The sequence below is a fragment of the Lycium ferocissimum genome, chromosome 8, assembly GCF_029784015.1.
Source record: "Lycium ferocissimum isolate CSIRO_LF1 chromosome 8, AGI_CSIRO_Lferr_CH_V1, whole genome shotgun sequence".
In the NCBI taxonomy this organism is placed as follows: domain Eukaryota; kingdom Viridiplantae; phylum Streptophyta; class Magnoliopsida; order Solanales; family Solanaceae; genus Lycium; species Lycium ferocissimum.
In genome coordinates this window covers 17,579,449-17,651,537 of record NC_081349.1, presented here as the reverse complement: position 1 = coordinate 17,651,537, position 72,089 = coordinate 17,579,449, and the positions used below count along the sequence as shown (strand labels likewise).

Here is a 72,089-nt window from a genome sequence, read left to right as displayed (position 1 = left end):
TAACCGTGGTGTCCGGGACAACTTGCACGTAACTCCACTAATTTCACGAGTACATTAGTTACGAAGTCACATCGTCATTCATGTCTTCTAGGGCATTACTTCTTTTCTCTTTTTTTTTTTAATTTTTTTTTTTTTTTTTGGTGAAGTTTTCCTATGTCAATTATGAGATTTTATATCTAAAACTTATAAAATTCTTAACCCCATAAATGTACAAAAGAGATTGTTATGGCTAGGAAATCATTCAACTCCAATTCTAATTGATCCAGACTCCTCAAGGAGGAACCAAATTGTATTCAAAGAAAACACTCCTAACAATTTCTAATGTGATTAAAAAAGAAATTGTCTTTTATAGAAGAATTGAAATTGTGTAGAAACGTTCCTAATAATTCTTAGTTTAAATCAAAAAAAATTAAAATTAAATTTTCTTTAACATAGAATGCATTTTAAAACATTTCGAATTGAGGCTGTGTTTTTTGAATTTTAGTATACCTTATTTGAGGAGAATAATTTGATAGTGTTAATTAGTGTAACAATTTTAACGAACATGTTATTAATAAATATGGTTTGATTATGCAAAAAAGGCTAACACAAGGTCTCACTCTAATGCTAGCAATAAACTAAACCGAGAAACCTACAAATAGATTTGAAACAATTTTACACCTAACAAATCCATGTACTTACAATCTGAAAAAACCGCGGGCATACACAATTGCAAGAAAAATCCCAACATATTACCTAGTAAATTAAATTACTACGTCTCCTGAATATATTAGCACAATTTATGATAATACACACCAACTAATCCATTTATTCATAACGCAAAAACCTTTAGATTTCTAAAAGAAATACCAAATAAACTAAAACCAACAAACAGATTACTTGCATTTTCTAATAATATACACCTAAAAATGAACAAATTAACGACCAAAAAAGATTCATTATAGTTCATCATTTTTCTTAGAGGACAAATACTTTTACCAAAATCATCAAAGGCATACAAATTAAACGATGGCGTCAACATTGGGTATTTTTTCGCGAAAAGTCTTTCTCTATTTTTCTTTTTCATTTATGTTTTTACTATAATTTTAATTGATTTTTAGTTCTATGACCATATATAAATCTATAATTGAGAATAACGAAAATCGAAGAAGTGAAAAAAAACTTAGTTGTTTTAATATGAATCTCCTAAAATTTCAAAAGGAAATTAAGAATTCCAAGACAACTAGGATTTTGTACTAAGCTGAAAATCTACCAATGTAAAACAAATATATAATCAACTATTATAATTCAATTAATGAGTAAAATACAATTGTTTAAGGGAAACATCAACTAAGGTAAAAATAAAAATAAAACTTTATTTAAGGGAGAAATCAATATTTTCTCAATTTGAAACTAACTACGTTAGACTATGCAGTCTTGTATATTCATTCAACGATTAGAGAAATTATTATTATTTTTATTATTATTTAATATTTAAACAACGGACAACATAACTCTCTCTTAGATTTATCGGGATACACTTGAAGTTTCGGGATACACTTGAAGTTAACTTACACAAAATTTTATTTAAACAAAGAAAAGAGATGAAGAAATATAACCTTTGATTTTCCCGGCACATACCAATTGAAACATCGCATGTTTATTCTCAGTTTTTTGATAAAAAAATTCAACTGAAAGAAAAAACACAAGAAATATGAGAATCATTGACAATTGTTGATTTTTAACTTGCACATACACAATTAGAGTTTCGGAAGTCGCGTGACTTCTACAGTAAACTACAACATAAGTTATTAACTAATAAGCTATTAACTAATAGAAATAAAGAAAGGCAGAAAAGAAAATCATGTTGAATGCAAGAAAAACTATTTGAATCAACAGCAAATAAAAAGACAAACGAAAAAATAGAGAAGAAAGGCATGTTTGCTGGTACACCTAAACTATTGTCCGTAAACGTAGACCTAAACAAATTGCCCGTATATGGGATTCAAGATATTACTACTTAAATTGATTTAGAAGTGTAAAATATTAGGACTTCTTACCCGGTTGAAATAAGGAAAGACTTAATAACATAAATAATTATTTATTTTGAATTCTCAAATATTGAAAAATAGTAGATTGACAATTTTATCTATTGCAGGGTTTTTTAATGAAGGACAAAAAGTTTAATCAATATTTACTGGTCGCCTGTACTGTAATATAGTATAGAATAAAAGTAAATGAACTTATCATAGATATAGCCCAAAACTTAATATGTTTGTAAGTTAAACACTTTAACTTTGTTAGTGACCAGATAGACATTTTAACTTGATGAGAGTGTAGCTTTTGAACACAAATGTGTGACGTGTCAAACCATTTTCTCACGGCCTGTTTTAAGCGCGTGAGAGCTCTTTATTTTTCATTTTATATATTTGAAAGACTCTAAAATTTCAAGTTGTCATCTCCCGCATCCGGCAAGCACCCGTCCAAAAATATGGCCTCTCCAATCAAACAATGGCCCCCGCGTAGTCACCTCCTTCATCCTTTTAAAGCACTTGAAATTCTCCACTCAAAGTTCACTTCCATTCTTTCCCCTAAATCTATATTTGCATCTCGCTAATCAAAACTAAAACCACACTTCACTTCAGATTTAGAATAGAAGCCTCAAAAATATCTAATTTATAACTTAAAAACTAACACCCCGATGGTAGCTATCCCATCACTTTCATCTCAGCTAATAACTTTTCTTTCTTATTTGATCGGGCAAAATGAACACCAAAAAAAGATTAAAAGATTCTAAAAGTCCCGAGTTAATTGGCTGATTAGAAAGATTCAAAGATAGAATTAAAAAGATAATTCGGCTTCTGACGTCATTTCCTGAGATGACAAATTTGATTTTCTATTACTGGGTTGGACTCTTACTAGTGATTTTAAAATCATTTACTTATTAATTACGAACTGAATTCCAATAAAAAATAAGCAAAAGAGTAATTGGCGGTGACTGGTATGCAATAGGAGATTTCATCGATAAGGGGTTGGAAAAAGGATGAGACAGTCAGGGGAGGGGAGTGGGGTTTATCTTTCTTTTCATTTTTACATTGTATTTTAAAAAAAAAATTATAGTTAAACTTTTCAAAATACACGTGTCATTATTAATTGGTTTATTTGACACATCAATATGTAGTGTGTTCCACGCTTTTGATTTTATGGATATGGGTGTTAAAAAGATACACTTTTATCAAGTTAAAGTGTCTATGTGGTCACTAATAAAGTTAAAGTGTCTATTTGGTCACTAGTAAAATTAAAATGTCTAACTTATAAATGATGTCAAGTTTGGGCTATCTAGGTATTAAGCCAAACTAAATTGATAGAGATAGTGAAGTTTCAACTCTCATAAGGAGAGCACAATAATGTACTCCCTGACATAAAATGGAAAAAGAAGTAGGGCCACTGGAACGTGTATCCCGTACCAGCATTCGTTATTTAGCCACATTTCCTAAAATAAAATTTCTTTGTAATAATATTGCCAACAAGAGCAAGGAAAGACAATAAGCATGAAAGGCATGTATATATATATTGAGGTAATAGTCAAAAAAAGAAAAAAAAGGAATTAGTCAAAAATAGTTAAGACTATAAATGGCGTGCTTAAAAGCTAACGACATTATTATGTTCTTCAAATTGAAAGTCCCTACGTTTCATCTGACGTGATACTCTTGAAGGCAATTAAATTTTGTTGGATATAAATTCAGTAAGAAATTTAAATTATATTTTAAATTTAAGATATATTTATCAAATATATATTACTATGAACTAATATAATGAATTTTATTATTTAACTTCAATGGACTCAAGCGAAGCCTAATTCCATATGAAATGAGTTCATCCATAGGTGCAAGTCCAAGGGTTCATTAGCCTTTCTTGGAGATTATTCGCCCAAGAACTTAGCTCTCAACTATATAAGTCATATGCTCCATTTGATTTATGTGAATGTATTTGGTGGATATTTGACGTTTAAGAAAGATTAAAAACACAAAGCTTGTGGTTGAAAATAAGTGCTTGAATATTTGTGTTATTGTAAATCATTTCATAAAATGAATTTGTTTCCAATTAGGAAAGAGATCATTCATTTTAGCGCGAATTTAAAAAGGAAATAGGTTCACATAAATTGAAACAGAGGGAGTATCTCATTTGAGACCAAAAAAATAAAAAATAAAAAAAGAAATGGAATAAAGCTCTCTAGATCAAGAATTCAAGAATTTATATATAAGTTGCGTTAAAGTAGTTAATTTCAAAACAAGCTTTAGGTATTCAAAGATCAAGAAAAAATCCAAGTCAAATAAATATTAAGCCATTCAAGATCAAAGTTACTTATATGTGGCATAATTATTGTCTAGGATTGCCAATGAATAAATCTAATTAACATTCAAATCCAAATTAAGAAAGATCAAGCTACCCACAAGCTCTTATTAAATAAAGTAAACATCAATCAAACTCAAGAACAAGTTATCAAGCTTATGAGCGAAAGGATGAAAAACAAAATTAGTGGATGTTCTCTTCGATTTAGAGTAATTCTAAAAATTGTATTTGGAAGTAATATTGCCATTTGTTATATTTTTCTTGGCTCTGATTTTCTCATGCACGAAAATATGATTACTAATTTTTCCTTTTTAGATGGTTCAACCTTCAAAAAAAGAACGACACTTTTTTCTATATTTAGGAACCTTTTAAACTTAAATTTCTCACTTTGCCATCAATGACATGTTCTTATAATCATATAAATGTCATGATATATTTAAAATAATAATTTTTAAAAAAAAATTCGTGCTCAATCAAATATCGTTGTATTGTAACAATTACTGAACAACTAACGTTAATACACTTATAGTAAGTGAAAGTAACACAATTTTTTTTTTAAAGGCACTCTTGCGTAAAGGAAAAAAAACAACATAAAATTCAGAAATTAGTCCAAACACATGATTTGATTATTACCGACATCATTTTTTATTCTCCAGGCGCCATTGACGAAAAAAAGACATCATTTAATTTCCTTAAGGTTTGAATGTTTGACCATATAATAGCCAATTCAATTTCTCAGAGTGGGGTATGCCAGCTTGCTATAGAGGAAAAAACAGAAAAAGAATGTTATCTGCCCACTATAAGAACGGTTGTATTATTTTGATTTTTCTCCTAAACCGATGTTGGCGCATGTGATTCTTTTATAATTATTTGATAACTCGAATTGATCTTCGCAAAAGGACCTTTCCTAGTTCATGTTAATTATGTGAACAAAATGACTAATTTCATGTGTTAAATTACTCTAAAATATATTTCTGCTACTGGCCAGTATCATCACAAAGTCAATTAATTAAAACAAAACTCCTGAATTGTGGGTCAATGAATTATTTGAATTGGATAATTTATGATGACTAACTAAAGAGCTGATCCTCGTTTGATTAAAAGAATTTACAAATAAGATTAAATAAAAGAAGTAATTGACCTTTACCTCCTTAAACAATTACTAATAATCAGTCGTGTATCATACCAGTACAGCCAGAGTAACAGTTGCCAAATATATGAAAAATCAAATCACAACACCAAAACACAAGTTCAATCGCACGTGCAAAATGTGGGAAAGTTGGTTGGATTATCAACTGCATGCTAGTCCAAAGAAGAAAAAAACTACTGCCTTCACTTAAAATAAAACTATTTTTGGTTTAATATAAGGTTATCTTATAATTACAATTTTGGGATTATAATTTTACTTTTTATATAGGATAAATAATCTCAATTTTTTTGTATAAATCTTATTCTGATTTTAGCTAATATGAACCACAATCAAACACAACTCAAATTTAATTTCAAACTTCATATTGAGATGGGGGTATTTTCTATGATTTCCCTCGTCAAACTATAGGTTATCAAGGAACCATGCATAACACTGAATAGGGAGCAATCGAATACACTAGCTATGCCTAACATGTGAACTAGATGCATTAGGATGTTGTGCTCAGCCTGGAACACAATCATGAAATTGAAAGTATCAGAAATTCCTTGAGGCATATTATTAGAAAAATTTTCTTGACCGATTAGGTAGATTAAGAAAACTACAGTAGCAATTGCAATAGGATTGAATATGCAACAACGATCCGAAGCCGATATCCTAATCACCATAACCAAATGACCCCCATTAAACAGTTGTAATAATTATAATATTAAAATATAAATTTAATTTTAAATTGACCAAAATGAACAATATTGTGGAATCATATTGTTATATCCCTGATACCGATGGACAGTGAGGAAAACGTATATCCGTCGTCTCCAACTTATTCAAAATTGAGACGTAATAGCAGTTATTGTATAAAATTCATTTTTAAAATGCATATTTTAAAAAAGCCTATGACACCCTAAAAAGTAACACATTAGTTATATGTAGTACTCCAAAGAGGATTAAGAAGAAGGCAACTTTTCTAAGTCAATGAAATATATGTACCATACTACAAATTGAAATAATCAAATAGCGTATCTGGTATGGTCACTGACAATTTCACGTTCTATGAATTTTGGCACGTTTTTCATTAATTTCATAGGGCTAAAGTTGAAGTAGTCGCCGCTACTGTTTTTATTAGTCCACATATAATATTATAATCATAACACGTCCACTGTAATATCACTTCACATTTGTTGTCTCCTTCTCCTCCACACGAATAGTATATAAATATATCTTCATCCAAATATCTTTATTATATAGTCCCATTGTGGGTCGCTCTGAAATCAACAACTAAACAATACCCACAAATTTTCTTGGTAAAATTCTCACCAATCTTTTCTTCTTTTTGTTAACTCATTTTTTCACAAATAATGGGTACTAACAAAGTTCTAATGTTGATGTTTCTCTCTACGTTTATGGTGTTTTCTTCTGGCCATGAGTGCTTGAATCCGTTTTTGGTTGATCAAAATGTTTTGGCGAATGATTATATAAAAAACTTAGCAAATGACACAAACACGGTGAAGTGGATGAAGAAAATAAGGAGACAAATTCATGAGAATCCTGAACTTGCTTATGAAGAATTTAAGACAAGTGCTTTAGTTAGAGAGGAACTTGATCGGATGGGAATTAAATACCGGTGGCCAGTGGCTAAAACCGGTGTCGTTGCCTCCATCGGCTCCGGTAAACCACCGTTTGTTGCTCTCAGAGCTGATATGGATGCTTTGCCTATTCAGGTTAGTATATATTCTGCTTCAAAGTTTCTCAATCCTGATATTATAGTTTTACTTTATGTTCTATGCATTGAAATGGAAAATACTAAGGACCCGTTTGGCCAAAAAAATTATTCACATTTTTTCCGGAATCTTTTTTCAAAAATCAATGTTTGGCCATGAAAATTTCAAATATAAGTTGTATTTGAAATTTGAAAAATAAGCAAAACAAAACATTATTTTTCACTTTTTTTACCACCAAAACCGCCTCGTTGAAAAAGTACATTTCAACAACAAAATATTATTTATAAAAATTATGGCCGGACACAACTCCAATTCCAACTTCAAAACTCCAAAAAAAAGTAAATTTTTTTTGGTTTCTATGGCCAAACTACTACTTAGAATTTTTACTCCATTGATTTAATACCCCTTTGGCCATGAGAATTTTTTACTTTTTTTCGAAATTTTTTTCATTTTATTTAAAATTAATGTTTGGTTATGAAAATTTCAAATACAACTTCAAGTTGTATTTAAAATTTGAAAAACATCTAAAAACTTATTTTCATTTTTTTTCTCAATACATTCAAACAATCAAATATTATTTACAAAAATTATAATCAAACACAACTCCATGTTTAACTCCAACTAGTTTATGTATAACTAGCTTCATGGATAGCTCTTACGTAACAAGTCCGATATGATAACTTAAAGAAAATAAAATAACAATTGTAATAGTAGTGTAAAAATTATTAATACGTCGATCAACACTAGCTCTATATAAAATTATTAATACGTCGATCAACACTAGCTCTATATAACTGAAACTCTTTTAAAATTCTAATCAGTCATCACGTTAAACATCAAATATTTCTTCTTTTGGATTGCTTTCTTGTTCTTGAATTTGGGTGCCTGGTTTGGGGAGGTGGATATATCGTCAGTCCAAAATCCAAATTTACTTTCTTGGATTAAATAGGATTTGACCGATTAAATGTTATTTGTACGAACTATGGTGTGGGCCCTAGATCTAAGGCAATTTTGTGGGCGAGTAAATGGTGGAACAAAGAAATTAATTTGTGGTAATTTGCTTTCCGTTTTGGTCAGAAATAGCGGCGGTTGGCTGTGCCATGAATGGAAAGTATGTCATACCTTTCTTCTTTTCCTTTTCTTTTAGACCACACGCATTTATTCATGTCCTTCAGTCTGTATAATAGGATATCTTTTTGAATTTTGAAACTTCTTTCTTCACATGATAGGAAAAGAAAACATTGCACTTCAATTCCAAGGTAGTATATAAGTTTTACTTAGCTATTTTTGCACGAATTCAAGTTATATATATTATCAATGCAAGGAGATCTATAGACAATCTTCGTGAGATTTGTAAACTCCTTTGTACTGTGCCATCTCTTTTTACTTGCAGTTTCATATATTACGTTACGTTGTGGAATAAGGGTCAACACGTTTTTGATTTTTGCTAGTAAAATCGGATTGGTTGGACGAAAAGGTTGTACCATAAGTAATATCACATGGCTAAAACTTCTATTTGAAATATCAACTATCTAAACAGAAAGAAAAGACAAGAAAGATCATACCTTGGGTTTGGTCTCAATTAAGAAAAGAGATAATTAAAAAGCTGCAGAGTTAATTAATTATCTTGAAATATCCTCTAAATAGCTTACTTGTCGACATATAGGAATTGGCAAAATGGGAACACAAGAGCAAAGTTGATGGAAAAATGCATGCTTGTGCTCATGATGCACATACTACAATGCTTCTTGGTGCTGCCAAGATATTACAACAACTCCAACACAACTTACAGGTAATTAAAACGGAACTTAATTATACTCTAATTAATTACATACCTACAAGCTAATCGAATTCATCATTTATAATATTGCAGGGAACGGTGGTGTTAATTTTTCAACCAGCGGAAGAACGAGGCCACGGGGCTAAAGATATGATAGAAGAAGGTGTTCTTGAAAATGTAGAAGCAATTTTTGGTATGCATTTAGTACATAAATATCCAAGTGGAGTAGTTGCATCTAGGCCTGGTGAATTTTTAGCTGGATGTGGAAGTTTTAAAGCTACAATTAGTGGAAAAGGGGGACATGCTGCTGTACCACAAGATTCTGTTGATCCAATTTTGGCTGCTTCTACTTCTGTTATTAGTTTGCAAAGTATTGTTTCTAGAGAGGCTGATCCTCTTGAATCCCAGGTACTTTATAATATCTTATTTTCAAGTTAATTTTAATAGTTTAAAAAAAATTATTTTGTGGAGAATTATAATGTATGATGTGTAATTCTTGCAGGTAGTTTCTGTGGCTATGATTCAAGGGGGGTCTTCATTTAACGTAATACCAGATTCAGCTACAATTTCTGGGACTTATAGGGCATTTAATAAGAAGAGTTTCTATGGTTTGAGGAAAAGAATTGAAGAGGTAATTAATTAACTACTTATAACTACTTTTTTCATTTCTTTTTTCTTTTTATGTGGCATGCACTAATATTATTATTAATTTTTTTTTAACAAAAGTCATATTTCTATATTTGGTAACAATTTATTTTAAAATCACTATTTATTTAGAATGAAATGCTTTTATTTCTACAGTAATTTCTTGTCATGTTTAAGATGATAATTTTTTATTTTTTTTTAAGCTTCGTATCCAAGCAATTTACACCACATAAACTGCATTGGAGGTGGTAAAATCTCCCAATGTTGAATAATCTTTTACCATATCCAAGTTTGACCAATTTTCAAAGTCCAGACGTTACTATCATTCCATGTGCAAATTTTATCTATAGCTTCAAATTTCAAACTTCAAACTAAATGACTTCACAAGTCAATGTTTGATTATTTTTTAATCAAAATTCACTTTTATCCATAACTTCAAATTTCAAATTTCAAACTGTAGGATTACTTGTTGAGCGACACTAATAAATGACTTCTTAAGTGAACAAAATTCATTGCATCTGACTTATAGTTATTTTAATAATTTTATTTTGTTGAAAATTTCAGATCGTACGAGCACAAGCAGGTGTGCATAGATGTACGGTGGAGATTGACTTTGATGGTCGGGACCATCCAACACTTCCTCCAACTATTAACGATGCCAAAATATACGAACATGCCCAAAAAGTTTCGAAAATGATAGTTGGCGAGGAAAATTACGAAGTAGCACCTAGCTTTATGGGAAGTGAAGATTTTGCAGTATTCTTAGAGAAAGTTCCTGGATCTTTTTTCTTTTTGGGAACAAAAAATGAAAAGCTTGGTGCTATTTACCCTCCACATAATCCAAATTTCTTCATTGATGAGGATGTTCTTCCAATTGGGGCAGCAATTCATGCCACTTTTGCATATACTTACCTCTTAAATTCTACAAATAAGTGTACTTCTCATTCTTCTTAGGAGTCATGTGGTAGTTGGCCCAAAGAGATAGTAGAGCATTCTTTAGTTTTTTTTTATGTTACATCTCTATATGCCAGAAGTTCATTAGTTCTAGTCCAATTTTGTTTAATTTCAGTTCTAGTCACTAGCTAGAAATGCTTATACCATTAACTTGCTTCGAATTACATTTATGTTCATAGACAATTAAATCGATAAGATCTTGTATAATTTCATACACTTCGACTATTGTTTAAAATGAGTTTGTTTTAATCTATTTTAAATAACATTATTTTATTTTTTTTAAATCTCGAGACTTGCTCGTGCGTTCAGGTGTTTATGTCAACTTCATGATAGTTAAGGTCTCTAAACCAAGCCTCCTAGCTAATTTGCCAAAAGACTTGATCTATGCTAAGTTCAAATCTCTGTCGCAAAGTAGTTATACTCTGCAAACAATAATTTAAAATAGTAAATTTGCCTAGAATGACAAGTGATACAGAGTAGTAAAAGAAGTAGAGAAAATGCTGATGAGAGGCAAATGTATTTTTTTCTCATTGTCAAAATTTCGACCGTCTCTTATTGCAATAATAGGCAAATCATTGAAAGTTGGGATGACATGTTGACACTCAACGCCTCGTCATATAAAATTGGCATTCCATGGCCATCCGGTCAAATGAATGGCCAGAAATAACTGAACTTGATGTTGTTAGCAAGTTTTAGCCCAATTTGATTGGCTTGTGATCACTCATTCCTCGTTTGTTTGAAAGAGCCTCAAGAGAAATCATACAAAAATGGTTGAATCTTCGGACGCCCCGAAAATATCAAGTGCTCGTAAAACTCACTAGAATAAACGCTATTATAGAACTAGACAAAATAACAAGCAATGAAACTAAAGACAGATAAAACTCCTAAACTACATGATATTATATACTAAAAAAATTGGCACCTGGTAGCCAAGGGCATCCTTCTTCCTCTCCCTCCTCCTTTTGCTGAGTTTTAAGTTCTTGTTCTTCAAGTTGAATCTGAAAATTCAAATTTAGTAGTAATTTGTTTATTGAAATCGATTAGGTGAAGTTTATTGGTAAATAAGTCGATGTTAAACAATGATTTGTTGATTGGGTTCGAGATTTAAGCTTGAAACCTAAAGATCAATTCGACACCTGCCTAGAGTTGCACTCTTAAATCTAAAATTTAAAATTCTTTGAAGTATTGAATTCAGGAATTTGTGCAGTGTGATAGTCACGTTAATCTTGTGTTAAAGGATGACTTGGGAACACCTTTGAGAAGTTAATTTTGAAGTTAGGGACAATTTGGAGGCGATTTGAAATTGTATTGGTCGAAAAACCTGATCATTTGAAAGTCAAAAAAGACGGACAACATTGTGAAATATATCTCTCTTATATATCTGTGTATCTTCTGCATATTATGTTAATGTATATGTCTATTAAATTATGTGTATGATACGCAGTAATACACACATGGTATGCATTATCATATCGACACTTTCTAGGTCGGTTTTAACTATGAATTTTGACTTCAAACTGGTTCAAATCATCTTTAATCTTCCTCAAATTTTGTAAGGAAGGAGAAATACTACGATTACTAGTAAGGAAGGATAAGCGAGACTGTTACATCTCGTATTTTTATTCAACATATACACGACTAAGTTGAGGTTGATGAATGCACTTAAATGTGAGAAATGAGATTTTGGGCAAATAAAAACGAGTTGCTTGCTTACCCGACGTGCCTGCTTCACCAACTTACTTCCTGTCCTACTTGCTTGAGCTACTTAACAGGTGTCGTGATTATTAAACAAGGATGAGACACATATTTAAATTAAATAACGGCAGCATATGGCACACCCTAATTGAACAAATAGGTGTGTCACCTACTTGCCAAAAGGAGAGGCAACAATTAAAAGCTTCCTAAAGAAACTAGAGAGGGGCAGCCTAGAGAGGGGCAGCCAAGAGGGATTTTATAATGCTGATCCTCTTCATTCATTTTCATATATTTCAGAGCACAAAATGAAGAGAGAAATCCCTTCAAACGTTCTCCCTGGAGCTCCACACAAATCCTAGGTGATTTCGAGTGATACGAAGTGATTCTAGGGTCGAAAAACCCGGACTGCTTGCTAGTTTCCCATTCTCCTTCTTGTAGCTACGTTAGGGGACCGATTTAGATGAAGAGGGACTAGGTTTCATGGGTTCTACTCAGTCCAAGGTAAGTTTATGCTTATCTTTCCATCATCTAAGCTTCTACAAGTTGTAACTCGATCATAAAGACTAGAACTTGCGAGTTTCGAAAGAGTAGTATGTTGTTTGTTGTTGCGCCACTGTTGGCTGATTGTGAACATGTCTTTTAACTGAATTCATGGCTAAGAAGAGGCTTAATTATGTACTGTTGGTTGTTTTGCTCGATTTGAAAGAAAAGGCAAGTCGGAAATGTGTTTTAGTAATTTGAAAATTGGTTTTAAGTTGCTGAACTTGTGGGACTGTTATTGAGCCGTTTTGAAGTTGTATTATGGCTGAAAATCAGCAGGGATAATTGAATATGTTATGGTTAATGTTGTTGATAAAGTCTGGAAGGAAGAATGTGTTTAAAAGTATAGTTGTTTAATCATAAACCGAGCTTGCCACTCGTTGTACTATTGTTTGAATTGTTCTTACATTGTTGAGAGGCAAAATGGATGGGATTGATTGTTCATATTGTTAGTATTATTGTTTGGTGCTGTTTTGAATTTGGGAAAGTGCTGCCCAATTTTCCGTAAGAGATCTACTAGCTTAGAAATGTGTTTTGAGTTCTTTCATGGCATTAACCATAGTTCTAATACTTTGATGTAGGTTGAAGTTCTACGGGGGAAAGTGCTGCCCAATTTTCCGTAAGAGAGCTACTAGCTTAGAAATGTGTTTTGAGTTCTTCCATGGCATTAACCATAGTTCTAATACCTTGATGTAGGTTGAAGTTCTATGAGAAGTATATATTGAGTCGTTAGCAACCAAGGGATGTAATGGCTATCCTTTATTTTCTTGGCATGATTCTATAGATAGTAAGCGTTTATCGAATCTTAAAGAAAGAGAACTATTGTTTAGAGCTGTCATAGAGATGTAACGCTTCTAGATGTGCTATTGTATCTTTCGAGGGATTTCTATCCGCTCTTTAGTTCATTATTAGTAGAAGAGTTAGAAAGAAACATGTTGATGTCTTCATATATTTCAGTTACACTTGATATACACCATGATATATACATATATATATATTTTCTTTAAATTTCACAGTACTGTCAACGGGAAATTAGGCAGTTGCCTGGTCTAGGGGGAATTGATAAGGCAGATTGCACGACCGATGGGTCGGTGAGGTGATTACCCGCTTGATGGTCGAGAGAATATATATATATATATATATATATATATATATATATATATATATATGTTTTACGATTCCTTCGGCGCATTGGTGGGATATATGAGATTATTGTATTGCATTTCAAATGAGACAGGACGGATGAGAGATTCAGGGTATTCTTTGGCCTCCACATGATTATGTTTCAGTTCAGTTTTAGTTTCAGTTATCTATTGCCTTGCATACTCGGTACATTTTTTCGTACTAACGTCCCTTTTTGTACGGGTCTGCATTCGTACTGCCGACGGATAGACGGTATGCACCTCCGATTGCCGAGCGCATGCGATATCGGTCGATTGGTGAGCTCCCTTGTTCAGATTTGCCAGGTCTTTCGGAGTCCTTCCTTTGTACTTACAGACGGGGCCTTATCCCGACCATGATACATTTGTGCTTTCTCTAGAGGCTTGTAGACGAGTCCTGCGTATAGTGTGCCAGTGTGATAGCCTTGCTAGCTTTGTATAGGTCTATTTGGTACTGCTGGTTCTGCATAATCATAGTAGCATGGTCGGCTTGCTCATTTGTGTATATATATGTTTTGGGTGTGTGTGCCAGTTTAGACGAGGTAGCCAGTGTTTATGTATATCCAGATTGTGGCCTTGCCAACTTGTTGGTATTATCTGTGTGCAGGTAGGCCCTATCGGCCTAGGTTGAGAAATTCTTATCGAGTTACGGGTCGGAAGTAGTTCGCTTAGGCGACCGCGCACCGGGTGCGGGCCACGCTTCTCCAGATTTGGGGCATGACAAAGACAACACGCTACTAGCTACTAACCTTCATGCATAGTACCGCCAACATACTTTCCTACTTTCACTTAATGTCGCCCGAACCTTGGCACAGGCTAACAACGGCACTGATTGCCTTACCGACCGAGCGAACGACATGGCTTGCTGAATCAACATGAGGCATGTACAGATGCGAAATACACTTTACAACATGGATAGTCTGAATAAGACATGTGACATCATCGAAATACTGAAAATATTGTTTATATCATGATGCAGAAGTAATATGTAAATATAATAAATGCTGAGCCAATATTGGCTATACGACTCTGAACATCTAACATAGTATAGGCATCTAGTCTATGAAACCTCTGACATGAGTCTGAATGCTAAACTGTTTACCGAGACAAGGCCTCCGGCATATCTTGACTGCATAAGTAACATGAAATAGATAAAGATAACACCCCGAATAGAATGGGGCTCACCAATAGCTGATACGGGCAAAGTTCTAACGAGTTGATCCGTCGTTCTGTAAATTCGCATCATGAACACAAAGCCCCAGGCAAATAAAGGGGCAAGACATTCAAATTATCTTGGTATGTAAAACAATTGAATGAAATAACATGGCATATGAAATAGTAGAACTGAAACTGAAACTGTAAGCTGAACATGATCATGAGTATATCTGACATGAATATACATATAACATGAGTAAAACATTTTAAGTGGGAGAGCCTTAGTATAATCGATATGTAACCACCACGTAAGTACGTGCCGTCTGATCTCTGCCAAAGCCGTGCGTAACCTTTCCGGGGTACTACACATGAACATGAACATGTATGGATCCAATAACCCGCTATGGGTAAACATGAAAGAATCGTCCTAACTGGGCGGAGCGATCCTTATCCTACGTTGGCATACGTAGTTTCAGGTTGTCTGAGTCTTCTCGATAATCTGTGTAACTCCCAAAATATGAACATGGATATAATTGACTTAGTAGCCCATGAATTATATAAACATAATTGTAAACATGATTCGGGATTGCATTATACCATGAAGATAGATATATAACATAACTTGTATGAAAACATGAAAGCAGGTAGAAGTTCATGAAAATAAACATAGAAGTTCATATCTTGCATTTAAGAACCCATGGAATGCAAAGTATGGATTTTCATGGGTTGCGGACAAATTGTCAATAACCAAAACGGACTATTAAGAAAAAAATAACGAATTATTAATACAACATGGTATATCATGGTACATGTACTTAGGGTTATCATGAACATGGCTGGAAACCCTAGCTTTGGTAAAATTTTGTATAATCATGGAAGAGCGTGGTGTGGGGAAGAACAATGGCGTTCCCACACGTAGATAGAAACCCTACATACCTATTAATGCACCCAAAACTTGTAACTAATGATCTGAACTTGAGAAGAATCCCAAAAGCTTTAATCTTGAACCCTTGTGATGGGTTTTCTAGAAAACCCTGGGTTTAGAACAATGAATTCCTATTTAATACTCAAGAATATATGTTGGAATTCACTCGGGATGCTTAGAATAGACTAACCTTGATGTATTCTAATGGTGGGAAGAGAAGAACTTCGTGCTAGGGCTTGGGAATATGGAAAATAAGAAAAAGAACTCAAGTCTGGTATTTATATTTTTGCTGAAGCAGGAAGAAGTAAGGGCACAATGTACTGCTCGTACATTATTGTACGTCCCGTACATTATGGGAGTACCTCATGTGTCAATTTCCAAAGCTACAATTTTTAGTCTGTGAGGTACGTGATGAAAAGTACGGCCCGTATAAATTGTACGTCTTAAAAAGTACGGCCTATACTTAGAAGTACGGCCTGTATAACTTGCTTGTACCTTGAATGTCAAATTCCACTGACTTTTGATTTTCCCTTGTGAGATACGTCCACGAAGTACCGTAAACGTACTTTTACTGTTCCAGGCAAATTTCCAATTCCAACACTTCTCGTCTTGGTTTTTAAGTCCCCGAATCATGAACGTAGTTTAGTTTAAGGCACGAAGTGTTACACCTAAAATAAGAAAAAATTCAAGAAACTAAACAATTTCCTTTGCGGTTTTAGTTCTTTTTATAATATATTTCAAATCCCATTTAAAGAAGGAAACCTGAAAGAAAAAGAAAATCAGCTATATATAAATAGACATAACTCAGTTGCATTCGTTGTTTGTAGTAAATTTCAAAATGGTGATCAATCGTCATTCAAGAAAAAATATAAAGTTCAGAGGAAGAAGAAATAACAAAGGCATAAAAGAGAACGTTTGTTCATCCATTGAATCTTTTCCTAATGAATTACTTACTGAAATTGTTGCAACGATTGCTTCTTTTTCCTTCAAGGCTTTTATCAATGCTAAGCTAAGATATATACATATATATATATATATGTATATATTTAAATCTCTTAATTAATTATATCGATCCTTTTATAATGAACAATCTCCTTTATTCTTTCCCTTAATCGATTGATATTTTAGTTGTAAAATTCTCAATGAAATCACAAATGAACGATACGTATATCAGAAGGAAACATTGGCGGACTTTCCAATAGAACCTTCATGGGAGAAGCAGAAGCAAGGGAAGATAAACAAACCTACTTCTTTCATGGAGCTATGCAAAGAATGTGATAATACATAAGCTTTATACAGAAAAGGCGTGGTAAGAATTAATCAGTGCGGCTTTAGGGTGAAGCTGATAAAGCAATGCACTAGTTTTGGAGCCTATTTTTCACTATTATAGGTTTATAAATTAAAGCTGTATTTAAAAAAATCGAGTAATTTAAAGTAAAAAGGTATATTTTTTTAATTAAAAGTATAAAAAAAAAAAAAAACTTCAAAATAGATTTGAACAGTTCGAAGTATTGAAAGATAATTTTTGGTTGTTTTCATGGGATTCACGTTGGAGCACGAGATGCGCACGTGCATGATGCGCGTATGACACATGCAGAAGTTAGTTTTATTGAATATCTTATATAGAGCACTTTTAAGACTTGGCTTTAGGCCACAAATTTCATTAAGCTGCCTCTGAAATTAATTTAATGTTTAAGTTTTCAGTCTTCAATTCTTGATTAATTGATGAATCAGTATTCTTTTTTGCTTCTAAAGTTTTCCAATGCCGACCAATATGCTGAATAATTAGGCTTTTTTTTTTTTTGCAACTCCCTCGCTCTTGTACACTGACCATCACATACACAAGATACACTCAATTTGGAAAGTCATGCATTAATGTTTATTTACGTATAATCTCCTTGTATTTCAATGATGGTTTTCGAATTAAGGAGTAATTAATTGATACTAATGTATTTCTATTCTCAGATTCTAAAGCAAGCGGCAAAAGGAGGTCACATTTGAGCATTATATGTGATTGGCATAACAACGGTCATTATGGGCAGTGACTTCAACCGAAAAGGGGTAAACTTGATTGTAGCATGAAAGAAATGGAGCCACTGAGAAAAATAACTAGAGAGTGTCGAAAGAAATTAGTAGAGATCTTGAAAATTATTTGGGTGAAATATCCTTTAGTTTTGGGACAAAGACCCACTCGTTGTACTATTCAACATCAACACATACACTGGAATGGTTGGGACAGTGACGATGAAGTTGAACGTGTCGATTCTCATTGTGATGCTCGCAGTTGTGACACAGAAATTGCTTATATCGTTAGTATTTTGCCTAGGTGTTAGTATTAGCTATGATTATCTTTCGTCTGTAATATTTTTTCACTCTAAACTATATGCGTAAGTTTACTGCTGCTGCCGCCGCTCGGATTTAATCGGACCTCAATGTCGGTATCGGATGCTATCCAGATGAAAAACAAAAAAATTATAATCGACTAAATATCAACGTTCAATTATTAACGTGCAACGCACGTTCGTAGAGATTAGTTTATCTTAAGAGGGTAAAAAATTAAACACTGGTCCTTAAGGAGGATCTCTTGTGAAAATTTCTCGAAATTAACCAAAAAAAAAAAAAAGGAAAATTACGTTCTATGTCTACTTGGAGAAAATATTTACGCCATATACCCCATATTTTGAGTTTGTTACCCGATTTAGCTCATATTTGTGTATAAACACCTTTTATACACTATTATACACTTTTATACAAGGTTGATACATTATGTATAATGCTTTCCCCAAGTATAGTGGTATAAATTGGGCTACGCGGTGTAATATTATATGTTGGGCTGTATATTTTTTAAAATTTCCCTATAGCAGATTTTATAACAAATATATCATTTTTAAAAAAAAAAAAAAAAAAAAAAAAAAAAACCTTAGCAAACCTAATTTAAACGTTAGTGACCTCCATTCCATCAATATACTCTTTAATGCATTTCCTCTTTTATCTCTCTTCCATAAATAAAAAGTTACTCAAGTTTCTCAAAAATTATCAAAAGTGATATAAAATAAAGACTAACTTAATTTATAAAGTACAAAAGGTACTAAATGATGAAATATGTAAGGCAGTACGTAACTATTGCGTTGTATTGATATTCCTTTTTTCCTTTTTTTCCTTCCAACATTGCATGTGTGCTTCCTATTTATAGGAGCAACATACAAAGGATTAGTCACCAAGTGAAGCTCATAAAACTTACACGTATGAATTCCAAGATGATGACAAGATAATTAATGTACATCCACTTCTGAGATATTTACAACACTCCCCCTTGGATGTCCATTAATAGATGATGTGCCTCGTTAAAACCTTATTTGGAAAACCCTAAGGAAAAAGCCTCAATGAAGGAAAAAGAGTACACATATCTAGTAATACGCTTTGAGGGTTTTGCAAGCCATTAAAAACCTTGCCAAGAAAACCCAATGGGACAAAACCTTAGCATAGGGAAAAAGAGTGCAGCGCGTATTCTACTCCCCCTGATCAAGACCACGATTCAGATGTTGGAGTCTTCGCATTCCAATCTTGAATATCATCTTCTCAAGAGTTGAAGTTGGCAAAGCTTTGGTGAACAAATCTACGTGATTGTCACTTGAACGGATTTGTTGTACATCAATATCACCATTTTTCTAAGATCATGTGTGAAGAATAACTTTGGTGAAATGTGCTTCGTTCTATCCCCTTTATGAAACCTCCTTTTAATTGAGCTATGCATGCGATTATCTTCATATAATATTGTGGGTATTTTTGTATCACACTTCAAGCCACATCTTTCTCGGATGAAATGTATCACTGATCTCAACCACACACATTCTCTACTTGCTTCATGAATAGCGATTATCTCAGCATGATTTGAAGAAGTAGCAACAATAGACTGCTTTGTCGATCGCCATGATATAGCAGTACCTCCGCATGTAAACAGATAGCCTGTTTGAGATCGAGCTTTATGTGGATCAGATAAATAACTCCGCATCCGCATAACCAACAAGATCTGTACTACCTTTGTTAGTATAAAACAGACCCATATCGCTAGTTCCCTTCAGATATCGCAATATATGCTTAATCCCGTTCCAATGCCTCCGTGTAGGAGAAGAGCTATATCTTGCTAGCAAATTAACAGAAAATGCTATGTCAGGTCTTGTAGCATTAGCAAGATACATAAGTGCACCTATTGCACTAAGATATGGTACTTCGTGCCCAAGTAGCTCTTCGTTTTCTTCCTGAGGTCGGAATGGATCTTTGCTCACTTCAAGTGAGCGAACAACCATAGGAGTACTTAAAGGATGCGCATTGTCCAACCATAGGAGTACTTAAAGGATGCGCATTGTCCATGTAAAACCGTTTTAAAACTTTCTCTATATAGGCGATTGATGGATAAAGATCCCTTTTGTGAAATGTTCAATTTGCGAGACCAAGACAGTTTTTGTCTTTCCGAGATCTTTCATCTCAAATTCTTCCTTCAAATATTCAATCGCCTTTTGGAGCTCTTCTGGAGTTCCAATGAGATTTATGTCATCAACATAAACAACAAGTATAATGAACCCTGATTTTGTTTTCTTAATAAAAACACATGGACAAATGGCATCATTTGTATATCTTTCATTTATCAAGTACTCACTTAAGCGATTATACCACATGCGCCCTGATTGTTTTAAACCATATAATGATCTTTGTAATACGATTGAATACATTTCCCGAGACTTTAAACCAAATGCTTCGGCATTTTATATCCTTCGGGATTTTCATATAAATTTCATTATCAAGTGAGCCATAAAGATAAGCGTAACCACATCCATCGAGATGTATTTCAAGGTTTCATATACGGCTAAACCGATAAGGTATCGAAATGTTATAGCATCCATAATCGGTGAATACGTTTCTTCATAGTCAACGCCGGTCTTTGAGAGAATCCTTGTGCAACAAGGCGTGCTTTGTATCGTACAATTTCATTTCTCTCATTTCTTTTCCGTACAAAGACCCATTTGTAGCCAATTGGTTTTACACCATTAGGCGTTTGGACTACAAGTCCAAAAACCTCACGTTTAGCAAGTGAATTCAATTCTGATTGAATTGCTTCTTGCCATTTTGGCCAATCATATCTTCGTCGACATTCTTCGACGGATTGAGGTTCCTGATCCTCACTGCCTTTCATAATATTTAGTGCAACATTATATGCAAAAACACTATTCACACAATTTTCGAATGATTCAAATTGACCTCATCATCAGTAAAACTTAATGATAGTTCTTTACTCACTGGAGTCTCGGGTTTGCTGACTTCTTCAGGAATATCAGGATTAATCAGATCTTGAATCTCTTCATGAGATCCTTTCATAGTGTCATTCTGATCATTGTTTGTATTTCTTTTTCTAGGATTTCTATCCTTGGAGCCCAATGGCCTACCACGCTTCAGGCGTGGATGAGATTCAGAGGCTATGACACTAGTATATTGTCCCTTTGGAACGTCAATTCGAATAGGCACATTCTGCGGGATATGCGACTTAGTTATTCTTTTCAAATCGGTAAATCCGTCCGGCATTTGATTTGCTATTTTCTGCAAGTGGATGATCTTTTGGATCTCCCCGCTTGCTCACATATAGGGGCACGTGGATCAAAATGAGATAGTGATGAAACTTTCCACGCAATTTCTCTTTTGGTTTCTTCTTTTCTCTCTCCCCTAATTGTGGGAAATTTGTTTCATCAAATCGACAATCGCAAATCGTGCGGTGAATAAATCTCCCGTTAATGGTTCAAGGTAGCGAATAATAGAGGGTGATTCAAACCCAACATATATTCCTAATCTTCTTTGGGGCCCATCTTAGTGCGTTGTGGTGGTGCTACGGCACATACACAAGACAACCAAAGATCGAGAGATGAGCAATATTTGGTTCATGACCAAATACTAATTGTGATGGGGAGTATTTATTATAATGACTCGGTTTGAGGCGAATAAGATCTTGCATGTAAGATAGCATGACCCCAAACGGTGGTAGGCAACCGTGTTTTCATAAGTAATGGTCTTGCTATCAATTGCAAACGCTTAATAAATGACTCAGCAAGGCCATTTTGGGTATGAACATGAGCTACGGGATGTTCAACTTTTATCCCAACTGATAAACAATAATCATCAAAAGCTTGGGATGTAAATTCTCCAGCATTATCAAGACGTATAGCCTTAATAGGATAATGCGGGAACCGTGCCCTTAAGCGTATTATTTGTGCCAATAACTTCGCAAACGCCAGTTGCGAGACGATATGAGGCATACATGAGACCACCTCGAAGACGCATCTATTAGAACCATAAAATATCCGAATGACCCACAAGATGGGTGAATAGGTCCACATATATCCCCATGTGTACGCTCTAGAAAAGCAGGAGATTCAACGTCAACTTTCATTGGTGATGGCCTGGTTATCAATTTGCCCTGATGACAAGCGACACATGAAAATTCACTGCTTTCAAGAATCTTCAGGTTCTTAAGTGGATGCCCATTTGAATTTTCAATAATTCGTCTCATCATTATCGATCCAGGATGACCCATCCGGTCATGCCAAAGCATAAAAGTTCCTGAATCGTTAAACTTCTGGTTTACGATTGAGTGCGTTTCAATTGTACTAATTTCTGCATAGTACGGGCCGGAAGACAAAGTTGGTAATTTCTCCAAAACATATTTCTCCGGAGACATTCTTTGTAATAATAAGATATTCATCATTTGTTACACTTAATGTCTCGACGTGATACCCATTACGGCGGATATCTTTGAAACTCAACAAGTTTCTTGGGGATCTAGAAGAGAATAATGCATCTTCTATAATAAGTTTCGTCCCCTTAGGTAGAAATATAGTTTCTTCCGAGCCTTCAATTAATTTCGAATTGCCGTAAATTGTATTAATATTTCCCTTTTTCTACGCAAGTGAGAAAAATATTTCTCATCTTTGAATATAGCATGCGTTGTTCCACTATCAATCACACAAATATCTTCATGACCTGGTCATTGATCCAAATAATGTTCGAGGATTTTCCATATATTCTTCAAAACGAAAGAATAGACAAAGTAAACATCGAAGTAGATATTACGATTAGACAAAGCATTACATACGCTTTATAACATACATTACTATTAGACAAAGTATTACACACACTCTATTTACATAACTATGAAAACATAACCATATTAGCTAATATAAACGACATTTATGAAATATCTAAGTTATTACAGATCCATCGCCGATCAGATGATCTATTTTTCCTTCAGGCTGTTCAAAGAAATCTGCCACATCTAGATGTATAGGTTCAACATTATCTTCGAAATGAAATTTGCTTCGGCATTCTTTTCGGCCTTTTTGAGGAGGCAAACTAGGTGCTTTGGCGTACGACAGGTAGGTGACCAGTGCCCCTTTCCTCCACATCGGAAGCATTTATTTTCTGAATTTTTCTTTTGCACAGTTTCATGCTTTTCATCCTTCCTTTTACACTTCTGGTGGTGAAGGGTATTATTTGGTGCAAGGCGAGAATCATGATTAAAATTCCTTCCTCGACCACGACCATGACCACGACTGGAGCCACGACCACTCACGCCTAGAATGGCGAAAATTTGCCTCATTCACTTCGGGAATGGGCGATTACAGTGGGTCGGCTTTCATGATTTTTCATTAATAATTCGTTATGTTGTTCGGCAATTAAAAGATGTGCAATGAGTTCACAATATTTCTTGAACTTCATTTCTCGCATCGTTTGGAGAGCATACTCGAGCGGGAAAGGTGGAGAATGTTTTCTCCCGATATCATGATCGTTGATATTTTCACCACATAATTTCAGGCGAGAAATAATTTTAAACATTGCGTAATTATATGCCTTAACATTTAAAATCTTGCACCTTAAATGGAGCCAATCATAACGTGCTTGTGGAAGTATGACCATCTTCGGTGATCATATCTATCTCTCGATCATTCCACGACGTAAGAGGATCTTTAACCGTGAGATATTCCATTTTCAAATTCTCATCAAGATGATGGCGGAGGAATATCATTGCCTTGGCACGGTCTTGGTTTGATGCCGTATTTTTATCTTTGATGGTGTACGCCGTACCCATCGCATTAAGGTGAATCTCGGCATCAAGAATCCAAGACATATAGCTATTGCCAGATATATCTAAGGCTACAAATTCACGTTTAGTAAGATTTGCCATTAGTAAAGGAGAAAAAAAAATCAATACCTTCGAGGCTTTTAAAGTATTTGCTTGAGATAACAGAGTCTCGTGCCGATAACGTGATATAAAATAAAGACTAACTTAATTTATAAAGTACAAAAGGTACTAAATGATGAAATATGTAAGGCAGTACGTAACTATTGCTTTGTATTGATATTCCTTTTTTCCTTTTTTTCCTTCCAACATTGCATGTGTGCTTCCTATTTATAGGAGCAACATACAAAGGATTAGTCACCAAGTGAAGCTCATAAAACTTACACGTATGAATTCCAAGATGATGACAAGATAATTAATGTACATCCACTTCTGAGATATTTACAACAAAAAGGAAATATGTCAAAGCTTCTCCCCTTTTTAATAAGGTTTCGACCAAGGGAATTATTTGATATTTAGTTTATTCAAATTTTACTTTTTATGATGGACCAATTATATGAAGTTCTCACACATTTATCATTTTTTTGTGCGGATTTTCTTCGAAGGCACTGGTCTTTAATTTTTGCTCCTCAAATTGTTGGTCTTCAATTTTTACCCTTTGCCTAAAAACCCATGGGTTCCGGGTTCGAATCGCCGTTTAGTCAATTTTTTTAAAAAAATAAAAAATAAAATCCCAAGGCAGAGTTTTTCAAACTTTCCCTTGAGGAAGAGTTTGCCTTATACCTTAAGGCAAACTCTGCGTTATAAGATAGCAAACTCTGCCTCAAGCAGAGTTTTGCAGGCAAATTCTGCCTTGTGAATCTGTCACGACCCAGTTTCGCTAAATCGCACCGGCACCTACCTTTCCCCCATCGATAAGCGAACCCTTATCCCAACAACTATAAAATCAACAATAAATAAATAAATAAATAAATAAGCGGAAGAGATACAAATTCGTAAGTCTGACGATAATAATATAGAAACATGCGGACGTAAGGAAATACACCAAATCCACCCAGAGTCTGGTCTAACCATACAAGAGCCTCTAACTATTCACTACGAGTTTGAAAGTAATAAAATACATTAATAGTCTCAAAAGTATGTCTTAGAACGGAAATAAAGACATAATAGATAGAGGAATCTTCGGGCAACGAACGTCCCCCTGCTCACCTTGAAGACTCGAATTAGTAGATACTCGAACAGTTATCAGCCACGAGGTGTAGAGGTCGAACCCACCTGGAACTCTGCATTCATAAAAAAATGCAGCAAGTGCAGGTCAATACAAACAACAAGTACTAGTAGGTATCATAGGCCGACTAAGATTAGCTAACATAGATAAAAGCAATAAGGTAAGATAAGTAGGTAAATCAACAAGGTATAAGTCAAACATGAACCAGTAACCAAGTACACGTCATCACTTATGTTATAGCATCTAAACCCAAATGTGCCGAGTCTCAATATATCAATCCGAATTCGTATATCACAAGTACATCACAAGAATATCGCAATAGAAGCCATAGTACAATGCAATGCAATAATGTATGGAATGTGAATGCAATGCATATGCACCGTACATATGTACTCAAATAATGGAACATCAGATCTCGACAAAGACAACCCATGGAGGACCCGCAAAGTCCATGTACCTCACGATTCTGACAAAAACCTCGGTAATCGCTACCTCACAATGCCCGCAACAACTTCGGCAATCGCTACTACTCATTCTCGATTCCGGGATAAACATTGAATATCAGTCCTCACGTCACTCTCATCCAACCGAGGCCAGCTGCGTAACGATTTCCTCGAAGTCATCAATGTATCAACAATATATCATGAAGGATAAGAATGCGTGCAATGTATGAGTTCAATGTCAATAATCAAATCAATATCAAAGTACCACGCATGGGCAGACTAACAATATCACGAAAAGGCTACACAATAAGTCATAATAGAATCACTATCCTCGACTCAAACGACAACAAGTAAGATATTACAATATCATAATCAAGAAATATCAATAGTCTTGAATATCTACTATCTCCATGTGGCATCAAGCCAACAATGATAGAATAAGATAAGTCATAACACAACGGGGTGCCTGACCCTAATCACACAACAGGGCCCAACCTAAGACAATATCCAACCCAACTTCATACCCGAAGGTTTACATGCATTCTCCGACAATATCGTCTAAATATATGTTTAAGCAAAAAGTCTCACTATAGGAGTGAGCGTAACCTACCTGGGAAGGGTCGAGCAAAGCCAAAGGTCTCTGAACAATCAACTCCTTAGTCTTCCCTTTCTTTAGAGCCTTAAGATAGAGAAAGTCTAAGCATATTCGAATCAAGAAATTAGAATCAAGAAGAACATCAAACAAACTCTACTTCTATTCAAGGCCCAAATCCCCAACCTATGGAATAGGGTTTATGAACTAGAAGGGTGAAATTAGGAATCTAAAGGTCTCAACATGAAATTAAAGCTCTAAGTGATGAATTCCTATCAAAATCAAGCTAGAAGAATCAACAATTTACTCAAATTCGGATTTTAGGCAAAACCCCCAAATTTGGGTTTAAACCCTAACCACCAATCCCATAATTTAGCCACTAATTAGGAAGAAGTCATGCAATTATAGGTTTTAGTCATTTATTCCATGCTTAATAGAGCTAACCCAACCAACAAATCATGACTTACAAGCCTAGAAAGAAGAACTCTTGGAACCTTCTTTAATCTTCAAACACTTAATAAACTATCAAGATAAAGGGATTCTAAGGTGATTAAGGACAATAGAATAGTAAAGGAATTAGAAGAACTTACCACCAAGAATATCCTTGAAAAGCTCCTAAGAACTCTAAAGTCGAAATAATACGGAATGGGGGACTTAGGGTTTTTAATACTCAGTTAATGAATTAATCGGCCGACCGTTTCACGCACAAGGCGGGACCGCCTCGACGGTCACTCGGTTCACCGTAGCGGTCGATCACATGTGTCTCTTCGCCCTTTATGGCGGCCCGTCCCCGGCCCTTTAACAGCGGTGACGTTTGCCGGCATCGGTGCCTCGGCGTGGCCCAAATCAAATCCAAACACCCTCGGGAAGCGTGTGTGGGTCCCCTCAGTCATGGGCGAGCTAACAGCTCGAAAAGGTCAAAAAGTTCCGGAAAGACTATAACGACCAAGCGGGTTGTTACAGAATCTAAACTCTACCTAGCAAATTTTTTTAAACTAGTTTTAGTATACGCGTTGTGCGGGACTAAAAAGCGCATACTGACAACTAACACTACAACCAAAAAAGTCGGACTTAACTATGAACTTCGTCGTTAATCTGTGGCTAGATTGCTCTTAGCTAAGAATTTATTATTTAGCTTTCTGTCGATAATTTATGTTTATTTAGTAGTCACATAATTTAATATATAAAAGGGTATTGAGAGTTTTTATTTGTTCGAATAATGTAACAAAAAAAATTATTTAGAATATATTTTATTTTCTAATATTTTATCCTTGTTACTTATAATTTGCATTTTACCAATCTAATATTTATCGCTATATTTATTTTGCTTTATTTCTAATTTCTTGCACCACAAATATTTATTTCATTTAACACGTTTTTTACTCTTACATTATGTAAAAAAATTATTATTCCAAGATACATCATTGGAATTTGAATTGAATTTGGAAGTAAAGGTTTATATAAGTTCATTCAGCCAATATTCATTATTTTTTTATAAGACATATTAGTATTTAATTGGTAAATCTCCCCTCTATAATTCAATAGCTATTCTATTTTATTCAACAAGTGCTTTCAACTTTTCCATAAGATCAAAATTGAAAATTTTGTACCCTGTCGAAAGTAAACCAAAACTAACGTTAATAACTATCTAATGATTTGATGCATAATCTCCGTGCACTCAATAATTATTTGATGTACTAAAGTAGAGCTATTCTCATTTCTAAGGTCGACCTAGTTAATTGGAGAAGAGAAGGTTGTAAATTTTTTTAAAAAAATACCAAAATATTAGGAATCCTTACCTAGTTCAAATAAGGAAGTATTTTTAGTACATACAATTTTAGTTGATTTCAAAGTTTTAAATAATAAAAATAACAATTAAATGGCTATTATGTCTATATATTTCTAAATGGTAAAAAAGGCGAATAAGATTTTGCTAAGGGTAGTAGTGAAACAGATTGAATCCTTTCATCCTTAACCAGAGATATCAATATCTAGTCTTGAGGAGAAAACTTTTAAATTTTCAAGAAAACATTCATGATTTATGTTTTTTGTACAACGTTATAGGTGAAATACACCTTCACAAAACAATTGAGTAAGAATAATTGAATAGTCGCGTTATTAACCAAACAAAAAGAAAATTGTGTTTTTTGATGTAAAATTGACAATGAACTGAGTAAAAATATTGGAATTTCAAAAAATTCTTTGACTAAATAAATAAAGGCATAGCTTATTGCGTCATAGTTGGTGTCAATGATGAATTCACTGCAAGTAAATATCAAATCACATTAGAAGAAAACAAAGGATTTCATCAATGAAAAATAAATAAAATCCCAATAATACATACATGTGTATCCATGTAATCAATTTGAGCATTCCGAAAGGACACATGCTATCAAAGGCGAATTTTGCATGATTAGGGATTGGAGTGCCAATTTCTAACCTGAAAAATAAGAGATCCCTGTCATTATTCTTGATCAAATCCGGTCGTTCCCTTCATTTAAAAACCTAATAATACACGTACATGTGTATCCATGTAATCAATTTGAGCATTCCAAAAGAGCACATGCTATCAAACGTGAATTTTGCATGATTAGGGATAGGAGTGCCAATTTCCAACATGAAAAATAAGAGATCCATGTAATTATCAAATTCGGTCGTTCCCTTCGTTTTCTTATGAATTTCGATCAATTTCTTTTAAGATATGATTTTTAAACTCTAGTTGAATTTTTATTAGTACATGGTTAGGAATAAAGAAAGTGAAAGTTTTCTAACTTAAATAAAAATGAATTTCTAACAATCCCAAACGTACACAAGAAAAAAGAAGACATAAACTATCTACAATTTACTCCCAACATAATCAACACTTACATTAAATCAATCAAGATGTATGGTAAAATAATCTTATGAATTCTTGATAGGCAAATCATAAAACCAAGCATATCAGTATGAATCCAATAACATACTTGTAAAATAGTTAATACTTACCAATTCAAGAGGAAAAGATTTTAGGTTATTGCAAAGAGAGAGACAATGCGTGAATTTGATGAAAAAAACTGAAGCTTTGAGAAAGTTAAATAGTAATTTTGTAGAAGAGTCTTAATTGAATTGAAGTCCTAAATATTAGGACATAATTTAAATAAGCAAAAATTCCTAAATATTAGGACATAATTTAAATAAGCAAAAATTTAAGAAGTAAAACTATATATTTTTAGTCCTAAATCGATTGTATTTACAATTTTATTTGCATTAGGCATGCGTGAATATGGTATGTACTATGTACTACCCGTGATTATGGTATGTACTACTACGAAGTAGTGTTTTTAAAGGAAATACTAGTATACAAACCCGCGCGATGCGCGGTAATTTAAAGAAAAATAATCATAAAAAATGCTAACTTATTCATTTGAAATAACAAAATTGATCAATTTTTATTGTATCACATTAACATATTTAAATTGACTATGAAATATTTAAATAATTGTTAATAAATAACTTTTTAGTAGTGAAATTACAATTAGTACACAATATCTTGTCACGGTCGCAATTATTTTAGATGTTTTGATATGAAAAGATAATATTATTTTTATCATATTCCATTGACTGATTTTAAAAAATAATCAAATATGAGATGAAATAATTGTACTGTAGTTGGACTTTTAACTTTTTATTTTTAATCAATTAAAACATGCGATTATACTTCCTATCTTTCATTTCAAGTTTCATCTTGTTTGTATATCAATTCAATCTTAACAAATAATTACACTCAATTCAAAAAAAAAAACTTATCTTCCAATTCCAATTCGAACACTAAAATTGTGTCAATTCGAAAAGTTCGTTTTCCAAATTTTAAAATTAACCACAGTCAATTCAAAAACTAAGCACATGCAATTTTATTATATTGCTTATTAATTTTGTCAAAAATTATCATGTGACTCAGGTTTGATATTTTTTACCGCAAACACGCGCAGGAATGGAGTTATATTATGTGGCCAACTCCCCAATTTAAAATAGATGTATATATGTTTCCTTTAAAAAATATAAACGGTTAATTGAATTTAAATTTAAATTCAAAACAACAACTAATTATTATTAACCTTACTAATTCTATCATATTGGTATTCTTCACACTGCATTCAATAATATTTTTGATGCGAGAACAAAAGCAGGAATGAAATATAGATAACAAAATTGTTATATCATTCATATACCACTCTATCCTTCATGGAATTCACATCTTATTGGAAATTGGTTCCGTTCAAATCAAAGTGATCTAGAGACTACAATAGTTCGTACTTAAACATTACACAAACTAAATCTATCCCTTCTTTTAATTTGAACTTCATCTCTCTCACTTCTCTCTCCGAGATATAAAATCAGTGATGTCAACAACTTTTCATAGCATAGCCTGATCACACCGACTCTTTTGTTTTGTTTGAAAAATAAATAGATCATTTGCTCAGGCCCAAGTACTGATCCAACTTCAAGTTTTTCGCCAACATCCTCCGCCTTAAAGTAAGCAATCTGATATTGAATCGCCTTGCACTAATAAATTGTATAATAATCTACATCAACAATATTGAATTGAATTTTTTTAAAAAGGTAACGATGTAAACATGTATTTTGTTCTATAAAAATAGTTGAAACTTCTAGCATGACGTACCTATTGATTGTACATAGACTTCAGACAGGACTTTAAGAGATCAACACGTAATGTTCATAACTTTGATTTAGATTAAATTTTCAATGATACAAAGAAGAAGGCAAGTAGTAGTTTAAAATTTCTGGACCTCGTACATATAAGTCGAACGGAAAGAGCAATATGGTAATGATATCAAAAGAAGTTGAAATGCACCAGCAAAAACAACAACAATGAATTAAGATAAATTATTGTGATATAGTACCTCCTGTATTTTCCCTTGCTTATGGTGTCCTTTTTTGTTTTGGTTCTAATGTAGTTGATTTCATGATACATGCAACACAAACAAATACACACAAAAAAATAATTTAAAATGGTGTTTGCTTTGGGGGAATTGAAGGCTAAAAACCTGTTGTTTCATCTTTGTTGTAAGATCACTACTATTTCCTAATTAGTTTAGAAGAAAAACAGAGATGAGAAATATATCAGCTACTATATGTATATAGTAGCCTTGCAAATCCAATGCGTAGAAAATTGTTTTGAGCAAATAATTTTTTTACCTGACAGTATTCTTTGTTGTGGGGATGATAAATGATTGCCCTGCATATTGAACAAATTGTTGTTCCTCTTTCAAAGCATGCAATAAGAAACGAAAATAAGAACAAAGATGTGAACAAAAAATGATAGCACCGTTTGAATTATACTTAGTAAGTTTTTAGTACTGTTTGTAAACATTTGATATGGATAAGCATCTATCCTGAAAACCCTCTAAAGATGAAAGGTGCAACAAATCAAACAAATTGGTGGTGAAAAAATATGACAGAGAGAAGCAACCCAAAAAGAACAATAAATATAATCTTCTCCAACATTATTCGACTCCTCAAAACTGCAAAAGCACAAATAATAAAACAGACTAAAGACAACTGAAGACCTCTATATTGTCACACAATCTGACTGACATTTCTATAACTAAATAAATTTTATGCAAATTCTCAGTAAAAGATGATTAAGAGAAAAAGAAGGGGTTATGAATTTTTGCAGCCACACCAAATATTTTCCACTTTTCACTGAAAAGCGGAGTATATGTTATGCTCTCGTGGTGTGTAATATATATGTGTGCGCGCATGTAACCGTGTGTTGGGTTATGGGAGAGATTATGTGATAAGGCATGTGGGAAATGGGGAAGTTAAGCAGACGTGGGTGAGGCTTTGGGGTTATTTAGGTTAGTTGCTTTTTTGGTTTTGGTATTTCCCTTATTTTATCTATTAATTAGATAAGATTACTTGGACAAAGTGGAGGAGTTGTAATCTCCAAAACTGTCAGTTTAAATTCAAATTTTAAACCTTTATCTTTCTATTAATTTTTAGTTATCTTGGAATTTGATTAAAATAATAACTCTTGTAAAAATGATATATTTGAATTCGAAAAATACTATAATTATGATATACTAAAAATGCTAACTGTTGACAAATCATTCATACAAATCCAGTCCTTACAACTGCTCAGTGTAGTTTCTCCTACAAAATGTAGTCATTCTAATTAGTACGTGTAGATAATCTATACATGTAGAAATTGGAAATCTAATTTATAAAATTCCTACTTTAAATATAGGCTTGAATGAAACATAGTAAGAAAAATTACAGAATTGAAAATATAATATATAAAATTCCTATTTTAAAATTTTGAAGGAAACATAGTAAAAAAATTACAGAGAAAAACATGACTCGCTTATATATATATATATATATATATATATATATATATAAAGTAACATAAGCTTAAATTTAGGACACGGTGGAGAGTTTAGTTAATAATTATTTAAAAAAAAAAACATTTACATTCAAATTATACAAAGTTGTGGATAATATCTAACGTAACTTGAAAAGATTAGAAAAAACATGCTATAATTTTTTTTTTCAAGTGAACAAATAATAAAGTAAATACACAGTAGCAACATGTATTTGGAAAAAAAAAATAGAAAAAAGAAAGAAGAACAGTAGAGACATAGAACGTGCTCACCCCCATTATAGAATGATTGTAGGTTTGCTTGGCACTAATATTTTGGAGCACGTCATTTTTAATCTAATTTTGTATTTCTTAATTATAAATCGGTACATTCATGTTCAAATTCAAAAATTAACTAATTATTAACTAATATTAACTAATTAACTATTTTTTATCCTTAAACTAACACATGGCATTCTCTTGCATTGCCACTTGTCCTAATTCTATTGCAAACTATCCTCTTTTTAATAATATATAGATAACAACTTTTTATAACTTCCACTGAAATTGTCATTACAATTTTATTTGCAGTAGGCACGCGTGCTTGTAGAACAGGACTTTAAAATCTAAAAAAATTATTTATTATATTATTTCCTGATAGACTATTATTTGAGAAAATTAGTAAATGATAATTTTGTCTTTTGTAGAGTCTTTTAATGAAGGATAAAAAATTCAATCAACATTTCTAAAGCCCTTCATGCTTTTAATACTTTTTTTTTGGGCGAAATAGAACAGGACTTTAAAATCTAAAAAAAATATTTATTAAATTATTTCCTGATAGACTATTATTTGAGAAAATTGGTAAATGATAATTTTGTCTTTTGTAGAGTGGACTTTAAAATTTAAAAAAATTATTTATTAAATTATTTCCTGATAGGCTATTATTTGAGAAAATTAGTAAAAGATAATTTTGTCTTTTTTAGAGCCTTTTAATGAAGGATAAAAAATTCAATCAACATTTCTAAAGCCCTTCATGCTTTTAATACTTTTTTTTTGGGCGACATATCCTTCAAAAGGACTGGTCTTTAATTTTTTTCCCCTCAAATTGGTGGTATTTAATTTTTCTCCTTTGCTAAAAGCTCCTTGGTTCAGGGTTCGAACCCCCACTAAGTCAAAAATTAAAAACAATTGACATAAGTTTGGGATTCGCAAGGTATAAGTTGAATTTCAAACTCTACCTTAAGGCAAAAAAAAAAAAAAAAAAAAAAAAAAACCAATTACTTTGATGGAATTTGAGGAACAAAAATAAAAGGAAAATTTACTTGTTATAGTTATGAAAAGTACGGTTTATTAATATTAACTATCTTTTTTCTATTTATTATTAGTAGCTTAATTATTTATCAAATTATCATCTATAACTTGTTTTTATAAATGCAGTGTATTTTCCTAAAAATAAGGTACTTATCTAAACTTACTCACAATCTCTTTTCTTTTTCAAATATTTTCTCTCACATCTTAAATTCTCACTATCCGATTTTTACTCCTATTATTCTTCACCATAATTAGCACGATTTCTCTCACATCTTAAAGACGATTTTTACTCCCATTACAAGTAACAAAATTTGGTAAATTTTAGTGTTTTTGTTTATGTTGTATTTCTCCTCACGCCTACAGTGTATTTTTTAAAAGATTTGAATGTATTCATCTTTTTTGGTGGAAATACGGTGGTATTTTTTATATTTTTGCTTGTATATTTTTGTATAGAGTGTATTTTCTTGTATTCACACTTGTATTTAAAAATATATGTATTAAACTATAAGGAAATACAGACGAAATATTTAGCCCCAAAAAATAGGAAAAAAAATACATATATTTAACTATGAGGAAATACGACCGAAATATTTAGCTCAAAAAATTAGGAAAAAAAATACATGTATTAAACTATAAGGAAATACAACCCAAATATTTAGCCCAAAATAACAGGGAAAAAATTACATTTATTTAACTATGAAAGAGAAACCGGATGAGTTATGGAGGAATGGTAAATATGTGATTTGTGGGGTGTATCCATTATTAAAAAACTCCATAATTAATGGGGCACTAAAAAATCGTCCAAAAAATAAGTTCAGGAAATACATGTATTTTTACAAACGAAATGCAACAGTAAAAATCTAAAAATCAACTACATATGGTAAATATGAAAAAGTAGCTATAATATGTAAGAAAATCTCAAAATATGATGGTTTATATAAGTTTCCCAAAATAAAAACCACCCCAATAAGGACAATCGTACAAATTGCCCCACATATTTCCAACTATTGGGCCCAACTCAGATCTATTCTTTACATTTACAAGCCCAAATCTCTTCGTCAACGTTACAACGGTACTTCACATACGTAGCCAAGTTGCATTTATAGTTAGGCCTCCCAACCAATATTTTTTTTTTTTATTTTTTTTTTTATATAAACTTGAATTCTTCTTTCTTTGAAACAAATCTCTATTCTCCTATAATTGACTGGCTAATCCCCACGATCTCTTTCTCTGACGAAATCGAGTTTCAGGTAAGATATACAACCTTTATGTCAAAGATTTTTTTTTTAATTGTTGATTTTTTTGTCTGGGAAATAAATGGGGTTTTTCAGAATGGCAGAGCAGAAGAAGCAACAAATGGGATCTAAAAAAGTGAATCAACTTCGTCCATTGGATAATGGGGTAAATATAACTGTTAAGGTTATAAGTAAGAAGTTAATTGCACAGAGAAATCGTCTTGCTGAATGTTTGGTTGGTGATGAAACTGGTATTATTATACTCACTGCCCGCAATGATCAAGGTAATTCTTTTTTTAACTAAGAGTGTAATATCATTGGGTAATTATTGTGGATTGATTTGTAATGCTTGATTTCGTTTATGGTTTATAATGATGTTCTCAACTTTCTTCACATTGAGGCTTAGATGTTCCTTAAGAAGCAAATAGTGTTTGGATTGAGAAAAAATCGAGTCTTTATTGTTAGAATTGGCTTTTAATTTCATCAATGCCGAGTTTATATTATTAAGATCTTGTCATTGATGTCGAAAGGAAAACTCTTTTTCTATGATGTTTTTAGTGTTCCGACCGCTTAATTTGTTAATTGTGTCAGATAACAGATATTCCTCAAGAAGCAAATAGTGTTTAGATTGAGAAAAAATCGAGTCTTTATTGTTAGAATTGGGTTTTAATTTTATCAATGCCAAGTTTATATTATTAAGATCTCGTCATTGATGTCTAAAGGAAAACTGTTTTCGATTATTTAATCAATGCTGACTCCTGTTGTAGATATCGGAAATGGCTTCAAACTTGAAGAATGTCTGGATTGCTAAATATTGAGTCTTTATTACTAAAATTGGAAAGTTCTTGGAAAGTGCACGGTCGAAATTTATTGATAGGTCATTAGGAATAGTGGATATCGAAAGGATTAAACACATGTAGAAAAGGATAGATCATGTTTGATTTTGAACCCCCTGCTGATGTTAGATGAATGAGCTCCACGGGGAGGCTTTTTATAATTGCAAACTTGTTTGCTTTGGTAGTCGGGAGTTTGTGGCGTTCTGAATTTATATTGTCAGGATGAGAATGCTGCTCTTCAACCTTTTAAGGAAGCAAGGTGGGGAAAATCACTAGCATCTGAATGCACACACTTAAGTTGGCTGTGCAAGTTCAGTAGTTTTGCCGATCCGGCAAAAATACAGTAGTCGTAATACAATATTTTTGTTGTCCGTTTTCTGATTTAGAAACTATATGTAGCATTGGATAGTGATTACGTGTATAAAGAATCCTTACTAGTTACTGCTGCTGATTGAAACCAATAACTTGGCTTTATCATTATTATCACTAAGCACGGAAGATTACATGAGTTCATTGATCTTTCATCCTTGTTCAATGAGATTTAAATTCCAAACGGCTTAATGTAACTGGTATTTTACCATGTCCAAAAAAGAAGGTGCTTCCTTAGCTCCAGGATCTTTACATAATTCACAATACATAAGCACTATCATGCCCTTGAATAGGGGTCATGCCCTTGAATAGGGGACGGATACAACAACAACAACAACAACAACAACATACCTAGTGAAATCCCACATTGTGGGGCCTGGGGAGGGTAGAGTGTACGCAGACCTTACCCCTACCTTGGGAGGTAGGGAAGTTGTTTCCGGTAGATTCTCGGATGGAAGGGGAAAATTGGTGCACAAGCTTATAGATCTAAACTCAAAGAGAGAGTGATAGGAAGAGAGTGAATGAGTTGAAAGGTACAATGTTTAGAAGCTTAGGTTTTACAATGTAGATGCATATCGGAGTATTGTGGTACTCACATGCTTTAGCGTTGGCTTTGTCTTAATTGATAGCATTTAATGTGGACTGTTCCTTAGGACAGATTCTAAAATGGAGTTCCATAATATCCCACATAGAGAGAAAATAATGTTTAAGAGGGGGCAAATAAAACAAAGAAAGAGAGAGAAGAATAAGGACAATTACGTCATTTGACACAGATACACGTGGGCCAAACCAACAATAGGAAAAAATACTTAGCAAAAGGTTGCAAAACTTGGAACGTTGGGAAGGCTTCAGTTGAAGCTCACAGAACGCACGAACAAAAAAGGAAAACGCAGTGAGAGAAAAGAAAATAAAGGAAGAAAAGAGGAGAAAAATAGTGATTTCATCCCAAATCATGGTAATGATCTTAAATTGTTATGGGATTACAAGAAGATTTTTATGGTAAAAGCAAGGGGAAATTTTGAGGAATTGAGAAAGTCTAGCCCTAGGATTCTTCAATCCAAATTGTCTAATTTAATTTTGATTAGTGTTCTGGAATCCTTTGGCTGAGGAGAATCTGTTGGTGGTCGTGGTTGAAGAATTCTGACCCATTGAACAGAGTTGACTTTTTTGGTTAACCCTTTGATTGCGAGTTTGACTTGTGTTAGACATTAAGAAAATGTCCACCGAAGAGTTTTTGACCATTCTTAAACCTATTTTTGTGTAGTTTGGGGGGATCCAGAGACACCAGGGCGTAGATCTAGTTTATTCGTAAAGGGTGTTTGAGTTGTGAATTCGAGGTAAGTGAGACTTTAAGCTTTGATGCTTGCTTTCAAAACCTGTTTTAAAAATGTGCTTTGTCTGCCCGAACCATATGTTGGGACAAGTGTGTGCTTGGCAAAATAGGTGGTCATTGACGAGCCGTACATACGTTTTTTGTGAAAAATAGTAAAATTACTTAATAAGTGATTCGTGGTATGGTATGTTATCATTGTCAAAAAAAAAAAAAAAAAAAAAAAAAAGTGATTCGTGGCGTGGTGTGGCGTGGTTTCATGCCGTGGCGTGGTTTCATGCCATGGCGTTGGGAGCATACGCTGGCATAATATGTTACCAATAGAAAAGACATCAATAAATGAATGATAAAGACTCTTTTGGCAGCCCCCACGAAAAATGCGGCGGCTCACCTCAACAACTAGATCAACTCCACCAAACTCGTCATGTACTAGCTTCGTCATCAATAGGATCTCCATGGACATGCTGCATGCGGGTAAGGAGTGAGTTATACGTAAATATAACCCAGTAAGATCCTCGACCAGCCACTTTGAATACCTTGGAACAAGTGTTAGAAAAATATAAACACACAACGAGCACATAAAAAATACGCACCATGAATATTTAATTACTTGGGAAACACTATGTCAACCCAAGACAGCAGGAGGACTGAGTTTAATGGATATTTCTGTATGGAACAAGGTTGCGATTTGCAAACTATTATGGAATCTCTGTGTTAAAAAGGATAAGCTATAGGTGAGATGGATGCATGCCTATCATATGAAGACAAAACAAGTTATGGAGGTGGAACCAAACAGGCGTCATGGATGACCCTCAAAATTTTCAAAGCCAAGAAATATCTTGAGGAAGCTGGACTGCGGTTGATGAGATATGCAACATGAGGGTGTTTTCCATTCACAAGATGTATGTGAAGATGAGGGGGCCATTCTAGAAGGTAGCATGGAGGAGACTATGGTGTAACAATTTAGGACATCCCAAATGGCTATTCATACTACTTCTTGTTGTTCATGAGAAGTTGTATACCAAATATAGATTGAAGAGACGGGGAATTATCAAGGACCAAACATGTTCTATATGCACCACTACCGATGAGAGCCTAAAACATTTGTTTTTTGAATGTCAACTTAGTAGACATATTTGGTACAAGTTATTACAGTGGCAAGGGATCAATAGGCAGATATTACGAGGGCAAGATGAAGTTAATTGGGCTAACAGACGTGCTAAAGGCAAGAGTGCAGATTCAATGATATATAGAATGGTTTTTCCTGGATGCATATATGTTATATGGAGGGAAAGGAACCATAGGGTATTTCAGGCCAAGAGGAGAGCAGCAGATGACCTTGTTAGGCAGGTGAGTCAGGAGATTTTTGTTAGAAGCAGAGGCAACACCAAGCTAGCTAGTCGATTACAATTGTTGGACTTTTATCCATAGCTAAATAGTTTGGTAGTAGTAATGCAAGGAAATGCAAGGTTGGGGCTCTTTGTCCAATCTGCATCAATTTTGATTCTGTGTACATATCCACTTTGGTAATGGAAGTTTACTTAATTGCCAAAAAATAGGTTCAAAAAAATGTTCAATAAGAACACTATATATCTCAATGCAATCTATATAGAGGACTTGTCATAAATGACAGTGAAGGAAATTAACACAACACCTCGACTAGTCCACAATAACATACACAATGCCCCAAAACTATACTACGGCAGCATGTATAAGCCCCTAATATATTACGGCAGCATATATATGCCCCTAACATATTATGGCAACGTATGTAATGTTCCTAGTATATATAGCACGACAGCAAAAAATTGATACTTTAGCACAGACAAATCACTTATTAAATTATTTTAGTATTTTTCACAAAATAACATATCTTCTCCGGCTGGTCAAAGATCACCAATTCTTCCAAGCACACGCTTGTTCCAACACCTGGACCAGATAGGCAAAGCACATTTTTAAAATAGGTTTTGAAAAGCAATATTCAAAGCTTAAAGTCTCACTTACCTCGAACTCACTACTCAAACACCCTTTTCAATAAACCAGAAGTACGCTCTCGTGTCTCCGTAGCACCTCAAACTACACAAAATAGGTTTAGAATGATAAAAAACCCTTTAGTGGATGTTCTCTTAATTTTTAACACAAATCAAACTCGCAGTCAAATGGTTGACAAAAAAGTCAACTCTGGTCGACGAGTCAGAATTCTTGAACCATGACCACCAATGGATTCTCCTGGGTGAAAGGATTCCATAACACTTATCAAATTAAATTTTGATAACATTTGCCCTTTCAAATTGACTATTTGGGTTGAAGAACCCTAAGGCTTGACTTTCTCAATTCCTCAAAATTTTCCCATGTTTTTACGATAAATTTTTTCTTATAGTCACGTAATAAACTCAATTAAAAGTTTAAGATCATTACCTTGATGATTTTGGAATATACCCAATTTTCTCCCTTTCTTTTCTTTTCTCTTACTGCGTTTTTCATTTCTGCTCGTGCTTTCTTTGAGCTTCAACTGAGGCCTTTCTCAATGTTCCAATTTATGCAGCCTTTTGCAAATTTCTTTTCTATTGTGGGCTTGGTTCACGTTTATTTGTGGAAAAGGACATAATTGTCCTTGTTCTTCTTTCTCTTTTTATTTGCCCATGGTCTTAAACATTATTTTTCTTTATGTGAGAAATTACAAGTTTCTTTGTTATAACTTCAGAGGTTATTTTTCTGAAGTCTTCTTAGGATTCGAATTTTTAGTTGCACCTAAGGGTGTTTGCCTAGTGGTCAATGAAGTGCGTTGAGAACCGTACCGTGAGGTCTCAAGTTTCTAATCCCAACAGAGGCAAATTAAGTGATTGCTTCACATCTGTCCAAGCCTAGGTAGATAGATTAACCCGGTTGTCATGGAATTAGTCGAAATGCGCAGAAGTTGGCCGGAAGCAATGGTATTTTTTTTTTTTTTTAAAAGAAAAACCGAATTTTCAGTTGATTTTATGCTGGCTTCCGGTCAAATTTTGTATTGGGAGAGTGTTTTCTAGATGGAGTTGTACTAAAGAAACAGGAAAGACGATTACCCTAGACCTAATAACAGACATTTGTCACTAGTATGAGTTAATTAAATCTCATATACACTTCAATATTCCTACTTCTCTAAATGTAATCTTCCTCCTTAGGTGATCACAATATCAATTCTGGTTGTTATTCATCTTTAAGAGCTTTTATAAATGCTATCCAAATTACCAGATTCTTGTCTGGTTGAAGCATCAAGGTGACACAGATATGATTAAGTTCTTTAATTTCAAAAACCCAGCCTTGCCTTACCCATTCATAGTAAAATGAAATAGAAAGTTAATGGCTATTATAAACTAGAAATGACAAGGAAATTTGGTCTATTGAATTCATCCAGCAGGAACGATTAGTCCCTTAAAATTTAGACAGAAAAAGAATGGGAGAAGACAGGGTAAGTCTATAAAATTGTTGACTCCAAAACTTGCTCTATCTAATTGCCTTTTATGTTTGCTGTTTGATATCATTATATGCTTATTTACAATAATGTCGACTACTTTCTTGCTGTACTTGTCCATTGCTCAAATTATCTGATTCAATTAGAAAAAAAAATAAAAAATTACTTTAAGCAGATTACTAGGGACATGTCTTAGTCCCAATTTCTTGCATGGACTTGAAGATTTGCTTTAATTGTTCATTGAAGATGCCTCAACTTTTAATTGTCTTTTGTGTAGTGGATTTAATTCAAGAAGGCTCAACACTAGTCCTGACAAAAGCTAAAGTCGACATGTTCAAAGGATCGATGAGGCTTGCTGTTGATAGATTTGGCCGTATTGAAGTTGGTGCACCTGCCAGTTTTTCGGTGGCGCAAGATATTAACATGTCCTTGATTGAGTTCGAACGTGTAGACGTTGTTGTGTAAGCACCAATTGCCTTCTGCTGAAGGGAACAAAAGCCTCGATTAAATAGCTTTAATTATCTCTCTTGGTTTCTTCTTAATGTATTTCTCTTCACATACTGGAAGAGAAGTCTCAGAAACTTATTCCCAGAGTAAACCTTTTGTAGTCTTGAAGAGGAACAAGGTGTTAATTCCTATTTTGCTTATTTACTTGTTGGCAATTAGGATTTAGAAGTTCCAAAACAGTGTTTTATAGAGGGCAATTCGCAGATTGCCCTTCTTTTGGGGTGGTCTTTAAATTTTCCTTCTCATATTTGAAATCTTTAAATTTTGCCCTTCGGCTAAAACTCATGGGTTCCAGGTTCGAACTTTCACTCAGTCAAAATTTTAAAAAAAATTCGCAAGGCAGTGTTTAAATTTCGCTATGCTCCCAACCGGCATACACTTGTGAAGGAATTACCAAAGTTATGTCGGACCCGACATACTTATGCCTTATGGGCAGACTTGGCATAAGTATACCGGGTTCGGCATAACTTTGGTAATTCCTTCACAAGTTTATGTCGGGTCCAGCATGCTTATGGGCAAACTTTTAATGGGCAAACTTTTAATGGACAAATTTTTAGTTAAGCCTTAACTAAAAGTTTTTCAATTTTTTGCGCGGAGTGCCCTTCTTTTGGGGTGGTCTTTAAATTTTGCCCCTCATATTTGTGGTCTTTAAATTATGCCCCTCATATTCTTTGGTCTTTAATTTTTGCCCTTCGCGCAATTCCGAGTTCGAACCTCGCTCAAAAAAATTAAAAAAAAATCGCAAGACAAGGGTTGAATCGCGTGTATCTTGAACCGATACTTTTGTTAAGGAATTACAAATTTTATGCCGAACCGGCATACTCATACCTTATGGGCGGACTTGGCATAAGTATGCCGGTCGCGTGATAACTTTGATAATTTCTTCACAAAGTTATCTTAGGTGAGGTACATACTTTTAATGGGCAAACTTTCTTCATCACAACACTTGCACATAACACAAATTGGTTCTACACTCAAGCCCCATTGTATGATCCTATTAGCAGTCAGCAGTCTTCCATGTAAGCACAATCACATTGTGAAATATATTTTGGTCGAGTGGCATGTTGAAACACCATAAATTTTGATTGACTCTTTCGAGATTACCTAATAATTGCAAGAATTTAGTTCGAATCAAGCTTTTTTTCAAGGTTGAGAAGAAGTATGCACTTGCTCGAGGATTCTCCAAGAACCAATAATTTGTCTAACCATCCAATATGTCGGCCAAGCATTTGTTAAATTGGTCAAATCCTACTCTTTGACATAGTAGGCATGGATCCACTTTATCCATAAACTTTTATGCCGGACCCGGCATAACTTTGTGAAGGAATTATCAAAGTTATGCCGGTGGGGGCATACTTTTAATGGGCAAACTTTCTTCATCACAACACTTGCACATAACACAAATTGGTTCTACACTCAAGCCCCATTGTATGATCCTATTAGCAGGTCGAGTCTTCCATGTAAGCACAATCACATTGTGAAATATATTTTGGTCGAGTGGCATGTTGAAACACCATAAATTTTCGAGTTGACTCTTTCGGGATTACCTAATAATTGCAAGAATTTAGTTCGAATCAAGCTTTTTCCAGGTTGAGAAGAAGTATGCACTTGCTCCGATTCTCCAAGAACCAATAATTTGTCTAACCATCCAATATGTACATCAGCCAAGCAATGTTAAATTGGTCAAATCCTACTCTTTGACATAGTAGGCATGGATCCACTTTATCCATAAACTTTTATGCTGGGACCCGGCGCTTTGTGAAGGAATTATCAAAGTTATACGGATCCATTATCTCTAAAGTCTTGAAGGCATAAGTATGGCGGGTTCGGCATAACTTTGTAATTCCTTAACAAAAGTATGCCGGGTCCGGCATAGCGAAATTTAAACTACCTTGCGAATTTTTTTTAAAATTTTGCACGCGCGTGGGTTCGAACTCAAAACCTATGGGTGTTAGCCGAAGGGCAAATTTTAAAGATTTCAAATATGAGGGGCAAAATTTAAAGACCACCCCAAAAGAAGGGCAATTCTGCGAATTGCCCAAAGTTTTTTCCTAGTTATGCCTTATGGGGCAGACTTTTAGTTAAGGTATAATTAAAAATATGCCCATAAGGCATAACTTTTCCTTAAGACATAGACTTTGTCTTAGAAGGCAAATTTTTTAGTTATGCCTTAAAGAAAAGCTTCACCTCATGGGGCATACTTTTAGTTATGCCTCATGGGGCATACTTTTAGTTGTGCTTTAACTAAAAGTCTGCCCCATAAGGCATAATTAGGAAAAGACTTTTAGTTAAGGCTTAACTAAAAGTTTGCCCATAAGTATGCCCCCACCCCGCATAAACTTGTTAAGGAATTACTAAAGTTATCGGACTTAATACTTATGCCAAGTGCTCTAAAGGCATGAGTATGTTGGGTCCGGCATACACGCGACCCAAACCTTGCCTTGCAATTTTTTTTTAATTTATGCTTACGCGGGGGTTCGAACCTAGAACCTCATGATTTCTGCGTGAACGCTCAAGGTTGCAATGCGAAGGGCAAAAATTAAAGATCAGCAATATGAGGGGCATAATTTAAAGATAAAAAATATAAGGGGCAAAATTTAAAGACCACCCAAAAGAAGGGCAATCCGCGCAAAAAGATATGTTTTGTTGGATAATCAGTGGCCTTTTTGTTAATGTATTGAACCTTTTCTCTAAGTTCAATTTTATTTGATTCCTCATTGTGACTCGAACAAGCCGGCTCATTAACTCTTTTCATCACTGAGAAATAATCTAAGGCTAGCTGGTGCACGTATCGAAATTTGGAGGTAATGGGTGCCTTCGTTTACTCTTCTCCATTTAAATAGTAAGTTTTTGTTTCTGGCATGGTTCAAGCTCATGATCTGAACTTAATTCGTTCTTCATGCATCGTGTTCTTGCGACTACACTAAAGCCTTTGGGGGGAAGGGGTCTCATTAATTGAGCTTAACTTATTTGTGACTTTGCCTCTCTATTCTTTGAAAACATATGTTCAATTTGGATAACTATCTCAATTCACACTCATTGCTTACTTTGTACTCACCTTTTATTTTCCTGTCAAAAAGGATGGTTGACTAATGCAAAGAAAAATGTTTGCTTTTGATTGTAATTTACTAGTAGATGGACATTTAATCCAAAATCTAATGGAAGTGTCAATGTAAGTTAAAAAAAGAGGAAAATATCTTGAAACCCTAATGTGTTTTTTCTTCTTCTGGATTTTATACATTTTTTTAAAACTATTTTAAAACTTCGTCAGGTTTACTGGAATTTTTATCATTTTGCTCGAATGTTAACTTTTAGTAACCGTCAACATAACATGCTTCTTTTTCTTGACTGTATAAATTTTCCCATGGGTTGCATAATGATGTTATTACAATTTTTTTTTTCTTTTCAGTTTTAGTTATACCCATTGTTCCAAATTGAATGTAAATGATACGTACAATTTAACATGTTGTAGCAAGTAATTTATCTTAGTTTTTACGTTGCCACCTTTGCCATGGACTAAGCTTTTTGTTTTTGATTTTACATGAACTTGAATGATATGCAGAAAACATGTAAGCTACATACAAATGGAAGGATTAAACTGTCCCTCCCACAGCTCCATCCCAACCCACCAAAAGAAAAAGATAAAAGAGCCCTCACAAAGAAAATTATATGTAACGACTTATAATTGGTGTCCATTGTAACTCATTTCATCACTAAATACTTTAAACATTTATGATTATACGTTTGAACGATAAAGTTAATTAATTACTTTATTCAATTCCAAAGGAGTTTAATCTAGACTTAAGAGAAAGCCACTTCCCTTATTAGTCCACCTATAAATATGACACATTAGTCATGAGACTGCAATATAGCCATTACAACAAACTTTTTAGTAAAGGAAAATGGCAAAGTTTTACAATCTTCCCATCTTTGCAGCTTTGTTTCTCTCCACATTTGCCATTTCATTTGAAATTGCATTCTCCTTATCTCCTACACCAAGCCCAAAACATAAGATCCCAACGTCACAACATATTTCTCAATTAGCTCCTAAGAGTGCCTTAGAAAATCCACATTCCCCACATTCAATTCCTAAGGTTGAAATAGTATATCCTCTTTATAAAGCTAAAGTTTCTCCTAAGCCTTCACCAAATAAACACATTCCTTCACATTTGGCTCCTAAAAGCTCAAAAATAACAACACATCAATCCCGATCAAGTTGGGGTCTGTTGGCTCCTAAAAGCTCAATTAAACAAAATCTTTCTCCAAAACCTATTGAAAAACGCACATCTGACTCAATCTTGGCTCCCCATTCTCACGTGTCCTTAAAGCCAATTCCTCACTCAACCATTAAGGTGACAAAAACTCCTCACTCTATTTCTAAACTTGCTCCTAGGCCTGCACCAAGAAAATATTTTCCAACACATTTGGCACCTAAAATCCCAATAAGTAAACGAATTCATTCTCCAAAACCATCACCAAAGCACACTAGAAATCATGGGTCTAAATTTTTCCTAGTTAGACCTAAAGTTGGATCTCATGTTACCACTAAACAAGCAAAGAAGCAACATATTTTTTCTCCACAGCTAGCTCCAATTACTTACAAACAAAAGGTGAATGCCAAACTTGCACCTAAATCAACAAGAAAGTTTTCTTTTAACACACATTTGGCTCCCAAATCTAGTGCTACAAAACCAAATATTGTTCTCAGTCCAATAGGAAAGATTATCACAAAGACACCTTTGGCTCCGAAGGAAGCACCAAAATGGACTCATAAACTTACACCTAATCATGGGACTCATTAGAAGACAGGGAGAGAGGAATGTGCTGATTTATTGCTCTGGAATTAGTGATTACCAAACATCAAATTGAGCAAGGTTATCTATCTGTTAATTATGATTATTAGAAATTGTATGAGAGTTATTTTTTCGAGTATGGAGCATATATTTCACTTATTCCCTGGATGTTGAAATGAATTTGGCATTACAAGATAAATAAAGTTCCAATTTGGGAAGGGTCATAGATCACTTTTAACTCTATAAGCTCTGTTAATTTTTTGTCACTTAATAAAACCGAATGATGGATTGATCTATCTTGCCCCTAGAGATGCAAAGAAACATTATATTTTCCCAGAGCTATTATGTGAACGCTGCTGTGACCTTGGCTTTCTAAAAGTTAATAAAAATGCGATATGTGCAATTTTTTGTTATTTGTAACACAAAAAATGTGCCATCATAGATCATCTTCAAGTTTAGCATATTGTTATTAAATTCTTTTGTTACATTAACAGTTAAAGTTATGCAAGGATATATGTGAGAAACTGTAAGATCAAACTTTGTAAGCCATGCAATTGGGAAGGCCTATCAGTGATCTCCCTATTCAATTCCTCTGCTTAACTTAGTTTTAATGCAATATCTCTGTAATAGGTCAGTTACCATCTTTTATATGTTATTACTTGTTGGAGCTATATGAAAATATAAGTCTGAGTTATAAGCACTGACAGTATATTAAAAAGTAACAAGAAAGTCTATTTGCATCACATTTTCTCTTGGTAATTCGTTTTCTTTTTTAAGGGTATTCCATTCGGAAGGAATTGAAGCGTTCAAAACAAACTTTTTTATGTATATAAAGCTATGCAGGGAAGATTTGCTATTTAATTCATTTAAATAAGTTCAATATTGAGTATTTATAGGAAAATATGAATATTCTATAACGATTGGTATTAGCTTTGCATCATTGACTTTAAAGAAATTCCCACGAATTATATATTCTCAATCAAATTGACAGATTGAAAAAAGAGATGAAATATTTTGACTAAAAAATAATAAGATGTTACCGGTCATACTAGTTTATTAAATTAGGAAACAGTTTGGCTGTTTGGGCAGTTGGAAGTACCGATACAACAACATTCAAACTGGAAAAAGGGTTATTAGTTAAATTGTATTCATATGTCATGCTTATAGAAAATGCAGCAAATGCCTTTATTAACTGAAATAAACAGAATTAAATAGAGCCCAGATGCACAAAGCCCAGATGCATAAAGATAAGTCACGTATATAACTACTAGTAGCGTAGCCCGTGCATTAATGCACAAACATGGGTGAGATTTCTTTTCACACATTTGCAAGATTCCTTTTTTTTTTTTAATAAGTTACCACATTCTTTTTTGATTTTATTATTCCCAGTGTTCTAAATTGAATGTAACTGCTCAATGCAATTTAACCTGTTGTATTAGGTTATTTACTTTATTTTCTAAGTTGCTATCTCTATCAGGGGGTAAAGGTACATTAAACAAAACGATAAAACGTTTCCGCTCCCAAAGAAAAAGAAATCCCAACCCCCCCAAAGAGTTATATGTAACGAGTTATTGGTGTCCATTGTAACTCATTTCATCAATAAAGCCTTCAAACATTTATGATTGTACATTTCTTATTGAACGTCGGTAAAGTTAATTAATAACTTCATTCAATTGCAAGGGAGTTTAATCTATACTTAATCGAGAGCCACTTCACGTATTAGTCCATCTATAAATATGACACATAAGTCATACCATTGCAATATAGCCATTACAAAGTAAGGCAAAATGGCAAAGTTTTACCATCTTTCCATCTTTGCAGCTTTGTTTCTCTCCACATTTGCAATTTCATTTGACATTGCACTCTCCTTATCTCCTACACCAAGTCCAAAACATAAGATTCCAACGTCATAACATATTTCTCAATTAGCTCCTAAGAGTGCCTTAGAAAATCCGTATTCCCCACATTCAATTCCTAAGGTAGAAACAATATATCCTCTTTCTGAACCTAAAGTTTCTCCTAAACCTTCACCAAATAAACCTCTTCCATCACATTTGGCTCCTAAAAGTTCAACAATAACTATGCATCAGTCGCTATCAAATTGGGGTCAACGGACTCCTAAAAGCTCAATTAAACAAAATCTATCTCCAAACCCAAAGCACACATCTAACTCAGTCTTGGCTCCTCATTCTCATGTGTTTTATTCAAAGCAAATTCCTCATCCAACCACTAAGGTGACAAAAACACCTCACTCTATTTCTAAGCTTGCTCCTAGGCTTGCACCAAGAAAATATTATCCAACACATTTGGCTCCTAAAATCCCAATAAGTAAACAAAATCTTTCTCCAAAACCATCACCAAAGCCAACTAGAAACAATAGGTCTAAGTTTTTCCTAGTTAGACCTAAAGTTGGATCTCATGTTACCACTAAACAAGCAAAGAAGCAACATATTTTTTCTCCACGGCTAGCTCCAATTACTTACAAACAAAAGGTGAATGCCAAACTTGCACCTAAATCAACAAGAAAGTTTTCTTTTAACACACATTTGGCTCCCAAATCTAGTGCTACAAAACCAACTATTGTTCTCAGTCCAATAGGAAAGATTATCACAAAGACACCTTTGGCTCCGAAGGAAGCACCAAAATGGACTCATAAACTTACACCTAATCATGAGACTCATTAGAAGACAGGGAAAGAGGAATGTGCTGATTTATTTCTCTGGAATTAGTGATTACCAAACATCAAATTGGGCAGGGTTATCTATCTGTTAATTATGATTATTAGAAATTGTAGGAGAGTTATTTTTTCGAGTATGGAGCATATATTTAGCTTATTCCCTGAATGTTGCAATGAATTTGGCATCACAAGATAAATAAAGTTCCAATTTGGGAAGTGTCGTAGATCACTTTTAACTCTATATGCTCTGTTTATTTTTTGTCACTAAATAAAACCTAATGTTGGATTGATCTATCTTGCCCCAAAAGATGCAAAGAATTAAGCACTATATTTTCCCGGAGCCATTATGTGAACGTTATTGTAAGCTAGGCATTCGAAAAGTTAATAACAATGTGATGTGTATGCAATTTTTTGTGATTTGTAACACAGAAAATGTGCCATCATAGACCATCTTCAAATTTAGCATATTGTAATAAAATTCTTTATTACATTATCAATTAAAGTAATACAAGGATATATGTGATAAACTGTAAGATCAAACTTTGCAAGCCATAATTGAGGTTGTGAAAAGGGGAAGGCTTGCAATTGGGCAGGCCTATCAATGATCTCCCTATTTAATTCCTCTACTTAAGCTATTTTCAATGCAATCTTTCTGTAATAGGTCAGTTACCATCTTTTGTATGTTATTATGTGTCACGTATAAATGAAATTATGAGCAGTATATTAAAAAGTAACAAGAAAGTCTATTTGCCATCACATTTTCTCTTGGTAATTCAGTTTTACCGATGAACTTGATTACTTATTTATATGAGGATTATTAAACTAATAAAGCATGTGCAAAAGAGCGCACATTGTAATAGCTTTGTGCATTAGTAACTTTTTTTGGTTAAATAAAAAGAAGGAAAAATAATGTTATAGCAAGTTCTGAGAAATGTTCTAAAAGAAAGTGTCGCTGTAGTGTAATGACTCTTTAAGTGTATTCCATTCGGAAGGAATTGAATTGAAGCGTTCAAAATAAACTTTGTATGTATATGAAGCTATGCAGGGAAGATTTGCTATTTAATTCATTCAAATAAGTTCAATAATGAGTATTTATAGGAAAATATGAACATTCTATAACAATTGGTATTAGCATTGACTTTAAAGAGATTTTCAGGAATTATATATTCTCAATTATATTGACGGACTGCAAAAAGAGATGAAATAGTTTGACTTAAAACTTTGAAAAAAGTTACCTAAAAGCGTAAAAAGAAATTGACACTGTCAGTATGTAAAAGTCGAAACAATTTACTTTTTAGCCTATCATTTTGAAAATAAAAGTTTCAGTATTTATGAAACTTGTATATATCGTACAGTTTCAGTAAAGAGAAGATTGCCTACAGTAAATATCCATTTTCTCGACCATGCAATAGTTGAAGTGCAGCCCCTAAAGACTGACAGGGTAAGCTTTTCCCTTTAAAATTTGTACCGTACGAAGAAAATAGGTATGGTACATGCTGTTTGATCACACTCGAAATATCATGAATATCCTTCTTCGTCATAATTTTTTCAAGAGTTTGGTAGTGCTCTTCATTAACTTGGCCCCCTCCCTCCCCCCACCCACCCTCAAAAGAAAAAGAAAAGGCCCAAAACAACATTATACGTAACGAATTATTAGCGTCCATTGTAACTCATTTCATTACTAAACACTTTTAACATTTATGACTGTACATTTCTTATTGAACCGTAATGTTAATAACTTCATTAAATTCCAAGGCAGACTTTAACATTTATGATTGTACATTTCTTACTGAACTGTAAAGTTATTTAATAACTTCATTAAATTCCAAGGGAGTTTAATCTAGACTTAGTTGAAGCCACTTCAAGTATCAATCTACCTATAAATATGACACACAAGTCATAACAATGCAACACAGCCATTACAAGAAATCTTATACTAAAGTAAAATGACAAAATTTTCAATTTTTTCCATCTTTGTAGCTTTGTTTCTCTTCAAATTTGCAACTTCATTTGAAATTGTACTCTCCTTATCTCCTACACCAAGCCCAAAACATAAAATCCCAGCATCACAACATATTTCTCATTTAACTCCTAAGAATGCCTTAGAAAATCCACTTTCCCCACATTCAATCCCTAAGGTAGAAATAGTATATCCGCTTTCTAAATCTAAAGTTTCTCCTAAGCCTTCACCAAATAAATCTCTTCCTTCACATTTGGCTCCTAAAAGCTCAACAATAACTACGGATCAGTCCCATTCAAGTTGGGGTCAGATGGCTCCTAAAAGCTCAATTAAACGAAATATTTCTCCAAAACCAATTGAAAAGTACACATCTAACTCAATCTTGGCTCCTCATTCTCATGTATTTTCTTCAAAGCCAATTCATTCAACCACTAAGGTTACAAAAACATCTCCTTCTAAATCTAGACTTGCTCCTAGGCCTACACCAAAAAAATATTTGCCAACACATTTGGCTCCTAAAATTTCAATAAGTAAACAAATTCTTTCTCCAAAACCATCATCAAAGCCAACTAGAAACCATGGGTCGAAGTTTTTCCAAGTAAGACCTAAAGTTGGATCTCATTTTACCACTAAACAAGCAAAGAAGCAACATATTGTTTCTCCACAGCCAACTCCAATCACTTATAAACAAAAGGTGAATCCCAAACTTGCAGCCAAATCAACAAGAAAGTTTTCTCTTAATACACATTTGGCTCCCAAATCTACTGTTACAAAACCAAATAGCCTTCTCAGTCCAACAAGCAAGATTATCACTAAGTCACATTTGGCTCCGATGGAAGCACCAAACTTGACTCATAAACTTACACCTAAACATGGGACTCACTAGAAGACAGGGGAAGAGGAATGTGCTGATTTATTGCTCTGGAATTAATGATTACCAAACATTGAATTGAGCAGGGTTATCTCTCTGTTAATTTGATTATTAGAAATTGTAGGAGAGAGTTATTTTTTCGAGTATGGAGTATTTATTTAGCTTATTCTCTGAATATTGCAATAAATTTGGCATGACATGATAAATAAAGTTCCAATTTGGGAAGTGTCATAGATCACTTTTAACTCTAAGCTCTGTGTATTTATTGTAACTAAATAAAACCGAATGTTCGATTGATCTATCTTTCCCCAAAAGATGCAAAGAATTAAGCACTAGATTTTCCCAGTGTAATGACCCGTTAGGTCGTTTTGACTACTTTACCCCTCTTGACCGTTTTCCTAGCTTTGTTTGAGTATGTTTGATTAGCGGGATTGGTCGGTACGGTTTCCCGAGGTAGTTGAAATGCGTTTGGGTTGAGGAAATGAGATTTTTGAAAACTCTTAAGTGTTTGGTTGACGAAAGTCAACATCGAGGGTAAACACTTCTTTTTAAGAATTTCATCGATTCCATTAGCTCCAAAATGTCGATTATAGGCTGGTGGTGTATTTGGTTCGATTCCCAAGGGTTTCGGAGGCGTTTAAGTCATTTGGTTGGAAAGTGAGTTTTTGGCCATTCGGGGTTGACTTGGTCAACGAGACCTCATTTGGGAATTTTGAGTGCACGAGTAAGTTCGTAGCATGTTTTTACATGTGTCTGCATATTCGGTTTGTCTCGGGGAGGTTCCGGGAGAGACTCGGGATTCAGGTTGAGAGAGTCAAAACCAGTTTTTACCTGTTCTGGTGTACGCGCAGGTGCATATAGGGTCTCGCCCCTGCGGATGCTCTCCAATGAGTGAAGGCCCGCAGGAGCGAGGTCTGGTGGACTTAGTCCAGGCCCGGCCCGGTGAAGGACTTTCTGCAAGTGCGTGTGCGTAGCCGCGAGCCGAGCTTCACCACTGCGAGGCCTTAGATATTTGTGAGAGTTTCGCTAGTGCGGATACGCAGATGCGAGAGTAAGTGTGCAGGTGCGAGAGTAAGTGCGTAGGTGCTCAAGATCGCTGGGTAGAATATATATTTTAAGTGTCTTCTTCCTTAAGTCATTCCAATTCTAAAACCCCAAGACGAAGAGTGATTGTGGAGCAAAAGTGAAGGGTTTCAAGAGAAAATCAGTGGATAAGTTCTCTAATTCATGATTTATGATTATTTTGTTAATTAGGATCATTAACCCATGCATAGAAAGTGGAATTTTAAGAGGTTAAGTGAAGGGTTTTGAACCCAAATTGGAAAATGGGAAAATTGATAATTGAGCATGAATTTGTACTTGTTTTTGGATGATTTTTGTTTGTGAGTAATATTAAGCATGAGGAACGTGATTCTAGGCCCAATTTACTATTTTGCCCTTTTAGGTCTGAAAATCCTAATTTTGGGTTTAATTTCGGAATTGGATTTATATATAGCATTATGGGTATTAATAGACTTGTGTTCTAACATATAACCTATATTTGATCAGTTTGGGATTGTTTGGAGGATTTGAAGAAGGAAGGAGGCCGCATGGAGATCGTTGAGCTTCGGACTTCTACTTTTCAGGCATGTTGAGACCTTGCACTTTTCTTAGAACGTTCTGTTTAGTTAAAATGACTATTAAGAGGGATTTGGGTTAATTAAGGGGGGTTCCGATACTCGTGAGGTGACGAGCACTAGTATTGGATACTGGTCATCATGTTATGGCCATTTGTGCAATTTTAATTGTATAGTTGGTCTGAATGCCATGCTTTGGGCACTAGCTGATAGAATAGTACAATCCTTTGGATCTGATGCCCATACTTTATGTCTCTTATTATTATTGCCTGTTTTGTCTGTTTGTATGCATATCACTCATATATCCTCGTTAAAGTAAAAAGGAAGCAAAAAAGTGAAGCCTTTATGATATTGTAAACATAAGAATGGATTCCATGCTATGCCTGTTCTTGACTTGATGTATGCCATATTCATACGTTGTATGTATTCATGCATACGATTTGAGGATATGATTGTGATTCCGATGGGATCTTGTTCTGGATGAGTGATGATGCCTTAGCGCGTTCCGTTGACAAATGGGTCCGGTCGGCTGTGATAGGTACTTGAGATATGATATGTGGAAACCGTGGTCCGAGGTTGCTACCGGAGCGGTCCGTGATCCGATGATTTTTTGGAGCGGTGATATATGGGCCTCATGAGCCCCCCATGGGTCACGATTCGTTAATATCCGAGCGTGTGTATATCGGGAAGTGGAAACAAAGGCCTTGCATTGCATGGCATTGCATTGCATTACATACATCCTTCATTGTTTGATTAATGTTGATGACTGATATTGATTGCTGATTTCGAATATTGTTGATTATTCACCTCTTATGATTATTGTCGTGTTCATCACTTATACATGTATTTCATTATATATTTTTGTGACATCGTGATATGGTTCCAATGGAAAGATTGATGAAAATCCAAGGTCTTTGCCGGATTTGTGATTATCTTGATGGAAAGATTAATGATAAAGACTGTGGAAACGTATGATAAGGAAGTGAACGAAAGAAGTCAGCTCATGCTATGTGCGGAGTGGCTAATAATGCATATCATATCATACCATTGACTCCTTGATTGTGATTTACTTGAGTTGTTGTTTGATTTATGCTTAAGTGCAAATTTATGTATATGACGGATAGAAGAGTTATATGCTCATAGGCTAACTGAGGCACTTGTGGATTAGAAGCTCTCACATAGGCTTATAACCTGAGGTTAAGATGATTTATTCAATTAATATTACTGTGGACTAATGGCGGTTAAGTGTAGTGATGGCTATTCGTAGACTAGTCCTCATCTCCGGTCTAGATCGGGCCGGTCAACGATGCATGCTGAGTATCCGTTGATTTTGTACTCACGCTACACTTGCTGCACCCTTTTGTGTGCAGATTTGATATCTGTGCTGATGGCCTTTGAGGAGGCTCAATCGGCTGAGGCAGAGACTGTTTTGGAGAGTCAGGAGAAGCTACCAGATCTGTAGCACCGAATTCTCTTCCATTTTTTGTCTTTTTGTCTTTTGTATTCGGACAATGTATTTTGTATTACTTTAGACTTGTATCGAAACTTAGAAATTCTTGTACTAGTGACACCAGGTTTTAGGAGTTATATTACTTATTCACTTTTTCATGATTATAAAGGCTTAAATTCGTATGCTTATTTCCGCGCTTAATACTTATTTACACCTTTAAATGGGGTTCTGGATGACTTACTGACTCGAGGGAGTTAGTGCCTTCACGGCTTGTAAATTGGGTCGTGACACAGAGCTATTATGTGAACGTTGTTGTGAGCTAGGCGTTCAAAAAGTTAATAAAAATGTGATGTGTATGCAATTTTTTTTTTACTTGTAATACAGAAATGTGTCATCATAGACCATCTTCAAATTTAGCATATTGTAATTAAATTCTTTATTACATCAAGGGTTGTTTGGTTGGAAACAAGTTATCCCAAGATAACTTATCCTGGGATTATTTATTCCACCCTCTTACAGGGATAAAATAACACTACAATTCCGGGATAAGTAATCTCGCACAAGGGTAAAATAATACTACAATCCCAGGATAACTAATCCCGGAATTAGTTATACCACCATTTTATCCCAACCAAACGTGGGATAAATTCATCTCAAATATAATTCCAGGATTATTTATCCTTATCCCTGTATCAAACGAGTCCTGACAGTTAAAGTAATGCAAGCATATATGTGAGAAACTGTAAGATCAAACTTTATAAGTCTATAATTAAGGTCTTGAAAAGGATAGGGCTTGCAATTGGGAAGGCCTATCAATGATCTCCCTATTTAATTCCTCTGTTTAAGCTATTTCTAATGTAATCTCTCTGTAGTAGGTCAATTACCGTCTTTTATATATTATTATGTGTCACATCTATATGAAATTTTGAGTTTAAGTTATAAACACTGACAACATATTAAAACAAGAAAGTCTATTTGCATCTCACATTTTCTCTTGGTGATTTGGTGTTACTGTTGAACTTGATTACTTATTTATAGTTCAAGATGAGGATTATTAAACTAATAAAGCCTGTGCAAAAGAGTGCACATTTTAACAGAGGCGGATCCAGAATTTTAAGGTTGTGGGTTCCCAAAAAAAAATTTACAACATACCTATTGTAGTCCCACAAGTAAATCACAGCATTCCGGAAAAAGAAACGAGAGAAGTAACCAAGTCCAATTCGCTGATTAAGCAGCTTAATAAAATAACTTCTTCTTGTCAATATTTAAGGGTATCTTGAAGAAGGTAACAACTAATTTACTTACTCTGATCCATACAAGTCCCACTGGCCAGTGGTGTTGCCCAATTCCTCTAAATCAAAGTATACACTCTTGTCACCATATTTTTAAGATGAAGCTTAGTTCCAGCAATGGAGATTTCAGCTAGGCCTTTGATGTTGGTACTGAACTGTACTGCAGCAAGGGTTGCCAAAAATGCCATGTCTCTCACTCCAAACTAACAAAATTACTACTTTCACAAAACTACTACTTTGAAAGTAATAAACTTCAGTAATCGTGAAATATGGTTAGTAAAACTCAAAATTGAAAAAATAATGAAAATTGCAAATCAGAATCAACTAACTAGAACTAGATCCAACAATCGCAAGAACAAGAAGTCCCTTATACTAACACTGAACAATTGACATTACAAAACAATACAAAGCTAACATCTATTATAGCTTTCGGACATCTTTGAAAAATTGAAATCCTTTATATAAATAAAAAGTAGCAAATCACATTATCATTACAATTTTACTCGACGTACAACCATCTTTTGAAAATGATCAATGATTGCTTCATTAGGTACACTTTCAAATACCTCATTGTCTATATAACAAACTAAACAATCATTCAAAAATTCATCACCAATTCTGCTACGGAAGTCATTTTTAATACACTTCGTCGAAGAAAAAGCTCTTTCCACCGTTGCAGTAGAGACAGTAATATTAAGCTCAACTTCACAAGCAAATAAATAAGTCTCCAAGTCTTGTGAAAATTTGTTTTAACTAATGTCTCTGAAAGATCTCCAAGTCTTTTCAAGTTAGAGAAAGCATTGTTCACTTCTCACACATAATCAATATAGTTGTCAAGCTCAAAACTAAGATCCTCAAGCATGAAAACACGATAATGTGTAGCAAGTTTCATAATCCTCTCTTTATCATAATTTGCAAAAGAATTATCTGGACTCAAAGTAGCCATACCAAGAAGTAGATCAGCATTAACTTCATCAAAACGATTGTTAAGCTTTGCAAGTTGCAAATCAATAACAGTATCAAAACTTCTACACACAAATGGTGAGAATATTTAACACTTGAGCTTTTGTGCTTTGATTTTCAAAGAGCATAGTTCTTATCCATTACAGGGATCACAATATCATGCTTGACACAAAATGAAGAGACATCTGTTACCAAAGAATTCCATTTAGACTCTCTCATAGATTGCAATTGTCTCTTTGTGAAACCAACAAGGTTCATCGCACTTGCGATATCTTAATCTTTTCTTTGAAAGGCCATATTCAAATCATGTGTAATTGCCAACACTTTCAACATCAAATGCAATGTATACACAAAGTCATAAGATCTTATGTCATCTACTAAACATTTTGCCGATGATCTCTCTTGATAATTTGAACCCTCCTTAGCAAGAACTCCAGTACATGAATAATTGAGGAGAATAAACTAATAAAGTTACGCCTTTGTCTTAAAATGAGAACTCCAACGTGTATCCCCTGCCCTTTGGAGTCCAAGTTCTTGATTCAATCCACTTCCTGTATGAACTTCACCGAGCACTAGTAGTTTCTTTAATTTTTCTGCTTGATCGTCTCTAAGCATCTCCCTACGCTTAAAAAAACATTCAAAACATTAGCAAGAATATCAAAAAATTGATCTACATCATGATGCTTCTTTGCAATAGCTACAAGAGTCAATTGCAATTGATGAGCAAAGCAATATGTGCAATATGCCGACGGAGAATATTTCATAATCAAAGTTTTAAGACCATTGATTTCTCCCTGCATGTTACTAGCTCCATCATAACCTTGTCTCCGAATTTGAGATTAACTCAAATAATGTTCTAAAAGTAAAGAATATATCGCGTCTTTCAATGATCGTGCAGATGTATTTTTAACATGAACAACACTAAGGAATCGCTCAATTAGTGCAGACTAAGAGCCATTGTTCTTTATGAGAAACATCTTTAGACTCATCAAGTAATATACCAAAGTAATCCCCATTTAAGTCTTCAACAATTGCTTTCACTGTTTCTTTTGCACAAGAACTCACAATGTCTTTTTGGATACTTGGACAAATCATGATGTCATTTTGTGGAGCATTTTCTAACACAACTTGTTTCACATCTCCAGTCTTATCCGTATACCACTTTAAGAGATCTAAAAAGTTTCCTCTTTTTGCAGAAGTTTCACTCTCATCATGGCCTCGAAAGGGCATTCCTTCTTTTAAAAGAAACCTTGCAACATCAATCGAAGCATTCAAGCGAACCCGATATTTTCCTTTACTTTCCTCATTTTCCTGGTCAAAACAAGTTAGAATAGATTGTGCTTGATTATCTAAATCTATCATCTTGAAACACCGATAATGAACACTTTTCACTTCACCCACATGTTTATTAAGTCTTTCTAAACCCTTATTCCAACTTCTGAAACCATCCACTGTGAAAGGATCGCCTATTTGTTTTCCATGTCCTCTCGTCTCATTTCTAAACAAGTAATAACATAAGCAAAAAGCTGCATTTTTTTTCATTGTTATATTCTAAGCATCCAGAATATGAAGTGTCAAACCAATCAGAATGACAAGAACGTGGTTTTCCACCAAAATATGTTATTGGAAAAACAAAACAATCACTAGGTTTTGCATGGCCCCTTGTTAATGTAATATCTCCTCACTCTATCACGTCGATTAGGAGAATAAGATGCAATTTGTTTTCTTTTAGCAGGATCGGATTCAAGAGGACCCAAATCCAACATCTTGTCTTTACCTGATGGTCGAGAAGGATTGGCTTCATCGACGTTGTGAATAACTGGACATTGACTCTAGCTTAGCGGAGGAGAATCTGAAGTGGTTTGAGGCTTGAAAATTTTTGTGATCATATCTCTCACTTGACAATTTCAACCTATTTAAATATAAAAATAAAAAATAAAAAAAATAAAAACAAATCACATTCTAGGACCAAATATGAGCTTTGCAACCTTATCACAGAATGTCACAATATGCACAATATTTACTATGATATGTGAAATAGAAAGTAATCGCAATATTGATCACAATGTCACAATCTACACAACAATCACAATCATAGAATGTCACAATCTACACAACAATAATAAAAGAAGAAATACTTTAAATAGACAAAGAAAAAATAAACTTACTCCTGATGTAGATGATGCAGGAGGAGAATAGTATGGACTCTGGAGAATTGGAGATGAGAATGAGGTTAAGCCTTGACTCTTGAGCTTTGGGAGAGAAACAAAATGAGAAATGAGGATTCAGGGTTTTTTTTATACTCTGTAGAATAATAGAAGAGAAGCTATTTTTTAACCCTAGCTTTTCATATTTCTCATTTGTTTTGGTTTCAAATTTAATTTGAGATATTGGGATTTGGGTAAAGTAATAATTTATTGGCTGATTCTTTTTAGTTGACTTTGTAATTAATTTTTTTTTTTTTAAAATAAAAGAAGAATAAAACGTGGGTTACTGTTTTAATTTGTTGGGTCTGTGTTTTTTGTTTGATGGCTTTGTTTGATGGCTGTTGCTTTTTAGAAGCCAAAGAAAGCAAATTGATTTTTTTTGCCTAGCGGGAATCGATCCCACAACCACCTAGGCGAAATCCTCTTTGGTTGTCCGTCCTTTGCCATGGAACCATCCAGCGTTTTAGTTATGGGTTCCACACGAAAATACTTATACTCCTCTATACTTTACAACATAAAAATAGAACCTACGGTAGCGGGTGTGGGTTCTCGAGAACCACACCAGCTACTGTAGGCCTGCCTCTGCATTTTAATAGCTTTGTGCATCAGTAACTTTTTTTAGTTAAATAAAAAGAAGGAAAAATAGTGTTATTCAAGTTCTGTGAAATGTTCTAATAGAAAAGTGTGGTAGTAGTGTAATGACTCTTTAAGTGTATTCCATACGGAAGGAATTGAAGCGTTCAAAATAACAATTTAAGCCCCCCTTATTTTTTTTTTTTTTAATAATATACCTATTTAACTCATCAAATTCAGTCAATCAAATTCAAATTTTATACCTAACCAAATATGACCCGGTTAAAAAGCAGCAAAGAAATCAACCATACTTTTTATTAAGCCATTTTTCAAGTCTAGCTTTTTGTCCCAATCAAATATATTATACTACGGGGTTATTTAGCCATTGCTTAATTCATCTGTCTAGGGGTAAGCTACTGCCGGACAATATTGTATATTCAATTGAGTGCTGTTGAAAATCCATTATCATGCAACAACGACTTTGTAAGAGTTTAAAAATCGTGAAATTATCAAGGTAACGAAGATAGTAAGTTAAAGGGAAAAGGGTCAAAAATGCCCCTCTACTTTGAGAAAAGGGCTAAAAATATCCTCCATTACTTGAATGATCATCTAGAGAATTAACTCTATATAAAGTTATGCAGGGAAGATTTGCTGTTTAATTCATTTAAATAAGTTGAATAATGAGTAATTAATTTGCAGCATTGACTTTAAAGAAATTCTCACCAATTACATATTCTCAATTATATTGACCGATTGAAAAAAGAGATGAAATAGTTTGACTCAAAAGTATGTTATCAGTCACACTAGTTTATTATTAAATGGGAAATAGCTTGGGCAGTTCACAGTACCAATACAGCAACATTCAAATTGAAAAAAGGTTATTAGTTAAACGGTATTCATATATCACACTTATAGAAAATGACATACCTTTATTAACTGAAATAAAACACAAATAAATAGAGCCCAGATGCACAAATATAAGTCACGTGTAAAACTACTACAATAAGGGTAGCCCGTGCAGTAATGCACAAACACAACATGGGTGAGATTTTCTTTTCAAACATTCTTTTTTCGTTTTATTATTTCTAGTGCTCTAAATTGAATGTAAATGCTAAATGCAATTTAACTTGTTGTATCAACTTATTTGCCTTATTTTCTATGTTGCTACCTCTGTCGCGGGGTAAGTTTTTTCTTCATGTGCTTTTTTCGTTTTACATAAAATTGAATGATATGCAGAAGACATGTAAGATACATAAAATGGAACGATTAAACGTCCCCACCCCCACCCGCAAAGCATTGGTGTCCGTTGCGACTCATTTCATCAATAAAGCCTTCAAACATTTATGATTGTACATTGTTTATTGAACAGTAAAGTTAATTAATTACTTCATTCAATTTCAAGGGAGTTTAATCTAGACATAATCGAAAGTCACTTCATGTATTAGTCCACCTATAAATATGACACATAAGTCATAACATTCCAATATAGCCATTACAAGAAACATTTTAGTAAAGCAAAATGGTAAAGTTTTACAATCTTTCCGTCTTTGCAGCTTTGTTTCTCTCCGCATTTGCAATTTCACTGGAAATTGCATTCTCCTTATCTCCTACACCAAGCCCAAAACATGAGATCCCAAAATCACAACATATTTCTCAATTAGCTCCTAAGAGTGCCTTAGAAAATCCACATTCCGCACATTCAATCCCTAAGATAGATATAGTATATCCTCTTTCTAAACCTAAAGTTTCTCCTAGACCTTCACCAAATAAACCTCTTCCATCACATTTGGCTCCTAAAAGCTCAATTAAACAAGATATTTCTCCACAATCAAGGCACACATCTAACTCAATCTTGGCTCCTCATTCTCATGTGTTTTCTTCAAAGCCAATTCCTCATTCAACCACTAAGGTTACAAAACCATCTCCATCCAATCTAAACTTGCTCCTAGGCCTACACCACGAAAATATTATCCAACACATTTGGCTCCTCAAATCCCAATAAGTAAACAAAGTCTTTCTCCAAAACCATCACCAAAGCCTACTAAAAAGCATGGGTCTAAGTTTTTCCTAGTAAGACCTAAAGTTGGATCTCATGTTGTTTCTCCACAGATAGCTCCAATCACTTATAAACAAAAGGTGAATCCCAAACTTGCACCCAAATCAACAAGAAAGTTTTCTCCTAACACACAATTGGCACCTAAATCTACTGTTACAAAACCAAATAGCCTTCTCAGTCCAACAAGCAAGATAATCACTAAGTCACGTTTGGCTCCGAAGGATGCACCAAAATTGAGTCATAAACTTACACCTAAACATGGGACTCATTAGAAGACGGGAAGAGGGATGTGCCAATTATTGCCATGGAATAAATGTTTACCAAACATCAAACTGAGCAGGGTTGTCTGTCAGTTATTTATGATTATTAGAAATTGTAGGAGAAACTTATTTTTACAAATATGGAACATATATTTAGCTTATTCCCTGAATGTTGCAATGAATTTGGCTTTACAATATGAATAAAGTTCCAATTTGGGAGATGTAGTAGTTCACTTATGACTCTATAAGCTCTATTTATTCTGTCGCTAAATAAAACCTAATGTTGGATTTATCTTGCCCATAAAGAAGCACTGCATTTTGCCACAGCTATTGTGAACATTGTTGTGAGCTAGACTTTAAAAAGTTAATAAAAATGTGATGTGGGTGTAATTTTTTTATGACTGTAACACAGAATATATGCCATCATATAGACCATCTTCAAATTTAGCATATTGTAATTAAATTTTCTACATTACTTTAACAGTTAAAGTAATGCAAGGATATATGTGAAAAATTGTAAGATCAAATTTTGTAAGCCATAATTGAGGTCGTGAAAAGGGGAGGACTTGCAATAGGGAAGGCCTATCAGTGATCTCCCCTGCTTGAGCTATTTTTAATGCAATTTCTCAGTAATAGGTCACTTACCATCTTTTGTAGGTTATTATCCAACACTACTATATGAAATTATGAGTTTAGGTTATGTGCATTGACAATATATTAAAAAGTAACAAGAAAGTCGATTTGCATCTCACATTTTCTCTTGATCTTGGTAAGTCAATTTTCTCTAAATCTTGGTAATTCGTGTGACTGATGAACTTGATTACTTATTTATAGTCCAAAATGAGGATCATCAAACTAATAAAGCATGTGTGAAAGAGGGCACATTCTAATAGATTTGTGCATTAGTAACCTTTTTGGGCTAAATAAAAAGAAGGAAAAATAGTGCTATTCAAGTTCTGTGTAATGACTCTTTAATTGTATTCCATTTGGAAGGAATTGAAGCGTTCAAAACAAACTTGTGTGTATATAAAGCTATGCAGGGAAGATTTGCTATTTAATTCATTTAAATAGGTTCAAAATGAGTATTTACAGGAAAATATGAACACTCTATAACGATTGGTATTACCTTTGCAGTATTGACCTTAAAGAAATTTTCACGTATTATTTGTTTCCAATTATATTAACAGCTTAAAAAAAGAGATAGAAATAGTTTGAGTCAAAAGTTAATAATATGTTACAAGTCACACTAGTTTATTAAAATCGAAAATAACTTGGGCAGTTCAAAGCAACATTAAAAAGATATTCAAATTGGAAAAAGGGTTATTAGTTAAACGGTATTCACGTATCATGCTTACAGAAAATGCAGCACGTGCCGTTTTTAACTGAAATAAAACACAAAATTAAATAGAACCTAGGTGCACAAAAATAAGTCACTCATACAACTACTAGTGAGGGTAGCTCGTGCATTAATGTACAAAGGCAGCATGAGTGAGATTTTCTTCCAGTTAACTCTTCAAATGGTCATCAAACTTATAGTTTTTTCCTACAAAAGTCACCAAAGTATTTTTTATCCTTAGAAAGTCATTCAATTTATAGATATTCTCTTATAAAATAACTATGGTTGGAAAACCACATAAGCAAGCCAAATATCATGTTAGCTCAAATTTAACTGAAAATATGATAACAAAATATATCCAGTAGAAATTAGTATATCTAAGTATGTATGTATATTATATACCTAATATATGAATATATTACTCTACGTGCCAACCAATTGTACTCTATAATAACATACTCGTATATTGTAACAATATACGATAAATAGATAGAATAATATATATATAATAGATACTACAATAATATACTTGTTCATGAATTAACATTATTTTTTTGGGTTAAAATTCATGAATTAGCTTGCTAGTTGATTGTGCTGTAGCTTTCTTAGGTAAGCATTTATTGTGTTTTTATATGCATTTAATAATGTTATCGCCATTTTCCCTAAGTTCTAACTTAGATTAAAGACGCGTGGCATGGGTTATAATTAATGGTTAAGATTTAATCTACTAAAGAAGGACCTTAACCATAGTTCAAATAATTAATAAATTGTCCTTAAATATACTAAAGTCTTCTCTCTCTTCCTAAAGATTGTTTCCTACCCAGTATCTATCTCCTCCTTATTAGTTTACCCGATTTTGAGTTAATCTTTTATCTCTATATATTGAATTATTTATGTAGCTCTTTTCTTTAGAAAAACCAACAATAAATCTTCGTTGGTCATGCCAGTTTACGAAAAAAGTCCTCCATTTGAACACCACATTTCTATCTGCAAAACTCTTCTTTTCTTTCGGATATTAGTATTACAATATGCAGTCTAACGGGCAAGTTGATGAATTGTCTATTAACTTTTTCATTATTTTCCTTGTTTTATGCATTTTATTTATGACTGGAAGATAGATACTACGGTATAAGTTATCAATTCAAAAAAAAAAAAATATTGGAAGATAAATACTGTTATGCTAAAAAAGATAGGAAGTGAGAAAAATTATTAATATATTTATGGATAAGATAATATGTTGCTATGATTGTGGGATTACTGAAATTTTTGGAAGCAAATATATGAAATATTAATTATCTAAACCATGGTTAGGGTTATTCTTTAGTCAATTAAATCTTAGACATTAATTATAACCTATGCCATGTGTCCTCAATCCAAGCTAGAACTTGCGGAAAATGGAGAGAAGAGAAATGGAGAGGAGCCCAATCCCTAATATAGGGAATCTCCTTATTTTTAGAGTTTTATGAATCTCCTTATTTTTAGAGTTTTATTTATAGCAATAATCTCCTTGTTTTTAGCTTTAAGTTGCACAATTTGTAATATCTAAATTAGTTGTAGATTATAGAATATATCTTGTATTTATGAAAGTTCCCCTTTTGAAAATAACAGTAGAAAAAAATGACTCGACACATATTATTTAACGCAATTTCATAAGTTTCACCACCATAAGCAAGGATCAGAGTACAAATAACTTGACATGATAGAACAATTAAAACGCAAAATCAAAATGGAAAGAAAAATACAAGGCTTCTCAAACATAACATGATAAATCAAAACATAGGATGGATCTTAGGTAATTCTTAGTTCTCTTCAAATCCTTTCCTTAATAATAAGGAAAGAAACAACCAAACCAAAAAATCCAGCAACCATTGAAGGGAATGAAGTGATTATGGCACTGGATTTGTCCGATGGAGCCGGTGCAGGGGGTTGGTCGTCGTGGTGATGGCCCTCATGAGCTACCACAAGAGACACCATGAATATAACACAAGCAATGAAGTTGAAAGCAGCAGTCGAAACTTTGAAAGCCATTGATTTGTTTTCAAGATTCAAATGTGCCTTCAACTTGTTTTGTTGAGAATAAGAATGTTTTTGCAGGATTAAAGTGGATTGTGTTGGAATTCTTTCCAAATTGATCTACATTTATATACAAACTTTTTTTCAAGATGTTAGCTTTCATAATTGACTTGTTCGTGTTATCATTTTTCCATTGACTTTTCATTTTTCTTTTTTATTTATATCTTTTTTTTATGTGACGATAAAGCAAGCAGCTGGATGGTGGAGATCAATTCAAAATTTTCTGGTTAGTTGGTTTTTAATTAATACATGTACAACCAATAAGTGCTCAATAAAAAGTACAACTTATTGAGTTGGAAGAATTAGACCAAGTCCAAATTATATGCCTCTGCGTCTTAAGAACGTGAGGACAATAAAGAAGAAAGCATATAGATCAGATAATGAAGATATGGCAATCGCAACTTGATGTCGGTTTATCAATTTTACAAGCGAATATATTAGGGAAAAATAAATTAAGTGAGTTTAAATTAAATCTGTGAAATAATATATTATTTCTTCATTTCTATTTGCTTCTTGTGTGATTGTATCGCCAGTAATCTCCGCGATGTGCCAGTTCACCAATTTGTATCAAACTTGTATGATTTTTTCAGAAGAGCTCACACCATTAAAAGTATACATACATCTTACATATAACTTTTTCTTTTTCATTTCTCTTGTTAATATGAGACTTTTGTTCACGCCTTAACAATATATCACTTTAATTTGTTTAAAGCCGAGAAATTAACTAGACACCGTAAAATAAGATAAAAGAAAAGAAAGACTCGCTAAAATAATTAATTAAAGACGTGTAACAACAATTTATATCTACATATTATTATTATTATATATAAAATAGGAGAGGTGCAAGCAATATGGTTAAGCCAAGTGGCAAGCTAATAATAAGCAACTTGGCAATTTTAAGACAAAGTTAATAAGAATTGTAATACAAGTTTTGAATTGATAATTGAAGTACAAAGATTCAAATTTGAATCTAAAGCTAAATATTTAAAAACAAATATTATCAATATTTATATTTATCTATTTTTTTAATTTGAACTGAAATAACATTTTTTTTAAAGATAAAGTAGTTTTTGAATTGAAAGATAATATATATATATATATATATATTTCTGTAAAGTGCTTGATGACTTGAAAACTGTTTCTGTAAAGTGCTTGATGACTTGAAAAGCTGTAGTATATATCAAATTTTTAAACAATCCCACTTGGTACTTCCTCACTCCTGAATATTTTCTTATCATGTGGTTATATATCTAAGTTTTACGTTTATCTCCCCCTTTTGGGGCATTTTTAATTTTATATATATAAAATAAACTATGCTAATCACGTATAAATTCTCAATGTAGCTATCTAGTGTACATACGTTTAGTACAAGGAAAGCTTGGAAAGTCTTTGGACTGATTAGAGGAATAACTTTTCCACCACATTTATGGTTGCAGGACTTAGTGTATTTTTGGCCTTCTCAAATTTTGTCAAGTCTTTGGGGCTAAGAAAAGTCAAGGTTCCACTTCTTTCATGTTGCTTGGAAAAAAAAAGTCAAGGTTCCACTTCTTTCATGTTGCTTGGAAAGTCTTTGGACTGATTAGAGGAATAACTTTGCCACCACATTTACGGTTGCAGGACTTGGTGTATTTTTGGTCTTCTCAAATTTTGTCAAGTTTTTGGCATGAACCCTACGCACTATTCCAGAATTTTGAGTTTGTGTAGTCACATCCTAATTGTACATTTTGGCATGAACCCTACGCACAATTCCAGAATTTTTTATATAGTTCAATTTACTTTATATATTTCTAATAAATCAAGCTTTATGAAAACAATAGGCAGCAAATGTCACTTCAATGCTTGCAATTAAACTATTAGGAACAATCTTATGCGCAAGAAAATCTATCAGGAATAATCAAATGCTTATATTTTTATGAATATATATATATATATATATATATATATATATATATATATATATATATATATATATATGGTCATTTCAAGTGTAGTAGATGTTTAATTCTAACAGTATATATTTAGTTGCTAGCTATTTAAAATTATCTATCATAACAAGAGACATTAAAAAAACACATTAAGAAGAAATTATTCGAACTATGCACATTTAAAAACTCATTCGGTTAATGATAATGAATATTAAGTTGTTAACCAATGGAATTGCAAGCTAACAAATAATTTAGTACTCTTATCAATTTCTTTCAGATATATATGTGTATTTCTGTATTTTGTATATTTTAAAAGAATGTTTATCTATAAAATATATTCAAATTTAATAGATTTGATTTTCTTAACTAACTAAAAATTCAATCAATTAGGCAAAAAAAAAAGTTAAGATTCAAAGTGTAACAAAATATACGCAATATGAGATTTATTGTCTAAGAAATGTTTAATTCAAGAATAAAATTATTCAAAAGTTCAAGTCCACTTAAATTGCTATCAAACTTGATAGTTGATAGTGACTACAATTCCATCACTCATGAAGTACTTATCCCATTCAGCAAAAAAAAAAAAAAAAAAAAGGGGTACTTATCCTATCTCTAATTCGAAGAAAAAAAAAAGTTAACATAATATGTAATTATAAGATAAGGATAACCAATTTAAATTTTTCAAACTCAAATATATAATTATATGATAACAATATTTTAGAATCCTAATTTGTCAAGTAGATATTGTTTAACTGATTGATAAGTATTCGAATTTGAATTTAAATGCAATTAAGTTGGCATGAAGTTTGAGCTCTTAACCTCTTACTATATAAACCCCTTTAATGACACATAAATCTATGTAAGCTCTCTTATTCTCTTCCATTGCTAAATTATTTTCAAATTTAACTTTTGTTTATCTCAAGAGAATTTTCTGTGAACATTTTATTCACAAGGGTGTTGATTATTTCTTTCTCTACATGTCATAATATTATTCTATTCACATATACACTATGTCGGATAGCGGGAAGATGTTTTAATTCCCATTGTTTAGTCTAATAAGGTCTATTTATGCCTCTTATATTCTTTTTATTCAAAAATCCAAGCTCGCTGTAAATTAAACAGTAAGAATACTTCCAGTTATGTTTTTTCCGTCGTACAGGATTTCTATAATGGGTAAAAGGATTATAGGTTATGCACATCAAATTTCTCCGATTAATATTCAAGGTATATTTTCATGCTTAATTTAACTTTATTATTGTTATTATTTCTTAGTTGTTTACGATTATAGTTGTTTACAATTAACATTACATTCATCTTTTTTGACAAGTGTAACTAAGGAATTTGAAGTTCCAATAGATCCGATGTATACAAATATCTCACAAATATGAAATGAATATCTGAAAAATGAACAAGTACGATGGAGAACCGAAATATATGAGGAAGTTTCGCCAAACCAATCAAGCAAGGAATGAGTGTGAAAATATTATGAATATACAAGAGTCCTTTTTTCACTATATCAGTAACGCTGTGCAAATAAAATTTTATTTGTATTATGTTATCTAGTTTGATTTTATTTTATATGGCTGTTATAATTGCATGTATGTCTTTTCCTCTTCTCTCTCTCTCTCTCTCTCTCTCTCTGTCTCTGTCTCTCTCTCTCTCGATCTCTCTAGAGCGAGAGAGAGAGATTACCATTTTCAAAAAAATTGTATTCATTGTATATGTATATGCAGTCTAATCTAATAAATAAAAAGAAAACGAAGGTAAATTGGATACAATTTAAGCATATGTGTTCTAAAAGGCAAATGAGCAAGTATATCGCCAAACGAGCTTTGCACATATGATTGATATTTTTTTAACGATGGTTTTTCCTCAACGAACAATGTATCATACACATATAAATCTTTTTGAGGGTTCAAATTTATTTTCATCTACAAGTCATTTTTGTTGCACTATTTTTTATGATATAATTATTTTTAATCCCATAAAGCTCAAGAATCTCTCGTAAATACAATATTTAAAGTTACTTCATCATTCTCCGTCAAAATTACATTATAGAAAGTAACTTTACTTTTATTCACTTGATAAAAAATTACAATTTAAAAAAATATTAGAGGTGTTTCATTACAAGAAAAAAGTGTTTTTATGTAGCAGCTAAATTAATATATTTTTCTACTATTGAAGAAAAGTTAAAATTTGCAACTTCACCCTACAAACATAAAGTTATTTTATTTGAAAAGGTACTTTGGAGTTTTATCATTTTGTACGTTTTTGTTAGTATTAAAAAAATAGTCAAAGGCTTGGCTAAACAAGCCATAAATCAATTTGCGAGCTAATAAAAAGACATATCGGAGTGTAAAAGAGTTATAACGCAATAAGGATAACTAAGGAACAAAAGGAGAAAAAGATATCAAATGAGAACACTTATTTGAATTTATGATCATAATTTTTAAATTATAATAAGAGAGAGTTATAATGTGGAGGATACCACATGACTATTATCTTATAATTGAGTAAAAGAAAAAAATGAAATAGTTCTAGAAACAGAATAAACTTTTTAAAACATAATTTTTTTTCATATATGATAATTTAATATCATAATTCAGAATGAAATTAAAAGCGACAAAAAACTTAGTTGTTTATTGCAATATAATACAAAATAATAATTATAATTATTGCTAGATTTTAAACAAGATAATAAAAGTACCCTTTTTTTTTACTTTATACGAACTGAAATAAAAAAATTAAATAAGATATTTTTTAGTTTTACTAACATAATAAGAAGGAAAAACCAATTAAAGTATCATAAAAGAAAATAAAATGTACAAAGAGGGTGATAGAGATACTTGCAAGATATACCTTTTTTTGTATTTATACGAACTCAAATAAAAATTTTAAATCTGATATTGTTTAGTTTTAGTAACATAACATAATAAGAAGGAAAAACCAATTAAAGTATCATAAAAGAAAATAAAATGTACAAAGAGGGTGATAGAGATACTTTATAGATATCTATATGTTGAATTTAGTTCAAAAATAAAATAAAGTAATTAATACTCAAACGTATTATTAACATCCTTTAATTTGATAGGTGGATCACTCCGTAACTCTAACCATACTGGGAGTAAAGCTCCGAGGAAACTGGCCATATTCTAATGCATTTCGAAATTTAACTTTCGACGAACCTTTGTTGACTTCTTAATTACAACCCGCTATACTTCCCACTTCCAACCTTGATGTATGACTAACATATGACTCCAAACCTTATGACACGACCTATTTAGCACGATGAGCACTTCTGATCTTACTCCGAAAAATGAATGGAGGGAGTAAATGCTTACCGTTTTGGGCTAAATTATACAGAGATTCTTTATGTAATAGTTCAAGCTTACCAAAGGTCCTAAGAAAAAGTTCTAATTTTGATTTGAGCATAAGAATGCATTACGAGGCTAAAATGAGAAATAATATATCAACTATTTTGTAAATTCATGGGCCATCTCAAGCTTATCATTGAGAAGTTAGAAGGAAAATTTTATTTCATGTGGTATATGATTTTAATATAGTATTTTAAAATACCGGTATAATTTATAAAATAATAATAATAATAATAATAATAATAACAATAATAATAATAATAAAAAAATCAAATCTCTCGTCTATAAGTTACAAAAAATTCAAGCAATCAAGTAACGTCCTGCAAAGAGATTGTTAAATTATTACGTTGAGGTACCACCAATATTCTTAGGTCTATCTCAATTCTCAAGTTTGGATTGATTTAATTATTTGTAGCGGTCAAAATAATATTTCTTTTATAAATTTACATAGTGAAGCAATTTTTGAGTCTTTAAAATTAATTTAGATTTAAGGAGTACTAAATATTTATTATATTATATTAGAAGAGGAGTGATAAGCAAGGACATAAGTAGAAAACTAATAAACAATCGCATGATTAAGTACTCACAAATGCTAACACAATAAATATGGAACAAGAAAAAGATAAAGTATATAAATAAAAAATTATAGCGTATAAATAAATATAGAAAGGATAAGGCATATTTAAATTTGATATGAGAAAGTCCTTGAATTATGATTAGAAAAAACATACTCTTTGGGTAAAGTCATCTAACTAAAATCTTAATAGATATTGAATAAAAAAAATATAATTTAAATTCTTGTATAGGTAATATCAACAATTCAA

The 72,089-nt window shown here is 33.2% G+C and overlaps 4 protein-coding genes across 4 annotated transcripts; 3 read left to right on the top strand and 1 right to left on the bottom strand.

Annotated features, from left to right (window-relative positions):
- The first annotated feature begins 6,689 nt into the window (after window positions 1-6,689).
- Window positions 6,690-10,851, top strand: LOC132067408 (IAA-amino acid hydrolase ILR1-like 2). Its single transcript, XM_059460627.1, has 5 exons — window positions 6,690-7,200; window positions 8,867-8,992; window positions 9,074-9,388; window positions 9,483-9,611; window positions 10,190-10,851. The coding sequence occupies exons 1-5, from the start codon at window positions 6,838-6,840 to the stop codon at window positions 10,577-10,579; spliced, it is 1,323 nt and encodes a 440-aa protein (XP_059316610.1). The 5' UTR covers window positions 6,690-6,837; the 3' UTR covers window positions 10,580-10,851.
- Window positions 10,852-35,410: 24,559 nt separating this feature from the next.
- LOC132067407 (uncharacterized protein At4g28440-like) lies at window positions 35,411-41,845 on the top strand. The gene is made up of 2 exons (XM_059460626.1): window positions 35,411-35,630; window positions 41,610-41,845. The coding sequence occupies exons 1-2, from the start codon at window positions 35,429-35,431 to the stop codon at window positions 41,795-41,797; spliced, it is 390 nt and encodes a 129-aa protein (XP_059316609.1). The 5' UTR covers window positions 35,411-35,428; the 3' UTR covers window positions 41,798-41,845.
- A 9,410-nt stretch (window positions 41,846-51,255) lies between these two features.
- LOC132066088 (extensin-like) lies at window positions 51,256-52,155 on the top strand. Its single transcript, XM_059459475.1, has one exon. The coding sequence runs from the start codon at window positions 51,256-51,258 to the stop codon at window positions 52,153-52,155; it is 900 nt and encodes a 299-aa protein (XP_059315458.1).
- Window positions 52,156-57,309: 5,154 nt separating this feature from the next.
- LOC132066087 (uncharacterized) lies at window positions 57,310-58,261 on the bottom strand. The gene is made up of 3 exons (XM_059459474.1): window positions 58,136-58,261; window positions 57,937-58,085; window positions 57,310-57,526 (listed from the first exon to the last, which is right to left on the bottom strand). The coding sequence occupies exons 1-3, from the start codon at window positions 58,259-58,261 to the stop codon at window positions 57,310-57,312; spliced, it is 492 nt and encodes a 163-aa protein (XP_059315457.1).
- Window positions 58,262-72,089: the final 13,828 nt, after the last annotated feature.

Bases quoted from the DNA above. Each gene is read 5' to 3' on its own strand.
- LOC132067408 (XM_059460627.1), top strand. From the start codon at position 6,838: ATGGGTACTAACAAAGTTCTAATGTTGATGTTTCTCTCTACGTTTATG. The intron at 7,201-8,866 runs GTTAGTATATAT...GTCGACATATAG, and splicing joins TGGATGCTTTGCCTATTCAG to GAATTGGCAAAATGGGAACA. The intron at 9,389-9,482 runs GTACTTTATAAT...TAATTCTTGCAG, and splicing joins CTGATCCTCTTGAATCCCAG to GTAGTTTCTGTGGCTATGAT.
- LOC132067407 (XM_059460626.1), top strand. From the start codon at position 35,429: ATGGGGTTTTTCAGAATGGCAGAGCAGAAGAAGCAACAAATGGGATCT. The intron at 35,631-41,609 runs GTAATTCTTTTT...TCTTTTGTGTAG, and splicing joins CACTGCCCGCAATGATCAAG to TGGATTTAATTCAAGAAGGC.
- LOC132066088 (XM_059459475.1), top strand. From the start codon at position 51,256: ATGACAAAATTTTCAATTTTTTCCATCTTTGTAGCTTTGTTTCTCTTC.
- LOC132066087 (XM_059459474.1), bottom strand. From the start codon at position 58,261: ATGCAGGGAGAAATCAATGGTCTTAAAACTTTGATTATGAAATATTCT. The intron at 58,086-58,135 runs GTAGATCAATTT...TGTTTTTTTAAG, and splicing joins TTGCAAAGAAGCATCATGAT to CGTAGGGAGATGCTTAGAGA. The intron at 57,527-57,936 runs GTAACTTTATTA...ATTTGTGTGTAG, and splicing joins TCTCATTTTAAGACAAAGGC to AAGTTTTGATACTGTTATTG.